The sequence below is a fragment of the Marmota flaviventris genome, chromosome 3 (assembly GCF_047511675.1).
Source record: "Marmota flaviventris isolate mMarFla1 chromosome 3, mMarFla1.hap1, whole genome shotgun sequence".
In the NCBI taxonomy this organism is placed as follows: Eukaryota; Metazoa; Chordata; class Mammalia; order Rodentia; family Sciuridae; genus Marmota; species Marmota flaviventris.
The window spans coordinates 116311917-116383398 of NC_092500.1; positions in this window are offsets into that span (position 1 = coordinate 116311917).

Here is a 71482-nt window from a genome sequence, read left to right on the forward strand (position 1 = left end):
AGCCCTATCCCTAACTCTAACCCTAACCCTAGCCCTAAGATTAAGTCTAACTCTCACCCTATCCCTAAACCTAGTTCTAACCCTATCCCTTACCAGAACCCTAATCCTTGCCCTAACCCTAGCCCTTTCCTTAGCCCTAGCCCTAACCCTAGATCTAACCCTAATTCTAAATCTAACCCTAAGCCTAAAACTAAACCTAACATCCTCACTAACCCTAGCCCTAATGCTAATCCTAAAATTAGCCCTAACTCTAGTCCTAGCCCTAATACAAAACCAAGCCATAGCCCTAACACTTACCCTGAACATAAGCCAAAACTTAACCTTACACCTAGCACGTAACACTAGCCCTAATTCGAGTTTTAAGCTGAATACTAAAAGTAACCCTTAACCTGGCTCTGACTCTAACACTAACCCTAGTTCTAAACATCGCTCTAACCCTAAACCTAAACCTAACACTAGACCTAGCTCTAACCCTAACCCTAAAACTAGCCCTAATTAAAACACTAGTACTTAAATTAGCCATAACCCTAACGCTGGCCCTAACTTAACCCAAAACTTAGCCCTAATACAAGCCCTAACCTAAGCTTTAACCCTATCCCTACACTAACCCTAACCCTAGCACTAATCGTAACCATAACCCTAGCCCTAAACCTAGCTCTAACCATATCCATTATCCTAACCATAACCCTAACCCTGATGCTAACCCTAGGCCTAAACCTAAACCTATCATTAATCCTAACCCTATCCATTACCCTAAACCTAACCAGCACCTAAGCCTAACCCTATCATTACCCTAACCCTAACTCTAATGCTAATTCAAGCCCTAACTTTAAACCTTAACCTATCCCAAACACTAATTGCGACCCTGACCCTAATAATACCCTTAGCTCTAAACCTGATCCTAACCCTAAACCCAACACTTACACTAGACGTAGCCATAAACCTAACCCTAAAACTATCTTTGACCGTAATGCTAGACATAAAATTGGCCCTAGCCCTAATCTTATCCCTAAATCTAGACTTAATCCTAAACCAAATCATAACCTGAGCCCTAAGCTTAATGCTAACACTCGCCCTAGCCCTAAAGCTACCTATAACCTCATCCCTTACCCTAAATCTAACCATAACCCTAAACCTAACCATAACCTTAAACCTAACCCTAACCCTAGCCCTAACTCTAGGCCAAACACTAACACTAAGCCTATCGCTAATCCTAGCCCTAATTTTGTCCTATCCTAACCCTAACTCTAGAAAAAACTAACTCTAACTCCTGCCCTAGCCCTAGACCTAGTTCTATTTTTAGCCCTAGCCTTTAGCCTAGATCTAAACTTAACTCTAAATCTAAACCTAACTCTAAATTTTACTGTAACCATAAGCCTAAACTAAACCCTAACACTAGCCCTAACCATAATGCTAATCTTAACACTTGCCCTACCCCTAGCCCTAGGCATAAAATAAAACTAAGCCATAGCCCTAACTCTAACCCTTACCCTAAATCAAACCCTAAACATACACCTAGCTCTAGGGGGTGATGCTCCTCCAACCAGGGAGTTGGGGGGAGCTCCCAAAACAACCCGGGTCTCCCCTCACAAGGGGCGAGACCCCTTCAACTGGGTTGTCAGGTCAAGCTTTCACCAACCTTGGATCAAAGGTACTCCCAGCACGAGGGGCAAGAACTCTGAAACCAAGGTGTTGTGGGGAGCTTCCACCGCACCCCTGGTTGAGGGAACTTGCAACCTGAAGGGCGAGAGCCCTCCAGCCAGGGTGTCGGGGAAAGCTCCAACTGCAACCCGGGTCTTAGGGGCTCCCCTCCCAAGGCACAAGATGCTTCCCACCAGGGTGTCGGGGGAGCTGCCAAAGCACCCCTGGTTGAGAGGACTCCCACCCGCGAGGGGATATACCCCTCCAACAGGGGTGTCTGGGGGAGCTCCCACTGCAACCAAGTTTGAGGGAACTCCCAAGGAGGGACGAGACTCCTCCAACCAGGGTATCGGTTGGAGCTCCAAGAGAACTCAGAGTTAGGAGACTCCCTTCAAGGGGTGAAGCCCTCCAACCGGGGTGTAGAGGGGAGCCCCCATGGCACCCCTGATCGAGGGGACTCCCCCCCCCAAGAGGGGCAAGAGCTCTTCAACCAGTTTGTCGGAGGGAGCCCAAAATGCATCCATCGTCAAGGAGAGCGAGACCCTCCAACTGGTTGTCGGGAGGAGCTCCCAACACACCCCAGGTGGAGAACACATCCAACTTGAGGGGAGAGACCCCTCCAACTGGAGTGTCGGGGGAGCTCCCAACGCACCGCCGGTCGAGGGGACTCCCCCCTCAAGGGGCAAGACCCCTCCAACCGTAGTGGGGGGAGCTTCCACAGTACCCCGGGTCAAGGGGACTCCCAGTATGAGTGGTGAGACCCCTCCACCCGGGGTGTCATCGGGAGCTTTCATTACAACCCGCATTGAGGGGACTCCACCCTTAAGGGGCGAGACCCTCCAAAAACAAGGTGTCGAGGGAAGCTCCCCTGGCACCCCCGGGTCATGAAGACTCCCCCCTCTACCAGGTACAACCCTCGAACCAGGGTGTATGGGGGAGCTTGTGCACCACCGCACCAGGTAGAGGGGACTCCCCTATCGAGGTGGGAGACTCCTGCAACTGGCGTGTTGAGGGGAGGTCCCACCGCATCCCAGATCAAGGGGACGTTCCCGTTGAGGAAAGAGATCCGTTCAACAGTGGTGTCGAGGAGAGCTCCCACTGCACTCGGGCTCAAGGAGATTACCCCCTTGAGGGGCAAGACCCCTCCAACTGAGGTGTTGGTGGGTGCTCCCAGTGCATACCAAGTAGAGGGAACTCCCCCCTCAAGGCACGAGACCCCTCCAGCTGGGGTTTTGGCGGGAGCTTCCCATGCAACCCAGAGCAAGAGCCCTCCAACTGGGGTGTCAGGGGGAGCTCCCAACACACCCAGGGTCGTGGGAACTCCCACCCGAGTGGGAGACCCCTTCAACTGGGGTGTCAGCGGGAGCACCCACCACACCCCAGGTCAAGGGAAATCCCCCACTATGGGGGAAAGCCTTCCCACTGGGGTGTCTGGATAAGCTCCCAATGCACCCCGGGTTGAGGGGTCTCTCCCCTGAGGGGCGAGACCACTCCAACCAGGGTGTCAAGCAAGGGTAGCTCCCAATGCACCCTGGGTCGAGGAAACTCCCCCCTCTAGGGTCAAGACCCCTTCAACCGGGTTGTCGGGTCAAGCTCCCACCAACCTTGGGTTGAAGGTACTTCCAGAACGAGGAGCAAGACTCCTCAAACTGGGGTGTCATGGGGAGCTTCAACCATACCCCTGGTTTAGGGGACTCACCCACCAAAGAGCGAGAGCCCTCCAACCGGGGTGTCGGGGAAAGCTCCCACCACAACCAGGGTCTAAGGGGCTCCCCTCTAAAGGCACAAGATCCCTCCCATGGGGATGTCAGGGGGTGCTAAAAATGCACCCCTGGTTGAGAGGACTCCCAGAGGGGTGAGACCAGAGGGGTGAGACCCCTCCAATGGGGGTATCTTGGGGAGCACCCACTACACCCCGAGTCTAGCTGACTCCCAGCCCAGGTGGCAAGACCCCTCCAAATGAGGTGTCTGAGGGAGCTTTCACCGTACCCCAGGTCGAGGGTACTCCCCACATGAGGGGAAGTCCCCTCCACACTGGGTGTCAGGGGAAGATCCCACTGCACCTCAGGTCATGGTGACTCCCCATTGAAGTGCGAGAGAGCGCTCCAACCAGGGTGTAGGGGGGTGCTCCATCTGCAACCCTGGTAGAGGGGACTCTCCCCCCACGAGGGGCGAGAGACCTCTAACTGATGTGTCCAGGGGAGCTTTCAACCCGGTCAAGGGGACTCCCCCTCTGAAGGGCGAGACACCTTAAACTCGGGTGTCAGGGGAAGCTCCCACAACACCCCAGTTCGAGGGGACTCCCACCGAGGTGTGAGACCCCTCCAACTGGGGTGTCGGTTGAAGCTCCCACAGCACTCCAAGTTGAGGGGACTGCCCTTTGACGGCTGAGAGCCCTCCAACCAGGGTGTTGGGGGGAGATCCCACAGCACCCCAGGTCAAGGGTACTCCCCCAAGAAGGGCAAGAAACCTTCAGCTGGTTTGTCGGAGGGAGCTCCCAATGCACTCATCGTCCAGGGTTCTCCTGCTTAGAGGGGCGAGACGCCTCCAAATGGAGTGTCAGAGGGGGCTCCCAATGCACCAGGATTGAGGGAACCCCCCCCAAAGGCGAGACCCCTTCAACCCGGATGTCGGGGGAGCACCCCCCACACCCTTGGTTGAGGGGACTCCTCCACCAAGGAGTGAGAGCCCTAAAACCAGGCTGTAGGGGGAGCTCCCACCACATCCCAAGTCGACGGGACTGCACCTATATTGGGAAGAACCCTCCAACCAGGGTGTCAAGGTGAGCTCCCAATGAAACCCAGGTAGAGGTGACTCCCCACTGAGGGGCAAGATCTCTCAAATCTGGGTGTTGGGGGGAACTGTCAATGCACCCCGGGTCGAGGGACCTCCCCCCTCGAGGGGCAAGACCCTTCCAACCAGGTTGTTGGGTCAAGCTCCTACCGACATTGGGTCGAGGATATTGCCAGCACGAGGGGCAAGACCCCTCAAACCAGGGTGATGTGGGGAGCATCCACCTCAGGCCTGGTAGAGAAGACTCCCCACACTGAAGGGCAACAGTCTTCCAACCGGGGTGTCAGTGGAAGGTCCCACCACAACCCGGGTCTAAGGTGCTCCCCTCCCAAGGCACAAACACCTTCCAACCAGGGTGTCGGGGGGAGTTGCCAACCTACCTCTGGTTGAGGGGACTCCGACCCCGAGGGGCAAGACCCCTGCATACAGGGAGTCGGGGGGAGCTTTCACTGTATCCCAGATCAATGGGACTCCCCCCAAGAGGGGCAAGTACCCTCCACCCTGGGTGTCAGGGGAAGCTCCCACTGCACCCCAGGTCAAGTGGACTCCCCTCTCCAAAGTGTGAGAGCCCTCTAGCCAGGATGTCAGGGGGTGCTCCCACTGAACCCCAGGTCAAGGGGACTCCCCCCAAAGGGGCAAGACACCCCCAAACAGGGTGTCAGGGGGAACTTCCACTGCAACCCGGTTGGAGGTGACTTCCACCGAGGGGTGAGACCCTTCCAACTGGGGTGTTGGTTTGAGCTCCCACAGCACCCCGAGTCAAGGGCCCCCTGTGGGGCAAGAGCTCTCCAACTGAGGTGTCGGAGGGAGGTCCCAATGCATCCATGGTCAAGGGTACCCCCCCCTCGAGGGTCAAGACCCCTACAACCGGTTGTCAGGAGGAGCTCCCAACACACCCTGGGTCAAGAAGACACCAAACTCGAGGGGTGAGACCCCTTCAACCGGAGTGTCAAGGGAGCTCCAACCGCACACCAGATGGAGGTGACTCCCAGGCTGAGTGGCCAAACCCCACCAAAGGGGGGTTTGGGAGGAGCTTTCACCATACACTGGGTTGAGGGGACTCCCCTCTCGAGGGGTGAGATCCCTCCAACAGGGCTGTTGGAAGAAGCTCCCAATGCATCCCGGGTTGAGAGGACTCCTTCTCTGAGGGATGAGACACCTCCAACTGGGGTGTTGGGGGGAGCACCTACCACACCCCTGGTCATGGGGATTCCTTCCCTGAGGGGCAATAGCCCTCCAACTGTGGTGTCAGGGTGAGTTCCCAAGGCATCATGCATCGAGGGGACTCCTGCCTGAGGGGGGAGAGCCCTCTAAACTGGGTGTCAGGGAGAGCTCCAAATGCACCCCAGGTCGAGGGGACTCACCCCCAAGGGGGGAGAGCACTCCAGCAGGGGTGTCAGGGGGAGCTGTGAACGCACCCAGGTCGAGGGACTCCTCCCTTGAGGGGCAAAATCCTCCAACCATGGTGTCGCAGTATAGGGGTTTTTAGCCCCCCTTCCCTCCTGACCTGCGGGAGAGATTGGGGAGAGCACGCCCAGACCAGGACGAGCCAAGAAAGTTATAGTTCGACTGACCACCAGCACACAGCCCTCCCTCCTGGAGGACAATCAGGCACATCAGGGAGACCAGTCAAAGCAGGATCTCAGTTTATTGAGAAAACACACACAGCTAATGTAATGTACAGGAGCCAATCAGGATAAAGATCAGCACGGTTTGGAGAGTTCACGTGTACACCCATCCTACAGGCCATAATGGGAGATACAAGCTGTCCAGGATACTGGAAGGGTTCTGAGCCTATCCTAGAGGTCGTCTGATTTTTCATCACTACCCATAGCACCACCTCCTGGCTGATTGCCAGGTGCCATCTAGCCATGTGCTCCCCCAGGCCATGGAACCTGGTAGCAAGTTAGGTTTCCTTCTTTCTGATGCAGCATGCCCCACATGTTACATCATGGCCTACATTGCAGGGAGCTCCCAACGCACCCCAGGTCGAGGGGCCTCCACTGTCGAGGGGCGAGAGCCCTCCAACTGGGGTGTTGTGGGGAGCTCCAAACACACCCTGTGTGGAGGGGACTCCCAACACAAAGGGCGAGACACCTCCAACCCAGATGTCGGGGGGAGCACCAACCACACCATGGGTTGAGGGGACTCCCCCAAGGAGGAGAGAGAGCTGGACCCCAGGGCTCCCACCGGACCTCAGGGTGAGGGGACTCTCCTCCCCAAGGGGCTAGACTCCTTCAACCAAAGGGTTGGGGGAGCTTCGACTGCACCCTGGGTCAAGGTGACTCCACCCTGAGGGGGCAGAACCCTCCAAATGGGATATCTGGGGGTCTCCCAACTCACCCGGATCCGAGGTAACTCCCACTTCAAGGGGCAATACACCTCCAACCAGGATATTGGGGGGAGCTCCCAACGCACCCTGAGTCGAGGGGACTCTGTCCTCTAGGGTGGAGAGCCCTCTAACCAGGTTTTCAGAAGGAGCTCCCACCACACCCTGGGTCCTGGGGACTCCCCTCTCGTGGGTGTAAGCCCTCAAACTGGGTATCAGGTGGAGGTCCCTCAACACCCCAGGTCAAGGTGACATCCCACAAGAGGGTAGAGAGACCTCCAACTGGGGTGTCGGGGGAGCTCCCATCACACCCCAGGTTGAGTAAACTCCCCCCTCAATGGTGGAGAGCATCTAACCAGGGTGTTGGGCGGAGCTCCCAATGCACTCCAGGTTGAGGGTACTCCCCACTCGAGGTGGGAGAGACCTCCAACCATTGTGCTGCGGGGAGTTCCCACCACACCCCGTGTCATAGGGACTCCTACCTCTAGGGGGCAGAGCCCTCCAACCTGGGTGTCATGCAGAGGTCCCACCACACCCAAAGTCACGGAGACTCCCCACTCGAGGAAGGAGAGTCCTGCATCTGGGATGTGGGGGGGAGCTTCCACCACACCCCTGGTCGTGGGGACTCCCCACTCCTGGAGGGGCGAGACCCCTCCAAACAGGGTGTTTGGGGGAGCTCCTATCGCACCCCGGGTCGTGGTGTCTCCAAGCCCAGGTGGCGAGACCCTTCCAAATGGGGTGTCATGGAGAGCTTTCACCGTACCCCGGGTAGAGAGGACTGCCCCATTATGGGCAAGTCCTCTCCAACCTGGGTGTCAGGGGGAGCTCCCACTGAACCCGAGGTGAAGGGGACTCACCTCCCGAGGTGTGAGAGCCCTCCAACCGGGTGTTGGGGGTGCTCCCAAAGCACACTGGGTTGAGGGGACTCCCACATACGAGGGGCAAGTGCCCTCCAACCACGAAGTTGTGGGGAGCTCCCAATGCACCCCAATCAAAGAGAGTACCCCCTTGAGGGGCAAGACCCTTCCAACTGGGCTGGTGAGAGGAGCTACCAATGCACCCCGGGACGAGGGGACTACCCAGCAGAGGGCTGAGAGCCTTCTAACCGGTGTTTCGCGGGGATCTCCCACTGCACCCCGGGTAGTTGGGACTCCCCCATGAGTGGCGAGTACCCTCCAACCTGGGAGTCAGTGGGAGCTCCCTCCATAACCCTGGATGAGGGGATTCCCCCACCAAGGGGGGTGAGCACTCCAATCGGGTGTTGGAGGGAGTTCCCAATGCACCCCTGGTTGATATGTCTCCCATGCTGAGGGAGGAGAGCTTTCCAACCGGGGTGTCCCGAGGAGCTCTGAACGTACCCCAAGTCGAGGGGAATCCCTCCTCCTGGGGTGAGACCCCTGCAAACTAAGTGTCGGGGCGGAGCTCCCAATGCAACTTAGGTCGAGGAGACTCCTGCTCGAGAGGCAAGACCACTCCAACTTGGTGTCGGGGAGATCTCCCACTGCACCCAGGGTCTAGGGGGCTCCCTCCCCAAGGGGCAAAAGCCCTCCAAACAGGGTATTGGGGCAGTACACACCGCACTCTGTGTCGAGGGTACTCCCCCCCTGAGGAGGTGAGTCCTCCAACCGGGGTGTCGGGGGAGCTCCCACCACACCCCGGGTTGAGGGGAATATCTTATTGAGGGGGGAGACCCTTCCAAACTGGGTGTCAGGTAGGAGGTCATATATATTTGAACCCTGCATTGAGGGGACTCCCCACTCGTGGGTGGAGAGCCCTCTAACTGGGGTGTTGGTGGAAGTTCCACCACACCCGACCCAGAGGATTCCCTTCTCGAGTGGTGAGACCCCTCCAACAGGGTTGTCGGGGGAAGATCCCACCACAACTTGGGTCGAGGGGACTCACAGCCTGAGGGGCGAGACCCCTCCAACCTGGGTGTTGTGAGGAGCTCCTATCGCATCCCTGGTCAAGGTAATTCTCCACTGAGTGGCGAGAGCCCTCCAACGGGGTGTCGTTGGAGGCTCCAACTGCACTCCGGGTTGAGTGGACTACCCCTCCAAGAGGGCAGAGCCCTCCAACTGGGGTGTCAGAGGGAGCTCCCAAGGCACCCTGGGTCTAGAGGCCTCCCCCCTCGAGAGGTGATACCCCTCCAGTGGTGTTTCGGGGAGAGCTCCCAATGCACCCTGGGTCGAGAAGACTCCCCCCTCGTGGGGCGAGACCCCTCCAACCGGGTGCTGGGAGGAGCTCCAAATTCAACCTGGGTAGAAGGCACACCCCACTCAAGGGGCAAGACCCCTTTAACTGGGGTGTCTTTGGAGCTCCCAACGCACCCAGGGTTGAGGGAACTCCCCCCACGAGGGAGGAGAGTCCTCCAACCGGGATGTCATGAGAGCACCCACTGCACCCCGAGTCATGGGGACTCCCCCCATGAGGGGCAAGACCACACCAACTGGGTTGTCATGGGGAGCTCCCAATGCACCTAATTTTGAGAGGACTGCCCCCCAAGGGGTGAGACCCCTCCAACCAAGGTGTCCTTGTGAGGAGCTCCCAACGCACCCTGGTAGAGGGGACTCCCTCCCAGAGGGGCAAAATACATCCAACGGTGGTGTTGTGGGGAGCTCCCACCGCACACCTGGTCAAGAAGACTCCACCCCTGCCAAGTTGCGAGACCCCTCCAATCGGGGTCTAGTGGGGAGATATCACTGCACCCCTGATCGTGTGGACTCTCCCCTCAAAGAGAGACAACCCCCAAACCGGGGTGTGGGGGGGAGATCCCACCACACCCCAGGTCAAGGGAAATCTCCCCTCGAGGAGGGAGACCCTTCAAACTGGGTGCCAGGGGGTAGGTCATACATCATTGAACCTTGGGTCGAGGGGATTTCCCCCTCTTGGTTGGAGAGCCCTCCAACCGGGGTGTTGGGGGGAGCTCCTACCGCATCTGGTCAAGAGGATTCCCTTCTCCTGGGGCAAGACCCCTCCTACCGGGGTGTTGGGGGGGAGCTCCCATCATACTTTGGGTCAAGGGGACTCACAGCCCGAGGGGCAAGACCCCTCCAACCAGGCTGTTGTGGTGTGCTCCTACCACACCCCAGGTTGAAGGGACTCCATCCCGAGAGGGGAGAGCCCTCCAACCATGGTGTCCAGGGGAGATCACTGCACCCCAGGTGTAAAGAACTCTCCCCTCAAGGGATGAGAGCCCTCCAACCACAGTGTCGGAGGGAGCACCCAATGCATCCCAGATCGAGGGTACTCCCACCCGAGAGAAGAGACCCCTCCAACCAAGGTATTGTGGGGAGATCCCACCGCACCCCTGATCGTGGGGACTCCCCCCCCCCGAGGGGCAAGAGCCCTCCAACCGTGGTGTCGAGTGGAGCTCACAACGCACCCAGGGTTGAGAAGATCCCCCTCTCGAGGGACGAGACCCCTCCAACTGGCTGTTGGACAGAGCTCCCAACACACCCAGGTTCGAGGGGACACCCAACTCCAGTGGCGACATCCTTCCAACCGTGGTGTTGAGGGAGCTCCAATGCATCCTAGGTCGAGGGGATTCCCCACACGAGGGGCAAGACTCCTACAGCCAGGGTGTAGGGTGAAGCTACCATTGCACCTCAGGTTGAGGGGACTCCCCCCGAGGCATGACACCCCTCTAACTGGGGTGTTGGGGAGAGCACCCTATGGACCCCAGGTCAAAGGGACTCCCCCTACAAGGGGTGCAAGCCCTCCAACCTGATGTCGGTGGGAGCTCCCACTGCACCCCAGGTTGAGGGTGCTCCCCTCCTGAGGGGCAAAATCCTTCCAACCGGGGTGTCATGTGGAGCTCCCACTGCAACCCGGGTGGAGGGGACTCCCCCCTCGAGGAACAAGACCCCTCCAACAGGGGTGTTGGTAGGAGCTCCCAACACACCATAGGTTGAGGGGACTCCCCCTTTGAATGGTGAGACCCCTCTAACTGGGGTGTCAAGGGGAGCTCCCAACGCACACCTGGTGGAGAAGTCTCACCCCTAGAGGTGCGAGAGCCCTCCTACTGAGTTGTCGGAGGGAGCTGCAAACTCACCCCTGGTCTAGGGATGCTGAGAGCCACAGCCTAGTCGGAATGGCCCCTGGCATTTTGCCAACAGTATTGGTTGACAGGCTAGGCATTACTATCTGCCTCTGCCGCTACTTTGGAGTTCTCCTGCTACTTTGGAGTTCTCACTACTTTGGAGTTCTCCTGGGGATTCCCGGGGATTCCCGGAGCGTCCCCATTGGTTGGGGAAGTGCAGGAGGAGGGATTTCCGGAGGATATTTCCGGCTGCTGTTTCCTGGAGCCCTGTGGCAGTTTTGGAGAAATTCCCGGGATGGTGTGTAGAGCGTGCTAGTGGAGTTCAGAAATAAAATTTGTTCCTGCTTCAGTGGCTCCTGATTTGTGCCCAGCCAGACTGCGGCACTAGGGGACTGCCCCCTCCAACGGTGAGACCCCTCCAACCAGGTGTCAGGGGAGCTCCCACCCGCACCCGGTCGAGAGAATCCTAGCCCGAGTGGCAAGACCCTCCAACAAGGGTGTCAGGAGTAGCTCCCATGGCACCCAGTTCGAGGGGACTCCCCCCTTGAGGGGCAGGACCCCTCCAACCGAGGTGTCGAGGAAGCTCCCACAGCATCCTGGGTCTAGGGGAATCCTAACCCAAGGCACGAGAGCCCTCCAACCAGGGTGTCAGGGGGAGTCCCAATGCACCCCATCGAGAGGATTCCCAGTTGTTGTTTTTTTTTGTTGTTGTTGTTGTTGTTTTTTGCTTCTTCTATCCACTCCATCCTGCAGAGAGGCTTAGGAGAGCAAGCCCCAACCCAGATGGATCAAGAAAGGTGAGGGTCAGCCAGCCGCCCACCCAGCCCTCCCCATCTGAGGATAATCAGATGCACTGGGGAGACCAGTCAAAGCAGGATCTCATTTACTGAGGAAGCACACACAACTTATATAAGGAATAAAAGCCAATCATTTTAAAACACGGAAAAGCGGGAACCAATCAAAATAAAGGTCAAATCAGCAGGAGGAATTCACATGTATACCCATACCATAGTTTCTAATGAAGAGCACGAGATGTGCATGAGCATGGAAGAGAAGTAATCTAATCAGGGAGGTTTCAAAACCACTTCAGTGTCCTCCTACTGGCATTTAGCCAGGTGCCATCTTAGTTTTCCACCCCACATTTTCCCCCTTCTTGTTTTATATGGACTCTCCCTTACTTGAGAGTGTGTCTGCCTTAGGTTGCTCTCTTATGGGAGTCTTACCCATCATTGACTACCACTATGGCTCTTCAGAGGGAAGTCCATATGAGGGAGGATCTTCCCTCACATACTACTTTCATCTTGGGGAATGGGCTCATAAGTAGAGCAGGCCAAGAGGACCTGGATAGTTCCCACGAAACTCTGTAGTAACCTCCAGATGGCAACCTCTTTCCTAACTCTCTCGACATATCCTAAAGCACAGCCAAATATTGAATAAGATACATTCCAATATCATTGCTCCTACTCCTGACCAGGCCTTAAAGAATTGGAAACCTTTTAACAACATATTGGTAAAACTTGACAATTGAATGGGATTAACCCGAGTTTCATTGACAGCCATAATTTGTTTGGCCAATTGGAGAGTACTTTTGGTCCCATACACCTCGAAGGTTTTGGTTGAGTTCCCGGATATGACTTGACCAATTAGACACTTTGGAAGGGGTTACACAAATATGTCCCAGGTTAGTTAGACAAGTGACCTGATGCATTTGGTATAGCATTTCCACCTCCTCCTGAATAAGAAACACTTGTTGATTGAGCATTAAAAGTTCAGTTCTTAAATGTTTATTAATTAAATTTTGAGTAGCAAGGGCTGAGGCCATTTGTCCAGACAGCTTGTTGATAATGATAGCTTAAGAGAAGTTATTGGCAAGGGCTATACCTGCAGCGGTGGCAGCAGTGGTGGCAGCAACAATAGCAGCAATGATTCCAGCGGTTATTCCAAAGTCTCAAGTTGATCTCACCAAGTATATTGGATAGGTTGCAGACACATTAACGGGCATGGGAATAATGCCAGGAACTCGGATACCAACAGGAATTAGTATAGGGGATTGTCTAACAAAGGCCCATCTAACTTCTGCATTACCATCCAAAGGGCAACACAAGAGGGTGAGCAAAAAGAATAACTTCATATTGATTAAATTATTATACACTATTAATTAGAAAAAGTATGGTTACTATGTATTAGGTCTATGCCTACAGTAATACAATATATAATAATAGAAAGCAGGGGAGTGATAATTCCAAGTCCCACAAAGATCAGGCAAATTTTCCACCAGTATTTTGGCATCTGAAATGAGAAGATAAGCAAGTCTCAGGGGTCGATCCTCCTGGACAAATATATTTTAAATTTCGAGCAGGCACCCAAATTGGAGCGGGCTCTCCAATAGGGAAGACACATCCAAATCCTCTCCCCACACTAATGAGCAGGTTGGGACCTCGCCACAATCCAGTAAGGGGGTCTTTCCATCAGACCTCTACCTTCAAATAAGATGTCTGATTAGACCAATGTCTCTGGAAGGCCGTTAGAGGTTGGTCCTTGGAAAACCTTAAAATATTTTTAAAAAGGCACACCATTTTAGGTATGGGGGACCAGGAAGCACAGTCTTGGCCAAGTTTTTCCAATCCTGGTTGGTACACTGTTAGTGGGCCAAACCTTGGAGGATGGTTTCGGCCCAGGGTGAATTAGGCCCATCCTCAGAGATAGCCTTTTTGAGCTCCTTTAGATCCTGGGCTTTCCAGGGGTACCAAAGGGCTGATCTATTTCTGCCTGGATTGGCATTCACTGGAAACACCTGACATTCACTGAACAGTGGCCAGGTATTTTTCCTGACTTACACCTAACAGGGAAGGATCTCCTCCAAAAGGATGGCAGTATGGTTGTCGAGGGGAGCACCTTGGGTGGAGGGGACTCACAGCCCGAGGGGTGAGAGCCCTCCAACCAGGGGTGTCGGGGGAAGCTCCCACTGCACCAGGGGACTAGGGGACTCCCTCCCCAAGGCACAAGAGCCCTCCGACAGGGTGTTGGGAGGAGCCCCCAACACCCCCCTGATCGAAGGGACTCCTCCCTTGAGGGTCGTGACCCCTCCAACTGTGGTGTCGTGGGGAGCTCCCAAGGCACCCAAGTTGAGTGGACTGCCTCCATGAGGGGCGAGACTCCTTCAAACAGGGTGTCCTGGGGAGCTCCCAATGCACGCCGAGTCGAAGGGCCTACCCTGTAGGGCGAGACCCTCCAACCAGAGTGTTGGGGGGGAGCTTCCACCTCACCCTGGGTTGAGGGAATTACCCCTCGAGGGGAGAGACCCCTCAAAAGTAGTTTTTAAGGGGAGCTCCCACCATACCCAATGTTGAGGGGACTGCCCCCTCGAGGGGAGACAACACTCCAACCAGGGTGTCGAGGGGAGCTCCCACCACACCCAGGTAGAGGACAATCACCTCTTGAGGGGGGAGACTCCTCCAATCTGGGTGTCAGGGGGGAGGTCGTATACCATTAAACCGCAGGTCGTGGAGACTCCCCCCTCGTGGTTGGAGAGCCCTCCAACTGGGTGTCAGGGGAAGCTCAGACTGCACTCCATTGGAGGCGATTCCCCCATTGAGGGGCAAGTCCCCTCCAACCGAGTTGTCAGGGGGAGCTCCCACCACAACTTGAGTCAAGGGGACTCACAGCCCGAGGGGCAAGACCCCTCCAAACAGGGTGTTGTGGGGAGCTCCTACGCACCCCTGGTTGAGGTGACTCCTCCCAGAGGGGCGAGCGCCCTCCAACCAATGTGTCAGGGGGGCATCTCCCAATGCACCCTGTGTAAAGAGGACTCCCACATCGAAGGGTGAGACCCCTCAAACCAGGGTGTCAGTGGGAGCCACTGACACCCTGGTTGAGGTGACTCCCACCTCCAGGGGTAAGATCCCTTCAACTGGGGTGTTGGGGGGAGCTCCCAACGTACCCTCGGTCAAGGGGACCCCCACCGAGAGGCGAGACTCCTCCAACCAGGGTGTTGGGGGGAGCACCCATCACACCCTGGGTGGAGGGGACTCCCCCATCGAGGATCGAGAGCCCTATAACCGAGATGTGTGTGGGGGGGAGCTCCCAACGTGCTCTGGGTCAAGGGGACTCCCGCCCATGGGGGACATCCCTCCAACTGGGGTGTCAGGGTGATCTCCCTATGCACCCCGGGTTGAAGACACTCCCCTAAGAAGTGAGACCCCTCCAACTGGGTGTTGGGGGAAGTTCTCAAAGCATTTCCAGATCAAGGGATCTCCCCCTTGGAAAGGCAGGACCCCTCCAACCGGGTTGTCGGGGGAAGCTTCCACTGACTTTGGGGCGATGTAATCCCTGCACAAGGAGCGAAACCCCTCAAACCAGGGTGTCCTGGGGTGCTTCCACCACAAAGCTGGTCAAGGGGACTCCCCCACAAAGTGTGAGAGCCCTGCACCTGGGGTGTTGGGGGAAGCTCCCACCACAACCTGGGTCTAAGTGGCTCTGCTACCAAGGCACAAGGGCCTCCAACTGGGGTGTCAACACACCTCTGGTTAGGGGGACTCCACCCCCGAGAGGCTAGACACCAACAACCGGGGTGTTGTGGGAGATCTCACTGCACTCCAGGTCGAGGGGACTCCCCCGGGAGGGGCAAGACACCTCCAACCGGGAGTGTCGGGGGGAACTCCCACCCCACCCTGGTTCAAGAAGACTCCTCCCCAGAGTGGCGAGACACCTTAAACTGGGGTGTCAGGGGGAGCTCCCACCTCACCCCGGATCAAGGAGACTCCTGAAGGGAGAGAGCCCTGCAAATAGGGTGTCGGAGGGAGCTCCCACTGCAGCCTGGATCAAGGGGACTCTCCCACTGAGGGGAGAGAGACATCCAACTGGGGTTTAGGGGGGAGCTCCCAAGGCACACTGAGTCTAGAGGACTACCCCATTGAGGGGAGATTCCCCTCCAAACGGGGTGTCAGGGGGAGCTCCCAACACACCAGAGGTCAAGGGGAATCCCCCTTTGAGGGGTGAGACACCTCCTACCAAAGTGTAGGGGGGAGCTCACAACACACCCCACCCTGGGTCAAGAAGACTCCCACATCAAAGGGGGTGACCCTACCAACTGAGATGTCACATGTCAAGGGGAGCTCCCACCACATTCCGGGTCCAGGGGACTTGCTCCTCAAGGGGAGAGGCCCCAACAACAGGGCTGTCAGGGAGAGTTCCCACTGCACACCAGGTGAGGGGACTTGCCCCCCGAGGGGGGAGGCCCCTCCAACCGGGGTGTCAGGGGGAGATCCCACCGCACCCCAGTTCAAGGGGACTTCTCCCCTGATAGGCAAGACACCTCCCACCAGGGTGTCGGGGGAAGCTCCGACTGCACCCTGGGTCGAGGGGACCCCTCCCCCCCGAGTGTGGAGAGTCCTTCATCTAGAATGTTGGGAGGATATCGCAATGCATCCCGGGTTGAGGGGACTCCCTTGTGTGGCGCAAGACCCCTCCAGCCAGGGTGTCGGGGGGAGCACCCACTACACTCCGGGTCGAGGGGACTTCCTCCCCTAGCGGCAAGACCCCTCCAACCTGGGTGTCAGGGGGAGCTCCTACTGCAACCCTGGTAAAGGTGACACCACCCCGTGGGGCAAGAGCCATTTAACCAGGGTGTCAGGGGGCACCCACCGCACTCCGGGTTGAGGGAACTCCCCCTTGAGGGGCAAGACACCTTTCACCAGGGTTTTGCGGGGAGCTCCCACTGCACCCCAGGTCGAGGGGACTAACTTCTGAAGGGCGAGAGCCCTCCAAAAGGAGTGCCGGAGGGCTCCCACAGCACCCCAGGGGAGGGGATCCCCTCTGATGGGCGAGAGCACTCTAACCGGGGTTTCGGGGGAGCATCCTCTGCACACTGAGTCAAGGGTACTTTCTGTCTGAGTGGGGAGAGTCATCCAAACATGGTGTTGGGGGAGCTCCCAACGCACTATCAGTTATGGGGACTCCTCTACTAGGGGGGAGAGCCCTCCAATAGGGGTGTCAGAGGGAGCTCCCACTGCACCATGGGTCAAAGGGACTCCCCCCAAGTGGGAAGAACCCTCCAACTGGGGTGTCGGGGGGAGCTCCCATTGCACTCTAGGTGGAGGGGACACCATCCTCCTGGACAAAACCTCTCCAACCAAGGTTTCAGGGGTAGCTCCCAACACACACCAGGTGTAGGGACTCCCCCCTCGAGGGGCGAGTGCTCTCCAACTGAAGTTTTGAGGGGAGCTCCCAATGCACCCCGGGTTGAGGGGATTCCCGCCTAGAGGGGTGAGACCCCTCCAACTGTGGTGTCAGAGACAGTTCCCACCACACCCTGGGTCAAGTAAACTCCCCCCCCCCAGGGGAAAAAGCCCTCCAACCAGGGTTTCAGGTGGAGCTCCCAACACATTCCAGATAGAGGGGACTCTCCCTGGAGGATCGAGATTCCTCTAACTGGGGTGTCAGGGGGAACTTTCATCAGAACACGAGATGAGGGGACTCCCACACCAAGGGTCAGAAGCCCTCTTACCAGGGTATCGGGGGAGCACCCACCGCACCCCGGGTGGAGGGGAATACCCACGTGTGGGGAGAGAACTCCAATCAGGTGTGGTGGGAGCTCCCAGTGCACCTTGGGTCGAGGGGATTCCCAGCAAAAGTGGTGACACCCCTCCCACCGCACAACGGATCGAGGGTACTCCCCCCCTCCAGGGGCAAGGCCGCTCCAAATATGTTGTTGGGGGAGCTCCCACGCACCCGAGGTAGAGAGGACACCACCACGATGGGCGAGAGCCCTCCATCCGGGGTGTCGGTGGGTGCTCCCACCACACCCCGGGTTGAAGGGAATCACCCCACAAGGGTAAGATCCCTCTAACCAGGGTTTTATGGGGAGAACCCACTGCACCTGGGATCGAGGGGACTCCATACCTGACTGGGGAGAGCTATCTAAACGGAATGTCAGGGGAGCTCCCAATGCACCCCGTGTCATGGGGACTCCCCCCGGGGGGAGAGCCCTCCAATTGGGGTATTGTGGGGAGTTCCCACCGCACCCCTGGTCGAGGGCACTCCCCCTGATTGTGGAGAGCCCTCCAAACAGGGTGATGGGAGGAGTTCCAAATGCACCCCAGGTCGAGAGGACTTCCCTGCCGAGAGGCTAGACACCTCCAACGGGGGTGTCGGAGGGAGCTCCCACCACACCCAGGTCAAAGGGGTTCCCCCCAAGGGGCGAGAGCCTTCCAATCGGGATGTTGGGGGGAGCTCCCACTGCACCTCGGGTCGAGGGGACTGTCTGCCTGAGTGGGAAGAGCTACCAAAATGCGGTGCCGGGGGATTTCCCATTGCACCCCTGGTCAAGGGGACTCCCCCCTTGATTGGGGACAGCTCTCCAACTGGGGTGATGGGCAAGCTCCCACCACACACCAGGTATAGGGGACACCCCCTCCAGGGGCAAGACCCCTAAAACCGGGGTGTCAAGGGGAGCTCCCAACACACCCCCAGTTGAGGGGACTCCCCCACAGAGAGGCAAGAACCCTCCAACCAAAGTATCGGAGGGAGCTCACAATGCACCTCTGGTCAAGGGGACTCACCTCTCGAGTGGCAAGACCCCTCCAACTGGGGTCTCAGGGGGAGCTCCCACCACACCTGAGGTCCAGAAGACCCCCCTGCAGGGGCGAGACCTCTCCAACCAGGGTGTCTGGGGAAGCTCCCAAAGCACCCCAGGTCAAAGGGAACTCCTCAACCAAGGGGCAAAACCCCTCCAACCGGGGTGTCCTGGGAAGTTCCCAATGCACCCTGGGTCGAGGCCGCCCCCCCGGACAAGACAACTCCACCCGAGGTGTCAGGGGGAGCTCCCACTGTACCCCGATAGAGGGCACACACCCATGAGAGGCGAGAGCCCTCCATCTTTGGTGTCACGGGAGCTCCCACCGCACTCTGGGTTGAGGGGACTCCCCCAAGATGTGAGACACCTCCAACTGGGGTGTCGGGGGGAGCTCCCACCACACACCTGGTCAAGGTCACTCCCCCCCAGGGGCTAAAGCCTTCTAACTGGGTTGTCTGTAGGAGCACCCACCGAACCTCGGGTCCAGGGGACTTTCCCTAGAGGGGTGAGATCCCTCCCACCGGGGTGTGGGGGGAACTCCCCACTCACACCGGTTCTAGGGGACTCCCATCTTGAGGGGCAAGTCCCCTCCAACTGGGGTGTTGGGGGCAGCTTCCAACTCACCCTTGGTCTAGGGGACTCCCCCCTCAAGGGGCGAGAAGCCTCCAACCGGGATGTCGTTGGGAGCTCCCACCGCACCCAGGGTGGACGGGACTCCACTTCTGAGGGAGGAAAGCCCTCCATCTGGGGTGTCGGAGGGAGCACCAATGCACCTCCTGAGGGGACTTCCTGTTCGAGTGAGGATACTCCTCCAAACAGGGTGTTGGGGGACCTCCACCACACATGGGGATGAGGGGAGACCCCATAGAGGGGAGAGAGCCCTCCAACCGGGATGTCCTGGGGAGCTCCCATCACATGCCGGGTGGAGGAGACTCCCCCCTTGAGGGGGAAGGAGCACCCAACGCACCCCTGGTTGAGGGGAATTCCCTCTCTAGGGGCAAGACCCCTCCAACCCGAGTGTCAGGGGGAGCTCCCAACACACCCAGGGTCGAGAAGACCCCCCCCCCCTCGAGGGTGAGACCCCTCCAAACGAGGTGTCAGGGCGAGCTCCCAATGCAACCAGGGTCGAGAATACTCCCCAATTGAGGGGCTAGACCCCTCCCACCGGGGTGTCGGGGTTAGCTTCCAATGCACCTCGGGTCAAAGAAACTCCCCACCCGAGGGGCGAGACCCATCCACCCGGGTGTTGTGAGGAGCTCCTAACGCATCCGCAGGTCTAGAGGACTCTCCCACAGAGGTGTGAGACTACTCCAACCGGGGTGTCAGGGGGAGCTCCATCCACACCCCAGGTAGAAGATTCACACCACCGAGGAGTGAGAGCCCTCCAACCAAGGTGTCAGGGAACTCCCACTGCACCCCGTTTCAATATGACTGCCCCCCAGAATGGCGAGACACCTCCCACAGTGGTGTCGGGAGAAGTTCCCACCACTCCCGGGACTTCCCCCTCAAAGAGCGAGAGCCCTTCAACCAGGGTGACTGGGGGAGTTCACACCACAATTAGGGTCAAGGGAACTCCCCCGACCAGGGGGATTGTTGAGGAGAGCACTCACTGCTCTCCTCCCCCCAAGAGGAGCGAGATCCTTCTGACAGGGGTTTTGGGGAAGTTCCCAAGGCACATGGATGGAGGGTACTCCCTTATCGAGGGGCAAGACCCCTCCAACCGGTGTGTTGGAAGGAATTCCTACCGCACCCCACGTCAAGGGGACTCCCCCCACCCAAGGAGGAGAGCCCTCTAACAAGGATGTTGCGGGGAGCTCCCAACGCACCCTGGGTGAGGAAACTCTGTGTTCAAAGGGGGAGACCCCTTCAACCCAGGTGTTGGGGGAAGCTCCCACCACACCCCGGGACGAGGGGACCCCCAAATCAAGGGCAGAGAGCCCTCCACCGGGGTGTTGGGGGAGCTCACACCACATCCCTCATCGAGGGGACTCCCTGCTCAATTGGGGAGAGCCTCCAACTGGGGTGTCAGAAGGAGCACCCAATGCACCCCAGGTCTAGGGGACTCCCCCCTCGAGGGGCGAGAATCCTCCAACTGGGGTGTTGGGAGGAGCTCTCAATGCACTCCGGGTTGAGGAGACTCACACCCTAGAAGGGAGAGCCCTCCAACAGGGGTGTTGTGGGAGCACCCACCACACCTGGTTCGTGGGGATTCCCCACCCAAGGGGCACAATACCTCCAACTTGGGTGTCGGGGAAAGCTCCCATCCCACTCTGAGTCGAGGGGACTCTCCCCCCAGGGGCAAGAGCCCTCCAACCGGGGTGTCAGGGGGAGCTCCCACCACACCTGGGTAGAGGGTACAGCCCCTCGAAGGGCAAGAGCCCTCCAACCGGAGTTTCAGGGGAAGCTCCCACTGCACTCTGGGTCGAGGGGACTAACCCTTGAGGGGCAAGACCCCCCATCTGGGTTGTGGGGGGAAGTCCCAATACACACCAGGTCTAGGGGTCTCCCCACTCGAGTGGATAGTCCCCTCCAACTGGGGTGTCGGTGGGAGCTCCCAATGCACCCGGGGTCGAGGGGACTCAACCCTCAAGGGGCAAGAAGCCTCCAACTGTGTTGTCGGGAGCAGCTCCCACATCAACCTGGGTTGAGAGGACTCCTCCCTTGTGAGGGGAGAGACCTCCAACCGGGGTGTCATTGGGAGATCTCTCCGCATGCTGGGTCGAGGGTACTCCACCCACAAGGGGCAAGACCCCTCCAACCAGGGTGTTGGGAGGAGCTCTCAATGCACCCCAAGTCGAGGGGACTCCCCCATCAAGGAGCGAGACCCTTCCAACGGTCTGTTGGGGAGAGTGCTCCCATGCACCCCAGGATGATGTGACTTCCCTCTGGAGGGGGGAGACCCCTCCAACCAAGGTGTCTGTCGGGAGGAGCTCCCATTGTATACCTCTCCTTTCAACCTCTCCCACTTGAGGGGAGAGGCCCCTGTCAACAGGAATGTCGGAGGGAGCTCCCACCAAACCCCAGGTGAGAGGACTTGCCCTTGGAGGGGGGAGACCCTTCCAACCGGGGTGTCGGCTGGAGCTCCCACCACAAACCAGGATGAGAGAACACCCCATTGAAGGGGCAGAGCCTTCCAACTGGGTAGTGGGGGGAGCTCCCACTGCAACCCGGGTCGAGGGGACTCCCCCTTCATGGGGGGAGAGTCCTCCAACTGGGGTGTCATGAGGAGCTCCTTCCACACGCTGGGTCAAGGGAAATCCCTCCTCGGAGGTTCGAGACCCCACCAAACGGGGTGTTGGGGAGAGCTCCCACAGCACACCGAGTCAAGGGGACTCCCCGCTTGAGAGGCGAGACCTCTCCAACCGGGGTGTCAGGAAAGCTGGCAATGCACAGAGGGTTGAGGGGACTCACCCTTCTAGGGGTGTTGGTGGGAGCTCACAATGCACCCCTGGTCTCACCCTCGAGGGGTTAGACCCCTACAATCGGGGTGTTGGTGGTAGCTCCCTATGCATTCAGGGTCGGGAAGACTCCCCCTCAAGGGGTGAGACCCCTTCAACAGGTGTGTTGGGAGGAGCTCTCAATGCATCCAGGTAGAGGATACTACACACCCAGGGGCGAGACCCCTCCAACTGGTGTGTCAGAAGGAGCTCTCAACGCATCCTTGGTCGAGGGTACTATACACCCGAGGGGCGAGACTCCTCCATCCGGGGTGTAAGAACAAGCTCCATTACACTCTGGGTTGAGGGGCACCCCCTCTGAGGGAGGAGAGTCTTCCAACCGGGGTGTCTGTGGAAGCTCTGTACGCACCCTGGGTAGAGGGGAATCCCTCCTTTAGTAGCAAGACCTCTCCAACCGGGGTGTGGGGGGGGGAGCTCCCAACACACCCCCTTCAAGGGGCGAGACTCCTTCAACTTGGGTGTTGGATGGAGCTGCAAACGCACCCTGGGTCGAGAGGACTCCCCCAACAAAGGGCAAGATCCCTCCAACCAAGGTGTATGGCACAACTCACAATGCACCCCAGGACGATGGGATACCCCTCTGAAGGGGTGAGACCTCTCCATCCGGGATGTCAGGGTAGCTCCCACTGCACCCTGGATGAGGGAACTACCCCCTATGGGGGGATAGCCATACAACCGGGGTGTCAGGGGGAACTTTCAACACACCCTGTGTCGAAGGGCTCGCCCCCTGAGTGGGGCGAGCCCTCCAACCTGGGTGTCGGGGAGAGTTCACAACGCACCTTGAATCAAGGGAACTCCCACCTCGAGGGACGAGAACGGTCCAACCGAGGTGTCTGAGGGAGCTCCCACCGAACCCCGGGTCTAGGGGACTCCCTCATTGAGGGGATAATCCCCTCCAACTGGTGTGTTGGGGAAGCTCCCAATGCACCCTGGGTCGAGGGGACTCACCCCTCGACGGGTGAGAAGCCTTCAACTGGGGTGTCGGTGGGAGCTCCCACCACACCCCGGTTAGAGGGGATTCCTCCCCCAAGGGAGGAAAGCCCTCCAACCGGGATGCTGGGAGGTGCTCCCAATGCACCCCGGGTAGAGGGGACTCCTCCCTCAAGGGGAGTGCACCTCCAACCGGGGTTTTGGGGGGAGCTCCCAACGCACCCTGGATCGAGGGGACTCCCAGCCTGAATGGTGAGACCTCTCCAACCTAGGTGTCGGGGGAGGCTCCCACTGCACCCTGAGTCAAGCAGACTTCCCCCTCCAGTGGGGAGAGCCCTCCAAACGCGTGTCCAGGGGAGATCCCACCACATTCTGGGTTTAGGCGTCTACCCCCTCGAGGGGCAAGACCCCTTGCACCCCGGTTCAAGGGGACTACCTCTTCAGGGGAGTGACCACTCAAAACTGGGGTTTTGGATTTAGCTCCCATCTCACTGTCAATGGGAATCCTCCATTGAGGGGCAAGACCTCTCCAACCGGGGTATGGGGGGATCTCCCAATGAACCCTGGGTCGAGGGTACTCCCCCCCAAGGGGTGAGACCACTCCAACCAGTGTGTCGGGGGCAGGTGCCAACGCACCCTTGGTCAAGGGACTCCCCAACCATGGGGCAATACCCCTCCAATCGGGATTCCAGGGGGAGCTCCCATCTCACCTCACGTCAAGGTGCATCCCAGCACGTGTGGCAAGACCTCTCCAACCAGGGTATATGGGGGAGCTCCCACTGCATGCTGGTCGAGGGGACTTTCCTCTCAAGGGGTGAGAGGCCTCACACTGGGGTGTCTGGAGGAGCTCTCACCACACTCTGGGGCGAGGGGACTACCCCCTCGAGGAGCAGGACCCCTCCGACCAGCGGGTCTGGGGGAGCTCCCACTGCAACTCTGGTGGAGGGGACTACCCCTGAGGGGAGAGACCACATAAACTGGGGTTTGGGGGGAGCTCCAACCTAACCTCAGGTGGAGGATACTGCCCCCTTGAGGGGATAGAACCCTCCAACCGGGGTGCGGGGGGGGGACTCCCACAGCACCCCAAGTCGAGGTGACTCCCCCCTCAAGGGAAGAGAACTCTCCAACCAGGGTGCCGGCGGGAGCTCCCACTGCACCCCGGGTCGAGGGGACTTCCCCCTAGAGGGGCCAGACCACTCCAACCAGGGTGTCAGGAGGAGCTTCCAATGCATCCCAGGTCGAGGAACTCCCCCCTGGAGGAGAGAAACCCCTCCAATTGGGGTGTTGGGGAGAGCTCCCAATGCTCCCTGGGTCCAAGGGTCTCCCCACTCGAGGGGTGAGACCCATCAAACCAGGGTGTCGGGGAAGCTCCCATTGCACCCCAGGTTGTGAGGACTCCCCTCCAACCAAGGAGTTGGGGGATGCTCCCAAGGAACCCCGGGTGGAAGGGACTCCCCCTTTGATTGGGGAGAGCCTTCCAAATGGAGTTTCAGGGGAGATCCCAACGCACCCCAGGTGGAGGGGACACCCCCCGGTGCAAGACCCCTCCAACCAGGGTGTAAGGGGGAGCACCCACTGCTCCGGGTCAAGGGAACTCCCCATCCGAGGGAGCAGAGTCCTCCAACCGGGGTGTCTGGGGAAGCTCTGTATTCACCCCATGTAGAGTGGAATCCACCCTTGAGGAGCAAGACCCCTCCAACCAGGATGACGGGGAGAGCTCCCAACACACCCCGGGTTGAGTGGACTCCCGCTTCCAAGTGCGAGACCCCTCCAAATGGGTTGTCAGTTGAAGCTGTAAATGCACCCAGGGTCGAGGGGACTCCCCCCTCAATGGGTGAGACCTCTCCAACCAAGGTGTAGGGCACAGCTCCAAACGCACCCCAGGTCGAGAGGATACCCCTCTTGAGGGGCAAGACCCCTCCAACCGGGGTGTCTGAGGGAGCTCCCACCGCACCCCAGGTCGAGGGGACTACCACCTAGAGAGGGGAGAGCCCTCCAACCAGGATGTTGGTGGTGTTCCCAACGCACTCTGGCTCAAAGGGACTCCCCTCATCGAGGGCGAGACCCCTCCTACTAGGGTGTTGCTGGGAGCTCCCAATGCCCCTGGGTCGAGGGCACTCCCAGCCCCAGTGGCGAGACCTCTCCAACTTGGGTATTGGGGGGTGCTCCCACCGCACCCTGGGTCAAGCGTACTTCCCCCTCAAGGGAAGTGAGCCCTCCAAAGGTTGTGGGGGGAGATCCCACCAGGTCGAGGTGTCTACCGCCTCAAGAGGCAAGAACCCTTTAACCGGGGTGGGGGGGGGGGGGGCTCCCACAGCATTCAGGTTCAAGGGGACTATCTCTTAGGGAAGAAACCACTCAAACCCGCCTTACTAGGGGAGCCCTCACTGCACCCTGGGTCGAGGGGACCTTCCCCTCCAGTGGTGAGGCCCCTCCAACTGGGGTGTCTGTTGGAGTTCCCCTCGCACCCCAGGTCAAGGGGAATTCTACCTGGAAGAATGAGACCCTCCAACCGGGATGTCGGGGGAGCTCCCAACACACCCTTATTTGAGGGGACCCCTGCTCAAGGGGCGAGACCTCTCCAACTGCAGTCTTGGAGACAGCTCCCATTGCACCCAGGTCAAGAAGACACACCCTCGAGGGGCGGGACCCTTCCAACTGGGGAGTCGGGGGAGCTCAAGTGCACCCCGGGTGGAGGGGCTCCTCCCTCGCAGGACGAGACTCTTCCAAACAGGGTATCGCGGGGGGGGGGGGGGGTCCCATCAAACCCTGGGTCGAGGGAACTTCCCCCTAGGGGTGTGAGACCCCTCCAACCGGGGTGTGGGAGGGAGCTCCCAATGCAACCTGAGACGAGAGAACTCGCACCTTGAGGGGCGAGACCCCTCCAACCGTGGTATTGGGGGAGTTGCCATCGTACCTGGAGTCGAGGATACACCCCCCTCTAGGGGCGAGACTCTTCCAATCACGGTGTTGAGAGGAGCTCGAATGCACCCCGGGTCAAGGGGACACCCCCCTTGAGGGGCTAGACCCCTCCAACAGGGGTGACGGGGGAGCTCCCAAGGCACCCCACATCGAGGGGACTCGTCCTCCGAGAGGGGAGAGCCCTGCAACCGTGGTGTCCGGGGGATCTCCAAAGGCACCCAGGGTGGAGAGGACTCCCCCCTCAAGGGCAAGACCCTCCAACCGGGGTGTCTGTGGGAGTTCCCACCACACCTCTAGTCGAAGACACTCCCATCCCGAGGGGGAGAGCCCTCCAACCACGGAGTCGGAGGAGCTCCCAACTCACCCTGTGTTGAGGGGACTCATCTTCCGAGGAGTGAGTCATCCAACCGTGGTGTCGGGAGGAGCTTTCACCACACCCCAGGTCGAGGGGCATCCCAGCACATGTGGGGAGACCTCTCCAATCAGGGTATCGGGGGAGCTCATACAGCATGCTGGATCGAGGGGTCTTCTCCCTTGAGGTGGGAGATCCCTCCAACCAGGGTGTCGGGGGGAGCTCCCACCGCACCCCAGGGCGAGGGGATTTCCCCCCTCGATGGGTGAGATTCCTCCTACGAGGGTGTCAGGGGGAGCTGCCAATGCACCCCAGTTCCAGGGGACTGCCCCCTCTATGGGGTAGACCCCTCCAACCAGGATGTCGGGGGGAGTTTGTATATCACTGCATCCCAGGTCGACGGGACTCCCTTCCTGAGTGGGGAGAATCCTCCAACCGGGGTGTCAGCAGGAGTTCCCATGGCAACCCGGGTAGAGGGGATCCTCCCTGGAGGGGCAAAACCCGTCCAATTAGGGTGTTGGCGGGAGCTCCCAATGCACCCCACGTCCAGGGAACTCTACACTCGTGGGGCGAGAACCCTCCAACCGGGGTGTCGAGGGAAGCTCCCAATGCACCCCGGTGGAGGGGAATAACCCCACGAGGGGCTAAACCACTCCAATTGGGGTATTGGGGGGAGCTCCCAATGCAACCCAGGTTGAGGGGACTCCCCATCCGAGGGGGTAAAGCCCTCGAAACGTGGTGTTGGTGGAGCTCCCAACACATCCCAGGTCGAGGGAACTCCCCCGCCCAGAGGGGGGAGAGCCCTCCTATTGGGGTATCAGGGGGAGTTCCCAACGCACCCTGGGTCAAGAAAGACTCCTCCCCTGAGGGAGGAGAGCCCTCCAACTGGGTATTCAGGGAAGCTCCAAATGCACCCCGGGTTGAGGGGACTCCTTCCTCCAGGGGCAATACCCCTCCACCTTAGTGTCCAGGGGAGCTTCCAATGCACCCCGGGTTGAGGGTACTACCCCCTCGAGGGGCGAGAGCCCTCCAACCTGGGTGTGGGTGGAGCATCCATAGCACCCCAGGTCGAGGGAACTCACACCTCTAGGGGTGAGAGCCCTCCAAACTTGTGTCGGGAGGAGCTACCACAGCACCACGGGTCTAGGGGTACCCCCAAGGGGCAGAGCCCTCCAAATGGGGTGTTGAGGGAGGCTCTCTCTGCACCCCAGGATGAGGGGTCTCACCTCAAGGGGGAGAGCCCTAAAACCAGGGTGTTGGGGGAAGCTGCCAACGCATCCTGGATCAAGGGGACTTCATCCCCGAGGTAGGAGCGCTCTCTAACCGTGGTGTCAGGGGGAGCTCAAAATGCACGCCTGGTTAAGGGGCTCCCCAATCAGGCGGCAACCCCTCCAACCTGGGTGTCCGGAGGAACTCCCAATTCATCCCAGGTAGAGGTGACTCCCCCCTCCAGGGGCAAGACCCCTCCAACAGGAGTGTCAGAGGGAGCTCCCAACGCACCCCCGGTCGAGGGGACTCCCCTCTTGATTGGCAGGGTGTCCAACCAGGTGTCGGGGGGAGCACCCGGTGCACACTGGGTTGAGGTGACTTGCTCCCCCAGGGGCGAGAGCCATCCAACCAGTGTGTCAGGGGCAGCACACACAGCACCCTGGGTCGAGGGGACCCCCCCAAGGGGGGAGAGCCCTCCAACTGGGGTGTGGAGGGGGAGCTCCCATCATATCCCTGGTTGAGGGGACTCCCCCATCTACTGGGTAGAACCCTCGAACCAGGTGTCAAGGGGGCACGTAAAGCACCGCTCCCTCGATAGAGGGGACGCCCCCTCGAGGTGGGAGACCCTTTCACCTGGCATGTCGTGAGGAGGTCCCACCGCACCACAGGTTGAAAAGACTCCCCCTTCGATGAGTGATACCCCTCAAACCGTGGTGTCAGGGGGTGCTCCCATGGCACCCCAGGTTGAGGGGACTCCCACTTCGAGGGGCAACACCACTACTAACAGGATTTTGTGGGGAGCACCCACTGCATCCCGGTTCGAGGTGACAAGACACCCAAGGGGCGAGACCCCTCCATCTGGGGTGTTTGAGGGAGCTCCCACTGCACCCTGGGTCAAGGGGCATCCCAGCACATGTGACAAGACCTCTCCAACCAGGATATATAGGGGAGCTCCCACCACAAGCTGGTCGAGAGGACTTTCCCCACGAATGGGAGAGCCCTCCAACAGGGGTGTTTGGGGGAGCTCCCACCGCACTCTGGGTAAAGGGGACTACCCCCTTGAGGTGCAGGGCCTCTCCAACTGGGTGTGGGGGAGGAGCTCCCACCGTACCCTGGGTCGAGGGGACTCCCCCGTCTATAGTGTAGACCCCTCCACCCGGGGTGTCGGGGAAGCTTGTATACTGCTGCACCCCAGGTTGATGAGACCCCCCCCCCAGGGGGGAGAGCCCTCGAACCGAGGTGTTGGCGGGAGCTTCCATTGCACCCTGGGTCAAGGGGACTCCTCTCTTGAGGGGCTAGACCCCTCCACAGGGGTTTTAGGGGGAACTTCCAATGCACCCCAGGTCGAGGGGACACCCCTCGAGGAGAGAGAACCCCTCGAATCATGGTGTTGGGGGGAGCAGCCAATACACCCCGGGTTGAGGGTACATCCCCCTCCAGGGGCGAGACCCCTTCAACCAGGTTGTCGGGGGGAGCTCCCTATGCACCCCGGGTCCAATTTACTCCACACTGGTAGGGCGAGACCCCTCCAACTGGGGTGTCGAGGAAAGCTCCCTTAGCACCCTGGGTCATGGGGACAACCCCTCGTGGGTGAGAACCCTCCAACCAGTGTGTCAGGGGGAGCGCCCAATGAACCCCGGGTCAAAGGGACTCCCCCCTCAAAGGGCAAGACTTATCCAACTGGGGTGTGGGGGGAGCTCCCATGGCACCCTCAGGTCGAGGGGACTTCCCCCTCTACCGGGTAGACCCCTCCAACCAGGGTGTTGGGGATAGCTCGTACACCACGGCACTCCGGGTAGAGGGGACTCTCCCCTTGAGGTGGGAGACACCTGCAACCATCATGTCAGGGGGAGGTCCCAATGCACCTCGGGTCTAGTGGACTCCCCCCTCGAGGGGAGAGACCTCTCCAACCGGGGTGTGGGGGGAGATTCCAATGCACCCTGGGTCGAGTGGACTCCCCCCGAGGGGAGAGACTCCTCCAACCGGGGTGTTGGGAGAAGCTCCCTCTGAACCCCAGTCACGAGGGGCGAGACACCTCCAACGGGTGTGTCGTCGGGAGCTCGCAATGCACCCCGGGTCGAGGGGACTTCCCCCTCAAGGGGCGAGACCCCTCCAATGGGGGTGTCGGGGAGCTCAAACTGCACCACATGTCGAGGGTCTCCCCCTCCGAGGAAGGAGAGCCCTCCAACCGGTGTGTCAGGGGGAGCTCCAAACGCACCCCGGATAGAGGGGCACTCCACTCAAGGGGTGAGACCCCCCAACCTGGGTGTCAGAAGTAGCTCCCAATGCAGGTCGACGGGACTTCCACCTCAAGGGGCGAGACCCCTCAAACCGGTGTGTTGGAGGAGCAACCACCGCACCCCAGGTCAAGGGGACTCCTCCCTGATGGGGATAGCCCTCCAGCCAGGGTGCCTGGGGGAACTCCCACCACACCACGGATCAAGGGGTCTCCTCATCTAGAGGGGAGAGCCCTCCAACTATGGTGTGGGAGAGATATCCAAACACACCCCTGCTCTAGTGGATTCGGCCCCCCGTTGGGGGAGAGCCCTGGAACAGTGAAGCTGGGGCCCTCCCAATGCACTCCTGGTCGAGGGGACTACCCTCTAGACGGGTGAGACCCCTCCAACTGGGGTGTCAGGGGGAGCTCCATACACACACCCCCGTCAAGTGGACTCTGAGCCGGACTGTGAAAACCCTCCAACCGAGGTGTTGGGGGAAGCTCCCACCACACCCCAAGTCAAGGGGACACCCCCTCGAGGGGCGATACCCCTGATTCAGGGTGTCTGGGGTAGCTCTCACCCCACCCTGGGTTGAGTGGCACCCCCCTAGAGGGACAAATCCCACCAACCAGGGTATCAATGGGAGCTCTCACTGCACCCCGGGTTGAGGGAAATTCCCCCTCGAGGGGTGAGACCCCCTCCAACTGGGATGTAGGGGGAAGCTGCCAACACACCCCTGCTTGAGGGGACTCTCCCTCTGAGGTGCAAGACCCCTCCCATTGGGGTGTTGTGGGGAGCTCCAACCACACCCTGGGTCGAAGGGACTCCCAGCCTGAGTGGAATGATCCCTCCAACCAGGGTGTCGGGGGAAGCTCCTACCGACCACGCATTGAGGGGACTCCAGCTCACGGGGCAAGACCCCTCCAACCTTGTTATGGGGGGAGCTCCCACCACACCCCGGTTGGGAGGACTGCCCTCCCAAAGGGCCAGAGCCCTGCAACAGGGGTGTCAGAGGGAGCACCCAACGCACCCAGGGTCGAGAAGACTCCCCCCACGAAGAGCAAGACTGCTCCACCAGGGTGTCGGGAGGAGCCTCCAATGCACCCCAGATCGAGGGGACTCCCCACTCTGACGGTGAGACCCCCAGACCCTGGGTGTTAGGGGAAGCTGGTCGAGGGTACTCCCCCCTCAATGGGCGAGACCCCTCCAACCAGAGTGTAGGGAGAAGCTCCCACCGCACCCTGGGTCTAGGAGAATCCTCCCTCTATGGGGTAGACCCCTCCAATTGGGGTGTTGGGAGGAGCTTGTACAACACCGCTTCCTGGGTAGTGGGGACTCTCCACTCGAAGTGGAACACTTGAAACTCGAGTGTCGGGGGGAGGTCCCACTGCACCCCGGGTGGAGGGGACTCCTCCTTCGATGATATAGAGACCTCCAAACAGTGTATTGGGGGGGTATCCCATCGCACCTTGGGTTGAGGGGACTCCCCACTCAATAATGGAGACCCCTGCAACCGAGGTTTTGGAGGGAGCTCCCACAGCACCAGGGGTCCAGTGGACTCCCCACTTCAGGGGGGAGACCCCTCCAACCAGGGTGTCGGGGGAGCTCCTAAACCATTGCATCTCGGGTCGAGGGGACTGCCCCCTCGAGGGTAGAGAGATTTCCAACTGGGAGAGATCCAGGATAGATCTCATGGAGGTGTTGGGTGGAGCTCCCACCACATCCGGAGTCAAGGGAACACCCCCTTGAGGCGTGAGTCACCTGCAATCCAGGTACGGGGGGAGCTTTCAATGCACCCCAGGTCGAGGGGACTTTACCCTGGAGGGGCGAGTCCCCTCCAACCGTGGTGTTGGGGGAAGCTCCCACCACACTCTGGGTCGAAAGGACTCCCTCCTCATGGGGCGACTCCCTTCCATCTGGGGTGTCTGGGGGAATTCCCACAGTATCCCCGGGTCGACGGGAATCCCCCCTCGAGGGGTGACACCCTTCCACCCAGGGTTTCGGGTGGAGCTCCCAATGCACCCCAGGTGGAGGGGACATCCTCCTCAAGAGGCAAGACCCCTCCAACTGGGGTGTCAGGAGGAACTCCCGACGCATCCCAGGTCCAGGGGACACCCCTCAAAGGGCGAGACCCTTCCAACTGGGGTGTCAAGGGGAGCTTCCATTGCACCCTGGGTCAAGGAGACTCCCAGCTCGAGGGGTAAGACCCCTCCAAACAGGGTGTCAGGGGGAGCACCCACCGCATCCTGGGTCGAGGGGATTCCCCTCTCGAGGGGTGAGACCTCTCCGGCTGGGGTGTTGGAGGGAGCTCCCACTGCAACCCTGGTCTAGGTAGTTCCCACCCCAAGGCATGAGAGCCCTCCAACTGGGGTATGGGGGGAGCTCACACTGGACCCCAGGTCAAGGGGACTCCCCATCTGAGGGGAGAGAGCCCTTCAAACAGGGTGTCAGGGGGACCTCCCAACACACCCCGTGTCGAGGGACTCCCGCTCTGAAGGGGGAGAGCCCTCCAACCCGGGTGTGCGGGGGAGCTCTCAATGCAATCAGGGTCGAGGGGACTCTTCCCTCAAGGGGCAAGACCCCTTTAACCAGGGTGTCCGTGGAGCTCCCAACACACTCCGGGTCAAGGGACTCCCCCATCAAGGGGCGAGACCCCTACAGACAGGGTGTCACTCAGAGCTCCCAATACACCCCTGGTCGAGGGGACTCCCCACTGAGGGGCAACACCCCTCCCACCAGGGTGTTGGGGGAGCTCCCACGGCACGAGGGGACATCCATCTCGAGGGCCAAACCCATCCAACTGGGTGTTGATGGGAGCTCCCACTGCACCCTAGGTATAGAGCACTCCCCCGTCTAGGGGTGAGACCCCCCAAACCGGGGTGTCCTGGGAAGCTCCCACCGTACCTCGGGTCAAGAGGACTCTTCACTTGAGGGGCAAGACCCCTCAAACCAAAGTGGGGGGGGCTCCCACTGCACCCAGGGTCGAGGGTACTCCCCCCTTGATGGGCAAGAACCCTTAATCGGAGAGTCGAGGGAGCTCCCAACACACTCCAGGTCGAGGGACTCCCCCCTCAAGGTGAGAGAACCCTCCACCCAGGGTGTTGGGCGGAGCTCCCAATGCACCCCTGGTCGAGGGGACTCCCCCCTCGAGGGGTGAGACCCCTCCAAATGGGGTCTCAAGGGGAGCTCACAATGCACCCCAGGTCGAGGGGACTCTCACCTCGAGGGGCAAGATCCCTCTAACCGGGGTGTCTGGGGAAGCTGCCAGCCCACCCCTGCTCAAGGGGACTCTCCTACTGAAGGGCGAGACCACTCCAACCTGAGGGTCTCAACCGTACCCCGGATCGATGGGAATCCGAGCACAAGTGGAGTGACCCCTCCAACTGTGGTGTTGGGGACAGCTCCCACTGCACCCTGAGTAGAGGGGACTTCTACACCAAGGAGTGAGACCCCTCCAACCTTGGTGTTAGGTGGAGCTCCCACTGCACTTCCGGTGAAGGGAAACACCCCAAGGATGAGAGCCCTCCAACCAGGTTACAGGGGGAGCTCCCAATGCACCCGGGTCGACGGGACTCCCCACACAAGGGGACAGATCCCTCCAACAGTGATGTCAGGGGAGCTTCCACCACACCCTGGGTCAAGTATCACCCCTCTAGAGGGGCAAGTCCCCTTCAACAGGGGTGTTGGTGGGTGTTCCCACCACACCCAGGGTCGAGGTTAGTCACCTCTTGAGAAACGAGACCCCTCCACCTAAAGTGTTGGGTGGAGTTCCCACTGCACCTCAGATGGTGGGGACTCCCACTCGAGGGCCGAGACCCCTCAAACCAGGGTGTCAGGGGGAGCTCATACACCACCGCACCCCAGGTAGAAGGGACTACCCCCTTGAGGAAAGAGACCCCTCCAACAGTGGTGTCAGGTGGAGCTCCCACCACACCCCATGTCGACGAGACTCCCCCCACAAAGGGCGAGACTCCTTCAACCTAGGTGTTGGGGTGAGCTCTCACCACACCATGGGTCAAGGGGACACCCCCATTGAGGAGTGAGACCCTTCAATGGGGTGTCGTGGGGAGCTCCCACAGCACCCCGGGTCCAGGGGACTCCCCCTCTGAGGAGTGAGACCCCTCCAACCAGGGTGTTGTGGAGAGCTCTCACCACACCGTGCATCTAAGGGACTCCCCCTCTTGAGGGGGGAGAGCCCACTATCAAGATATCAGAAGGAGCTACCCACACACCTCAGAATAAGAGAACTCCCCCACTAGGGGGGAGAGCCCCCCAACCAGGGTGTCGGAAGGAGCTCCCAACACACCCCTAGTGGAGGAAACTCCCCCCTCAAGGCATGAGATCCCTCCAACCAGGGTCGGGGGTACCTCACACCTCATCCTAGGTAGAAGTACTCCCGCCTCGAGAGGCATTCCGCCAAAAGGGATGTTGGTGGGACCTCCAACCACACCCTGTGTCAAGTGGACTCCCCACTAGAGGGGCAAGACCCCTCCAACCGGGGTGTCAAGGGGAGTTCCCCCCGCACCCAGGGTCAAGATACACCCCATCGAAGGGTGATACCCCTCCAACCAGCGTGTCAGAGGAGCTCCCACTGTACCTGGGTTGAGGGTACTCCATTCTCTACTGGTTAGACCCCTCCAATTGGGGTGTCGGGGGAGCTCCCAATGCACCCGGGTCAAGGGGACTCCCCACTCAAGGGATGAGACCTCTCCAACCAGGGTATCAGGGGGAGCTCCCAACACACCCCTGGCCCAGGGTACTCCCCTCTTGAGGGGCGAGGCTCTCCAAATGGGGTGTGGTGGGGGAGCTCCCACCGCACTCCAGGACTAGGTGCATCCCCCACGAGGTGCAAGACCCCTCCTATGGGGGTGTCTGGGGTGGTCCCACCGCACCCGGGTGGAGGGGACTCCCAAACCAAGGGGTGAAATCCCTCCAATAGGGGTGTCGGTGGAAGCTCACAATGCACCCAGGGATAAGGGAACTCCCCCACGCAAGGGGAGAGCCCTCCAACTGGTGTGTCTGGGGAAGCTCCCACCCAATCCCTGGTTGAGGGGAATCCTCCTAGAGGAAGAACCCCCTTTAACCAGGGTGTCGGGGGAGATCCCAATGCTCCATGGGTCAAGGGGATTCCCCGTTGAAAAGGGAGACCCCTCCAACCAGGGTGTCAGGGTGAGTTCCCACCACACACCAGGTCAGGTGATTCCATTCTCTAGTGGGGAGAACCCTCCAGCTGGCGTGTTGAGATGAGCTCATATCGCACACCGGGTCAAGGGGACTCCCCACTGGAGGTGGGAAACCACACCAACTAGAGTGTTAGGGGGATATTTTACTGCACTCCGTGTCAAGGTCACCCCATTCAAGGGGTTTCTTCCCTGGAGGGGGGCATCCCCTCGACCCAAGCTGTGGTGGGAGCTCACCTCGACACCCCGGTTGGAGGGCTCTCGCACCTCCGTGGGGAGTCTTCTTGACCAGGGGTGCGGGGGAAGCTTCCAACAACATCCTGGGTGAAGGGGTCTCACCCCTCAGGGGGGGAGTCCCCTATACCCGGGTGCCATGGGAGCTCCCCCTGAAACCCCAGTTGGAGGGCTCTCTTCCCTTGGGTGGGGAGTCCACTCTAACCGGGGTGTGGTGGGAGCTCCTACAGACACCCTGGTTGGAGGGCTCTCACCCCTCGCAGGGGGAGTCCCCTCGTCCCTGGGTTCTTTGGGAGCTCTCCCCGACAACCCATTTGGAGGGCTCTCCACCCTCGAGGGATGAGTCCCCTCGATCCTGGTTGCGGTGGAGCTCCCCAAGACACCCCGGTTGAAGGGATCTCCCCCCTCGGGCTGTGGTGGGAACTCCGCCCAAAACCCCAATTGGAAGGCTCTGGCCCCTCAGTGGGGGAGCCCCTCGACCCAGGGTGCCATGGGAGCTTTCCCAGACACCCCGTTTGGAGGGCTCTCGCCCCTTGTGTGGGTGTTACCGACATCCGGGGTTCGGTGAGAGTTCCTCCATACACCTGAGTTAGAGGGCTGTATCCCCTTGGGAGGGGAGTCCCCTTGACTTTGGGTGTAGTGGGAGCTCCCCCCTAAACCCGATTGAAGAGGTCTTGCCACTCTGGGAATAGCTTCTACCCATGTTGCCTTGGGATGTAGGGCATGATGTAACTTGTGGGGCATGTTGCATCAGAAAAGTGGAAAACTAGCTTGCTGGCTGCTACCGGCTTCCCAGCCCTGGGGCCACATGTGGCTAAGATAGCACCTGGCAATTAGCCAGAAGGCATTGCCATGGGTTGTGATGAAGAATCGGACCACCTCTAGGATAGGCTCAGAACCCTTCTGCCCTCACAGACAGCTCTTTGTCTCCCATTATTCCCTGTAGGATGGGTGTAGATGTGAATTTTCCCCACCTTGCTGACCTTTATCCTGATTGGCTCCTGTACATTATATTATGTTGAGGGCCACAGCTGAGTCGGGATGCATTTTTGCCAGAATGGAGTGGTTGAGAGGTGACCCCAGCAAGCCATTGAGATGATGATGGCTATGTTAAGCTGTGTATATTAGACCCCTGCTGTCCGCCTGGGCCTGCTACTGTGGAGTTCTAGCGGGATTCCCGGAGAATTTCCATTGGTTGGGGAAGTGCCAGAGGAGGGATTTCCAGTTGGTGGTTCCTGGAGGAGCCTCCTGGGTGGCATTCGGGAGAGTTCCTGGGGAGCGTGTGTGGAGTGTGTGTGGAGTGTGTGTGGAGTGTGCTGGTAGAGTTCAGAAATAAAGTTTGTTCCTGCTTCAGTGGCTCGTGATTTGTGCCCAGCCAGACTGTGGCAATATTATCTGAGTGTGTTTTCTCAATAAACGAGCTCCTGCTTTGACTGGTCTCCCTGACACGTCTGATTGTTCTCCGGTGGGGTGGTCAGTCAGACTTTCCTTTCTTGGTTTGTCCTTGTCTGTGCGTGCTTTCCCAATCTCTCCCGCAGGTCAGGAGGCAACAGGGACTAAAAACCCCAACATTGGGAGCTCCCCACATCACCCCCTTGGAGATGTCTCATCCCTGGTGGGGAGTCACCTCAACCAGGGGTATATTGACAGGTTTGCCGACACCCCAGTTAGAGGAGTCTCGCCCCTCGTGGGGAAGTCCCCTCAAACCTGGGTGCGTCATTGGGAGCTCCCCAAGACACCTGGTTAGATGGGTCTCACCCCTTTATGGGGGAGTCCCCTCAACTCAGGGTGTGTTGGATGCTCCCCCCGAAACCCTAGATGGAAGGGTCTCACCCCATGAGGGGGGATACTCCTCAAACTGGAGTGCATTGGAAGCTCCCTCCGACACCCTGTTTGGAGGGGTCTCGCCCCTGGGGGAGGGAGTCCCCTCAACCAGGGGTGCATTGGCAGCTCCTCATGATATCCCGATTGGAGGGTCTCACCCCTCAGGGGGGAGTCCCCTTGACTTGGGGTGCATTTGAAGCTCCCCTGGCACCCCAGTTGGAGGGTCTCTCTGCTCGAGGGGGGAGTCACCTTGACCCAGGTGGGAGTTTTCCCAGGCACCCAGGTTGGAGGGTTCTCTCTCCTCAAGGGAGGAGTCCCCTTGACCAGGAGTGCAGTGGGAGCTCCCCCTCAAACCCCAGTTTGACTGGTTTCTCCACTCGAGAGGTAGTCCCCTCGACCCCGGGGTGATGTGGGAACCCCCTGACACCCTGGTTGGAGGGGTCTTGCCCCTCGAGGTGAGTAGTCCCCCAGATCCAGAGTGTGGCGGGATTGCCCCCGACACCCCGGTTGGAGGGCTCTCCCTCTTTGAGAAGGAAGTCCCCTTGACCAAGGGTGAGGTGGGAGCTACCTCCAATATCCTGGTTGAAGAATTCTCGCCAATTGGGCTGGGATTCCCCTCTACTCGAAGTGCAGTGGGAGCTCCACCCACATCATGGTTGAAGGGGTGTCGCCCCTGGGGGGGGGGGAGTGCCCTCACCCAGAGGTGCGTTTGGAGCTCCCCCTGACACCCCAGTTAGAGGGATCTCGCCCCTCGTGGGAGGAGTCCCCTCTACCCAGGATGCAGTGGTATACGAGCTCCTCCCGACATCCCGGTTGGAGGGTCTATCCAGTAGAGTGGGGAGTCCCCTCTTCCCAGGCTGCAGTAGGAGCTCCCCCCAACACCCTGGTTGTAGGATTGCCCCCCTGGAGGAAGGCGTCCCCTCGACCCAGGGTGTGCGTGGGAGCTCCCCCAAAAAAACCTTTTGGAGGACTCTCACCCTCGGGGGGGAGTTACCTCAACGCTGGGTGAGATGGGAACTCCCCCGGACACCCAGGTTGGAAGGGTCTCACTCCTTGGTTGGGGAATCCCCTTGACCTGGAGTGTGGTGGGAGCTCCCCCCAAAACTCCAGTTGGAGGGGTCTTGCCCCTGGGGGGTAGTCCCCTCAACCTGGGGTGCGATATGCACTCCCCCTAACACCCTGGTTAGAGGGGTCTCACCTTTCAGGTTGGGAATCCCCTATACCCAGGTGTGGTGAAATCTCCCCCTGACACCCTGGTTGGTGTGGTCACCTGCCTCCAGAGGGGAGTACCCTCGACTAGGGATGTGGTGGGAGCTTCCCCTGACACCCCAGTTAGAGTGGTCTCGCCCCTCCCTCTAGGGGAGAGTCTTCTTGACTGGAGGTGCTTTGGGAGCTCTCCCTGACACCACAGTTGGAGGGGTCTCGCCCCTCAAAGGGGAAGTTCTCTTGACCCGAGGTGTGCTTGGAGCTCCTCTTGACACCCCGGTGGGATCTCCCCCTGACACCCTGTTGGAGGTCTCTCCACAATCTAGAGGGATTCCCCTTGACCCGCGGTGCAATGGCATATGAGGTCCCTCAGACACTCATGTTGGAGAAGTCTCCCCCCTCAAGGGCGAAGTACACTGGACCCCTTGTTCCATGAGATCTCCCACCAAAACCTTGGTTCCAGGGGTCTCCTTTCTCGAATGGGGAGTCCCCTGGACATTAGGTGCAGTGGGAGCTCCCTGCAACACACTGTTTGGAGGTCTCTCCATCCTTGAGGGAGGAGTCTCCTTGACCTGGGGTGTGGTGGGACCTTCCCCCAACATGCTGGTTGCAGGGGTCTCCCACCTTGATGGGGGAGTCCCCTCTACCCAGGGTGCAGTGGTGTACAAGCTCCCCCAACACCCCAATTTGAGGGGTCTACCAGGTAGAGGGGGGCGTCCCCTCTACCTGAGGTTATAGTGGGAGCTCTACCCGACACCCCGGGTGGAGGTGACATGCCCATTGAGGGGAAAGTGCCCTATTCCCGTGGTGCAGTGGGAGCTCCCCCCGACACCCCAGTTGGAAGTGGCTCACCCTTAGATGGGGGAGTGCCCTTCACCTTGGGTGCAGTAGGAGCTCCCTTCAACACCCCTGTTGAAGGGGACTCGCCCTTCAAGGGGGGTGTCCCCTCGACCCGGGATACAGTGGGAGCTCCCCCCCAACACAACGGTTGAAGGGGTATTGCCCCTGGAGGGGGTTCCCCTCCACCTGGGGTACGGTGGGAGCTTCCCTTGATATCACAGCTTGAGGGGACTCTCCACTCGAGGGGGGAGTCCCCTCGACTGGGGGTGTGGTGGGAGCTCCCATCAACACCTCAAATGGAGAGGTCTCTCCACTCGAAGGGCAGTCCTCTCAACCCTGAGTGCAGTGGGACATTCCCCCTGACATGCCAGTTGCAGGGTTCTCCCACCTTGAGGGGGGAGTCCCCTCTACCCTTGGTGCAGTGGTGTAGGAGCTCCCCACTACACCCAATTGGAGGGGTTTACCTGGTAGAGGGGGAATTTCCCTCCACCGAGGGTGAGGTGGGAGCTCCCTCCAACTCCCTGGTTGGAGGGGTCTCGCTCCCCGAAGGGGGATTCCCCTTGACCCTGGATGCATGGGGAGCTCCTCCAGATACTCCATTTGGAGGTGTATTGTTCCATGAGGGGGACATCTCCTTGACCTGGGATGCGTTGGGAGCTTCCACCGACACACCAGTTGGAGGGGTCTTGCCCCTGAAGGGGGAAGTCCCCTCTACCCAGTGCATTGGTAGCTCCCCCTGACACCCCTGTCGGAGGCGTCTCACCAGTCAAGAAAGGAGTCGGCTCGACCTTGAAGTGCATTGGGAACTCCCCCGACATCCCGGTAAGAGAGGTCTCGCCTCTCGTAGGGGGAGTCCCCTCGACCCGGGGTGCATTGGGAGCTCCTCCCAACACCGGGTTGGAAGGGTCTCACCCCTCAAGGGTTGAATTCCCTCCACCAGGGATTCCGTTGGGAGCTCACCCTGACACCCCAGTTGGAAGGGTCTCACATCTCCACGGGAAAGTGTCCTCGATCTGGTGTTCATTTGGAGCTCCCCCAAAACAGCAGTTGAGGGGTCTCACACCTCGAGGGGTAGTACCCTTCACCTGGTGTGCGATGGGGTCTCCCCCCGACACCCCGGTGGGATCTCCCTTGGACACCCCAGTCCCGGGTCTCTCCAACCTCGAGGGAGGAGTCCCCTTGACCAGAAGTGCCATGGTATAAGATCTGCCCCCCGACACCCCGGTTGAAGGGGTCTCCACCATCGAGGGGGGAGTCCACAGTTCCCCTGGTGTCGCGGGAGCTCCCCCTGAAACCTCAGTTGCAGGGATCTCCTTTTTCAAGTGGGGAGTCCCCTTGACCCAAGGTGCTGTGGGAGTTCCCCTGGACACACTGTTTGGAGGTCTCTCCATCCTTAAGGGAGGAGTCCCCTCTACCCGGGGTGTGGTTGGACCTCTCCCCAACACGCAGGTTGTAGGGGTTTCTCACCTCAAGGGGGAATTCCCCTCTACCCAGAGTGCAGTGGTGTACAAGCTCCCCCCGGCACCCCAATTGGAGGAGTCTACTCTCTACCTGGGTTGCAGTGGGAGCTCCACCCTATGCCCCAGTTGGGGGATCTCATTCCTCGATTGGGGAGACCCCTCAACCCGGGGTGCGATGGGAGCTCCACCCAACACCCAGGGAGGAAGGGTCTTGTTCCTAGAGGGGGGAGTCCCCTCTACCTGAAGTTACAGTGGGAGCTTCCCCAGAAACCCCAGGTGGAGGGGTCTCTCCACATGAGGGGGGATCCCCTCAATCAGGGATGCAGTGGGACCAACCCCAACACCAGGGTTGGAGGTGTCTCACCACTCGAGGGGGGAGTCCCCTCTATCTGGGGTGTGCTGGGTGCTCCCGCCGACTCCCTGATTGGAAGGGTCTAGCCCTTCCAGGGAGGAGTCCCCTCTACCCGGGGTACAGTGGAACCTCCCCGACACCCCGGTTGGAGGTGTCTTGCCACTGGAGGGTGAGTCCCCTCTACCTGGGGTGCAGTGGGTGCTCTTTCTGACTCCCATGTTAAAGGGGTCTAGCCCCTTGAAGGGGGGTCCCTTGATCCAGGGTTCAGTGAGAGCTTCCCCCAACACCCCACTTGGAAGTGTCTCACCCCTTTATGGGGAGTCCCCTCATCCAGGTTGTGGAGGAGCTCCCTCCCACATCCTGTTTGAAGGGGTCTCCCCCCCTCGAGGGGCAAGTCACCTCGACCCAGGGTGCATTGGGAGCTCCCCCAAACACCACTGTTGGAGGGGTCTCACCCTGCTAAGGGGGATCTTCTTGAACCGGGTTGCCATGGGAGGTCCCCTGATACCTCAGTTAGAGGGGTCTTGTCCCTCGAGGGGTGAGTCCCCTCGATCCGGGGTGCTTTGTTAGCTCCCCCTGACACCCTTGTTGCAGGAGTCTTGCCCGTTGAGGGGGGTCCTCTCATCCTCAGGGTACATTGGGAGCTCCCCCCAAAACCCAGGATGAAGGGATCTCACCCTGGAGGGGTGATTCCCCTCAACCCAGGGTGAATTGGGAGCTCCCCCTGACATCCCGGTTGGAGGGGTCTTGCCCCTCTAGGGGAAAGTCCCCTCGCCTCGGGGTGAATTTGGAGCACCCCTTGACACACTGGTTGGAGGGGTCTTGCGCCTTGAGGGATGAGTTCCCTCTACCAGGGGTGCAATGGGAGCTCCCCCCAACACCATGGTGGCATCTCCCCCTGACACCCAGGTTGGGAGTCTCTCCACCCTCGAGGGGGGAGTCCATTCAACCAGAAGTGCAATGGTATACTACAACTCCCCGACACCCCAGTTGGAGGGGTCTGCCCCCCTTAAGCGGGGAATCCACTGGACCCCTGGTGCCATGGAAGCTCCTCCAAAACCTCAGTTGCAGGGGTCTCCTTTCCCGAATGGAAAGTCCCCTCAACCCAAGGTGCAGTGGGAGCTCCCCTACACACAGTGTTTGGAGGTCTCTCCATCCTCAAAGGAGGAGTCCCCTCGACCCGGGTGCAGTGGGACACTCCCCCAACACGCTGGTTGCAAGAGTCTCCCACTGCGAGGGGGGAGTCCCCTCTATATGGGGTGTGGTGGTGTAAAAGCTCCCCTTGACACCCCATTTACAGGGGTCTAGATAGATGGGGGAGTCCCCTCAACCCAGGGTCTGGTTACAGCTCCACCCAACACCCTAATTGGAGGGGTCTATTCAGTAGAGAAAGGAGTACCCTCGACCTGGGGTGCGGTGGGAGCTCCCAACGACATGCAGTTAGGGGGGTATCACCTTTTGATGGGGGTGTCCCTTGACCTGGGGTACTGTGTAAGCTCCCCTTGACACCCCTGTTGGAGGGGTCTCACCTGTAGAGTGGGGAGTCCTCTCGACACGAGGTGCAGTTGAAGGTCCCACCAACACCCCATTTGGAGGAATCTCGCCCCTCAAGGGGGGAGTCCTTCAACCTGGGGTGAGGTGCGAGGTCCCAGTGACGCCATGGTTGGAGGTGTTTTGCCCCTTGAGGGTGGAGTCTCCTTGACCCAGGGTATGGTTGAAACTCTCCCGACACCCCAGTTGGAAGATCCTCACCCCCTCGAGGGGGAAGTCCCCTCAACCTGGTGTGCAGAGGGAGCTCCACCTGACACCATGGTTGAAGGGATCTCACCCCTCCAGTAAGGAGTTCCCTCTACCCATGGTGCAGTAGAAGCTCCCATCAACACTTCTGTTGGAGGGGTGTCTCCCCTCAAGGGGAGTCCCCTCGACATGGGGTGTGCTGTGAGCTCCCCCCGACACTCCATTTGGAGGGGTCCTGCACTTTTAGGGGGGAGTCCCCTGGATGTGGGGTCTGGTGAGAGCTCACCCTGACACCTCAGTTCTAGGGGTACTGCCCCTCGATGTGGGAGTCCCCTCGACCTTGGGTGTGGAGGGAGCTCCCCCTTAGACCCTTGTTGGAGGACTCCCACCTAGTGGGGGATTCCCCTTGAACAGGGTGCAGTCGGAGCTCCCCCTGACACTCCAGTTGGAAGGGTCTCGCCCCTAGAGGAGGAGTGCCCTTGACCCAGGGTGCAGGGGGAGCTCCCTCCAACACCCCAGTTGGAGGGGTGTTGCCCCTCAAGTGGGTGTCCCCTTGACCCGGGATGCAGTGGGAGCTCCCCCTACACCCCTGTTGGAGGTGTATCACCTCTCGAGGGGGTAGTCCCTTCGACCCAGGGTATAGTGGGAGCTCCCCCTGAGGGGGGAGTCCCCTCAAACCAGGGAGTCCAGGGGAGTTCCAATCTGAACCTGGGTCGAGGGCACTCCCAACTCAAGGGTGAAACCCCTTCAACCTGGGTATGGGGGGAGCTCCCACTACACCTCGGGTCAAGGGGCCTTCCCCCTTGAGGGGTGAAACCCTTCCAACCGGGAGCTGGGGGAAGATCCCACTGCACCCGGGTAGATAGGACTCCCCCTCATGAGGTGAGACCCCTACACCCATGGTGTCTGGGGTATTCCCATCGTAACTTCAGGTCGAGTGGATTCCCCCCTCTACTAGGTAGACCCCTCCAACAAACCAGGGTGGGAGACACCTGACCAGCGTGTCATGGGAAAGTCCCACAGTACCCTGGTTTGAGGGGAATCCCCCCTTGAGGGGAAAGACCCCTCCAACCGGGGTGTTGGAGGGAGCTCCCTCTGCACCCTGGGTAGAAGGGACTAACCCCTCGAGTGGCGAGACACCACCAACTGGGGTGGAGGGGGGAGCTCCCATGACACCCCATGTCAAGAGGACAACCTTTTGAGGGGCAATACCCCTCCAACAGGGGTGTCGGAGGAAGTACCACCACACTCTAGGTCGAGGGGTAACCCCCTCAAGGGGCAATACCCCTCCAACCGGGGTTCATGGAGAGCTCCCACTGCACCCCGGGTCGAAGGGACACCCCCCTCGAGGAGTGAGACCCCTCCAACCAGTATGTCAATGGGAGCTCCTACTGCACCCCGGGTGAAGGGCACTCCCCATCTAGGGGAGAGTCCCCTCCAAACAGGGTGTTGGTGGGAGTTCCCACCACACTCTGGGTCTAAGAGGGTCCCCTCCTAAGGCAAAAGAGCTCCAACCGGGATGTTTGTGGGAGCTCCAACTGCACACCGGGTCAAGGGACTCCCCCCAAGAAGGGAGAGCCCTCCCACTGGGGTGTCGAGGCGAGCTCCCAACACACCCTGTGTCGAGGGCACTCCCCCCAGATGGAGAAAAGCCCTCCAACTGGGGATTGTGGGGAGCTCTCAATGCAACCCAGATTGAGAGGACTCCCTCCACGAGAGGCAAGACCCTTCCAACCGGGGTGTCAGGGGGAGCTCCCAATGCACCAGGGTTGAGAAGACTCCCCCCTCATGGGGCAAGACCCCTCCAACCGGGGTGTCTGGAGGAGCTCCCAACACACCCCAGGTCAAGGGAAACCCCCTTCAAAGGGCGAGACCCCTCCAATGGGGTGTCAGGGGGAGCTCCCATTGCACCCAGTTTCGAGGGGAGAACCCCCTTGAGTGGAGAGGTCCCTCCAACAAGGGTGTCAGGGGAGGTCCCTACACACCCTGGTTCAAGGCGACCTCCCACCCACAGGGCGAGACCACTCCAACCAGGAAGTTGGGGGGAAATCCCAACTCACCCTGGGTTGAGGAGACTCACCCCATGGGGGGCAAGACCCCTCCAAAAGGGGTGTGGGGGGGAGCAACCACCACTCCCAGAGTCAAAGGGATTCCCCCTTGAGGGGTGAGAGCCCTCCAACCTGGTGTCGGTGGGAACTCCCATCGCACACCGGGTGGAAGGGACTCCACTCCCAAGTGGTGAGAGCCTTCTAACTGGGGTGTCATGGGGAGCTCCCACCACACCCCAGGATGAGGGGACTCCCCCCTGAAGGGGTGAGACCCCTCCAACTGGGGTGTCAGTGGAGCCCCCAATGCACCACAGGTCGAGGGAACTCCCCCTTCGAGGGGCACGACCCCTCCAACTGGCGTGTCTGGGGGAACTCCCAACGCACTCAGGGTGGAGGGGACTACCCCCTCGAGGTACAAGTCCCCTCCAACCTGGTTGTTGGTGGAGATGCAAATGCACCCCAGGACGAAGGACACCCCATAGAGGGGGGAGAGCCCTCCAACTGGGGTATGGGGGGAGCCCCCACCACATCCCAGGTTGAGAGGACTCCTCCCTCAAGGTGGGAAAGCCATCCAGTCAGAATTTCGGGGGGGAGCTCCCACCACACCCTGGTTGAGGGGCCCCTGCCTCGAGGGGTGAGACCCCTCCATCCGGGGTATTGGGGGAGCTCCAACTGCACCCCAGGTCGAAGTGACTCCCTCCCCATGGATTGAGACCCCTCCAACAGGGTTGTCATGGAAAGCTCCCAACACACCTCTACTCAAGAAGACTCTCCCATGGAGGGGTGAAAGCACTCCAACTGGGGTGTATGGAGGAGCTCTCACCACACCCCGGGTGTCGGGAACACCCACACAAGGTGTGAGAGCCCTCCAAAAGGGGTGTCAGGGGGAGCTCCAACCACACCCTGGGTCAAGGTGACTCCCCCCCAGGGGGGAGAGCCCTCCAACCAGCGTGTTGAGGGGATCTTCCAATGCACACCATGTCAAGGGGACTCGCCCCCTAGGGGGGAGAGCCCTCCAACTGGGGTGTCAGAAGAAGCACCCAACGTGCCCTGGGTCAGGGGTCTCCCAGTGCGAGGGGCAAGACCGCTCCTCCCAAGTTGTCAGGGTAGCTCCCAATGCACCCCGGGTTGAGGGGATTTCCCAGAAGAAGGACCTTCCACCTAAGATGTCAGGGGGAGCTCCCAATGCACCCCAGGTTAAGGAAACTCCCTCCTCAAGGTGGGAGAGCCCTCCAACAGGGGTGTTGGGGGGAGCTCCCAACACACCCCGGGGAGGAGACTCCATCCTCAAGGGGCGAGACCCCTCCAACCGTGGTGTCCTAAGAGTTCCCACTGAACACCAGGTTTGGGGGGCTCCCCCAACCAAGGCATGAGCTTTCCAACTTGGGTGTCATGGGGAGCTCCAACCACACCTCAGTATGTGGGGACTTCTCCCCCAATGGGGGAGAGACCTCCAACCGTGGTATCAGAGTGAGCTCACAACACACCCCAGGTTGAGGGGACTCCCTCCCCCCCAGGGAGGAGAGATCTCCAACCTGGGTGTCAGTGGGAGCTCCCAACACATCCACCAGGGGGAGTGGACTCACCCCTTGAGTGGGGAGAATCCTCCAACAGGGGTTTCAAAAGGAGCACCCAATGCACCCAGGTTGAGAGGACTCCACCTTCGAGGTGTGAGACCCCTCCGACCGGGGTGTTGGGAAGAGCTGCCATCCTATTAGTGGTCGAGGGGACTCCCCCCCAAGGGGCAAGACTCCTCCAGTCAGGGTGCTGGGGGGAGCTTCCACTGCACTCTGGGTCGAGGGGACTCCCAGGCTGAGGGGCGAGACCACTCTAACTGGGGTATTGAGGGTGCTACCACAGAACCCTGGTTCAAGGGGACTCCCGTCCCCAGGGGCGAGACCTCTCCAACTGGAGTGTTGGTGGGAGCTACCACTGCACCCTGGGTAGAGGGAACACCCCCCGTGGGGCAAAATATCTCCAACTGGGGTGTTTGGGGTAGCTCCCACCGCACCTGGGTCAAGGGGACTCCACCCTGTGGGTCCGAGCCCTCCAACTGGGCTGTCGCGTGGAGCTCCACCACAACCAGGGTTGAGGGGACTCCTCCCTCGAGGGTGGAGATCCCTCCAAACAGGGTGTTTGGGGGAGCTCCCACCGCACTGTGGGAAGGGGGGACTTCCTCCTCGAGGGTGCAGAACCCTCCAAATGGGTTGTCTGGGAGAATTCCCAAAGAACCCAGAGACGAGGGGACTCCCCCCCACCGCGAGAGGTGAGAGCCCTCCAACCAGGGTGTCCATAGGAGCTCCCACCACACCCCAGTTAGAATGAACTCCCCACCCTAGGGAAGAGAGTCCTCCAACTGTGGTGTCGGGGGGAGGTCCCACCATACCCTGGTAGAGTGGACACCCCCAGAGGGGTGAGACCACTCCACCCAGGGTGTTGTGGGAAGCTTCCTCTGTACCACTGGTCAAGAATACTCCCCCCCGCCCCCCTCGAGGGAAGAGACCCAGCACCCGGAGTGTCGGCAGAAACTCCCACCGCAACCCGAGTCGAGGAGACTCGCCCCTCCAGCGGGGAGACCCCTGTACCAGGGTGTCAGGGGAGATCCCACCACATCCCTAGTGTAGGGGACTTGACCCAGGAGGAGGTAGACCCCTGAAACAGGGGTGTCAGGGAGATCTCACTGCACACCGGGGTGAGGGGACTCGCCCCTCTAGGGGGGAGATCACTGCAACCGGGGTGTCGGCGGTGTTCCCATCACATCCTGCTTGGAGAGGAATCACCCCTCAAATGAGGAGACCTCTTCAACCAGGGTTTGAGGGGAGCTCCCACCGCATCCTGGGTCGAAGGGACCCACACCTCGAGGGAGGAGACCCCTCCATCAGGGTGTCGGGAGGAGCTCCCACCACACTCCAGGTCAAAGGGACCCGCCCAGCGAGGGGGAGACCCCTGCAACCAGGGTCTCGGGTGGAGCTCTCATCGCATCCCAGATCTAGGGGACTCGCTCTGTGAGGGGAGGGAGACAACTGCAACCGGATTGTCAGGGGAAATTCCTACGGCAATGCAGGTCGAGGGGATTCCTTCCTCCAGAGAAGAGACCATTTGAACTGGGGTGTCGGGGGAGCTCCCACCGCACCCCTTGTTGAAGGGACCCCCCCCTCGAAGGGGGAGACCCCTCCAAATGTGTTTTGGGGGAACTCGTACTGCAACCCGAGTGGAGACGACTTCCACTTCGAAGGGGGAGACCCTTCCATCAGACCCGTCGGGGCAAGCTCGCTCTGCATCCCAGGTCAAGGGGACTCGCCCCTCGAGGATGAGGACCCCACTAATAGGGGTGTCAGGGAGAGCTCCTACCACACCCCTGGTCGAGGGAATTGCCCCCTTGAGGGGGAAAACACTTCCAAATGGGGTGTCGGGCAAGCTCCCACCACAACCTGGAATGAGGGAACTCGCCCTTGAGGGGAGAGACCTTGGTGGGTGCTCCCGCCAAACCTCGGGGAGAGGGGACTCGCACCTCGAGGGGAGAGTCCCCTCCACTCTGGTTTTTGGGGGGAGCTCCCACAACATCCGAGTCGAGGGGACTCGCTCCTCAAAGGGGGAGACTTCTCCATCTGGGATGTTGGAGGGAGCTCCCACTGCAACCAGGGTGGAGGGGACATGCTCCATGAGGGTGGAGACCCCTGCAACTGAGGTGTCAGGGGGAACTCACACTGCACACCAGATCAAGAGGACTCACACTGAGAGGGGAGAGAAAACTGCAACTGGGGTGTCAGGGAGACCTCCCACGGCACCCTGGGTAAGGGGACATCCTCCTCAAGGGGCGAGACCCCTTCAATGGATGGGGAGCTTCCACCGAAACCTGGATGGAGGGGACTCATCCCTCGAGGGAAAAGACCCCTCTACCTGGATGTCGGGGGAGATTCCACTGCACCCCTAGTCGAGGGGATATTTCCCACAGGGGGGAGACAATTCCACCCTGGGTGTCGGGGCAAGCTCGCCCTGCATCCTAGGTCGAGTAGACTCGCCCACTGAGGAAGGAGACTGCTCTAAAAGGGGTGTTGGTGAGAGCTCCCACCAAACTCTGGGTCAAGGAAACTCCCCTTTCGAGGGCAGAGACCCCTCTGACCAGGATGTTGGGGAGAGCTCCCACTGCACCCCTGGTCGAGGGGATTTTTCCCAAAAGGGGGGAGACCCTTCCACCCAGGTGTCAGGGCAAGCTCGCACTGCACTCCGGGTCCAGTGGACTCGCTCCTCGATAAAGAAGACCCCTCAAATCAGGGTGTCGGGGGAGCTCCCCCCATACCTGGGTCAAGGGGACTCGCCCCTCTATGGTAGAGACCCCTCCAACCGAGGTGTTTGGGGGGAGCTCCCACCACACCACGGGTCAAGGGGACTCCCCGCTTGAGGGGGGAGACATCTCCAACCGGGTTGTGGGGAGGAGCCCCAACTCACCCCCGGTGGAGATTATTCCCACCTCGAGGGGGGAGACCTCTCCAACAGGGGTGTCGGGGGAGCTCCCACAGCACCCTAGGTCAAGGGGACTTGCCCCACAAGAGTGGAGACCCCTACAACTGGGATGTTGAGGGGAGCTCCCAACGCACACCAGTTCGAGAGGACTCACCCCTCTTTGGGGGAGACGCCTACATCCGGGGTGTCAGGGAGAGCTCCCACCTCACCCCTGGTCTAGGAGACTTGCCCCTTGAAGGGGGAGGCCCCTGCAATATGGGTGTCTTCGGGAGGTTGCACAGCAATCTGGGTTGAGGGGATTCGCCTCTAGAGGGAGGAGACCCGCCCACACCAGGTGTCAGAGGAAGCTCCCATTGCACCCCTGGTCAAGGGAACTCCCCCCTCGAGGGGGGAAACCCTTCCAACCTGGGTGTCTAAGGGAGCTCCAACCGCACCCTGGGTCTAGAGGACTCACTCCTCTATGGGGGAGACCACTGCAACCGTGGTGTTATGGGGAGCTCCCATCACACTATGGATGGATGGGACTCCACCCTCAAGGGGGGAAGACCCCTCCAACCGGGATGTCAGGTGGAGCATCCACTGCACCCCTGGTCGATGGAACTCCCCACTCAAGAGGGGAGACCCCTCAAACTGGGGTGTCGAGGGAGTGCCCATCGCATCCTTGGTCAAGGAGACTCCCACCTCGAGGAGGAAACCACTTCAAACGGGGTGTCAGGGGAAGCTCCCACCACACCCTGGGGGGAAGGGACTTCCGCCTCGAAGGGGAAGACCTTCCATCCGACGTGTTTGGGAGAGCTCCCACCGCACCCCGAGTGGATGGGAGTCGACCCTAGAAGGGGGTGTAAACTAAAACCTGGGTGTTGAGGAGAGCATCATGGCACCACAGGTCATGGGGACTTGCCCTTCGGGGGGGGAGAACCCTGCAACCAGGGTATCGGGAGGAGTTTAGACCACACCCCAGGTTGAGGGGATTCGCCTCTCGAAGGGGAAACCCCTGCAACTGGAGTGTCGGGGGTGCCACCACTGCACTCCGGGTCAAGGGAAATGCCCCACAAGGGGGGTAACCTCTCTAACCAGGGTGTGGGGGGGGGAGTTCCCATGGCACCCTGGGTCAAGCGGACTCCCCCATCGAGGGCGGGGACCTCTCCAACAGGGGTGTCATTGGGAGATCCCACCTAACCCCGAGTCTAGGGGACTCACCCCTTGTGTGGGGAGATCCATACAACCGGGTTGTTGGGGGGACATTCCAGCGCACCACAGTTCGAGGGGACTCGCACTTTGAGTTGAAAGACTCCCCCAACCAGGGTGTCAGAAGGAGCTCCCCATGCACCCCGTGTTGAGGGGATTCACCCCTCAACGGGGGAGATACCTACATCTGGGGTGTCGAGGGGATTTCCAACCGCACCATGGATAGAGGGCACTAGTTTCTTGAGGAGGGAGAACCCTGCAACCAGGGTGTGGGGGGGAGCTTCAACCACATCCAGGGTCAAGGGGACTCCCTCCTCAAGGGGGAAACATCTTCAACCTGGGTGTCGGAGGAGGTCCCACCACTCACCAGGTGGAGGGAACTCCCACCTTGAGTGGGGAGACAACTAGAACTGGGGTGTCGGGGAGAACTCCCACCGCACCCCTGGTCGAGAGAACTTTTCCCTGGAGTGGGTAGACACCTGAAACTGAGATATCAGTGGGGGCTCCCAACGCACCCATGGTGGAGTGGACTCGACTTGGAGAGGGGATCCCCTGAAACCTTGGTGTCAGCGCAAGCTCCAACCGCACCCCGGGTCAAGGGAACTTACCCCTGTAGGGGGGAGACCACTGCAATTGAGGTGATGGGGGGAGCTTCCAACGCACCATGGCTGGAGGGGACTTGCCCTTTGAGGGGGGAGACCCCTACAACCAGGGTGTCGGGAGGAGCTCCCACTGCACCCTGAGTCGAGGGGACTCCCTCCTCGAGGTGGGAGAGCCCTCCCACGGGGGTGTTCGGGAGAGCTCCCACTGCACTCCAAATCTAGGGGACTCCACCCTTGAGGGGGCAGACCCCTCCAACCTGCGAGTCGGGGGGAGCTGCCACTGCATCCCGGGTCAAGGGGAATCCCCCCTTGAGGGGGGAGACCCCTGCAACCAGGGTGTCATGGGGAGCTCCCACTGCATCCCAGGTTGTGGGGACTTGCCACTCCAGTGGGGGAGACCCCTCCATCTCTAGTGTCGAGGGGAGCTCCCACGGCACACCGGGTCGAGAGGACCCGACCAATGAGGGAGGAGATCCCTGCAACTGGGGTGTCAGGGGGAGCTCCCTCCACACCCCTGGTTGAGGGGACTCTCCCCGTGAGGGAGGAGACAACTTCACCCGGGGTGTTGGGGAGAGCTGCCACCACACTCAATCGAGAGGACTCCCCACTTGAGAGGGGAGACCCCTAGAACTGGGGTGTCATGGGAGCTCCCACCACACACCTGGTCATGGACACTCCCATCTCAAGGTAAGAGACCCTCCAAACAGGATGTCCGGGGGGGAACTCCCACCATACCCGGGGTCAAGGGGACTTCCCCTTGAAGGGGGAGACCCTTCCAATCAGACGTGTTGGGGCGAGCTCCCTGGTTGAGGGGACTCGCCCCTTGAGGAATAGGACGCCTCCAATAGTGGTGTCGGGGGAGCTCCCACTGCTCGGGAGAGAACTTCCCTCTTGAGGAGGGAGACCGTTCCAACTGGGGTGTGGGGACAGGTCCCACAGCACCCCAGCTCGAGGGGACTTACCCCTCTAGGGGGAACACCCCTCAACCCTGGGTTTCAGGGGAAGCTCCCACCACACCCCGGGTCAAGGGGACTTGCCCCTCAGGGAGTGAGATCTCTGCAACTGGAGTGTTGGAGGGAGCTCCTATTTCATCCCTGTCTAGGGGAATCGCCCTGCGAGGGGGTAAAGCCCCAATACCGGGGTGTCGGGGGGAGCTCCCACCACACCCCAGGTTGAGGTGACTCGCCCCTCTAAGGGGGAGAAAACTGCAACCGGGGTGTTGAGGGCAGCTTCCACCGCACCCTGGGTTAAGGAGACTCCCCCCTCAAGGGGGGAGACACCTCCAACCGAGGTGTTGGGGGAGTTCCACCACACCCTGGGTCAAAGGGACCCCCCTTGAGGAGGGAGACCACTAGAACTGGGGTGTTGGGGAAAGCTCCCACCTCACCCGGGTGGAGGGTACTTCTCCTTCCATGGGGGCTACCTCTCAAACTGGGGTGTCGGAGAAAGCTCCCATTGCACCCCGGGTCGATGTAACTTGCCTCTCAATTAGGGAGACCCCTGCATCTGGGGTGTCACGGGGAGCTCACAATGCTCCACTGGTGGAGGGGACTTGCCCAGTGAGGGGGGAGACCCCTCTAATTGGGGTCTCCATGGGAGCTCCCACCACACTCCGGATTGAGGGGACTCCACCCTCAAGTGGGGAGACCCCTCCTACCGGTGTGTCAGAAGGAGTTTTCCCCGCATCCCGGGTCGAGGGGACTCCCTCCTCGAGGTGGGAGAACTCTCCAACCAGGGTGTCCAGGGGAGCTCTCACCATACTTCGGATGGAGGGGACTCCACCCTCGAGGGGGAAGGCCCATCCAACCAGGGTGTCCAGTGGAGATCCCACTACACTCCAGGTGGTGTCAAGTGGAGCTCCAACCGCACACCGGGGTGTCAGGGGGAAGCTCCAAGGTCATCCCAGGTCGAGGGGACTCGCCCCTCGAGGGGAGAGACTCCTCCATCCAGGGTGTCTGGGGGAGCTCCCACGGCACACGGGGTTGAGGGGACCAGCACCACGAGGGGAAAGACCCCTGCAACCAGGATGGAGGGGAGCACCCACTGCACCCCTGATTAAAGGGAGTCTCTCCATGAGAGGGGAGAAAACTGCAACTGGGGTGTCGGGGAGATCTCCCACCACACCCTTGGTCGAGGGGACTCCCCACTTTAGAGGAAAGGCCCCTTGAACCGGGGTATGGGGGAAGCTCCCTCTGCAACCGGGGTATGGAGGAGACTCCCACTTCAAGGAAGGAGACCACTCCAAATGGGGTGTCTGGGGGAGCTCCCACCACACCCCATATCGAGGGTACTTCCCTCTTGAAAGGGGAGATCTTCCATCCAACGTGTTGGGGCAAGCTCCCACCTCATCCCAGGTTGATGGGACTCGCCCCTCGAGGGGGGTGAAAACTAAAACTGGGGGGTCAGGGAGAACACTCACCATACCACGGGTTATGGGGACTCACCCCTTGAGGGGGAAGACCCCTGCAAACAGGGTATTGGGAGGAATTTAGATCACACCCCGGTCGAGGGGACTCACCCCTTGAGGGGGAAGATCATTGCAACCTAGGTGTCAGAGGGAGTTCCCACTGCACCCCGGATTGAGGGGACTCGCCCCTCAAGTGGGTGACCCCTCCAATGGGGGTCAGGGGTAGTTCCCACGGCACCCCAGGTCGAGGGGACTCCCCCCTGGAGGGCCGAGTCCTCTCCAACAGGGATGTCCTTGGGAGCTTCCACCACACTTCGGGTCTAAGGTACTCCCCCCTCCTGGGGGGAGACCCCTACAACCGGGTTGTCAGGAGGAGATCCCAATGCACAGTGGGTCGAGGGGACTCACACCTGGAAGGGAAGGACCCCTCCAACCAGAGTGTTGGAAGGAGCTCCCTCTACACCCCAGTAGAGGGGACTTGCCCCTCGAGGGGGGAGACACCTACATCTGGGTTGTCTGGGGAGCTCCCACTGCACTCCGCACCCGAGGTCGAGGGGACTCTCTCCTCGAGGGGTGAGGCCCCTGCAATAGGGATGATTGGGGGAGTGCCCACCACACCTTGAGTCAGGGCGACTCGCCCTCAATGGGGTAGACCCTGCACCCTGGGTGTAGTGGGGAGCTCCCACCGCACCCTGAGTCAAGGAAACTCACCCCTAGAGGTGGGTGACTCCTTAAACTGGGGTGTTGGGGGAAGCTCTCACCACAACTTGAGTCATGAGGACTCGCCTCTTAAGGGGGGAGACCCCGGAAACCAGGGTGTCGGGAGGAGTTCTGACCGCACCTCAGGTTGAGTCGACTGGCCCCTAGTGGGGGAGACTCCTGCAACTGGGGTGTCAGAGGGAACTCCCACCACAACCTGGGTCGAGGGGACTTGCCCCTCGAGGGGGTTGACCCCTCCAACTGGGGTCTCCATGGGAGTTACCATGGCACCACAGGTCGAGGGACTCCCTCCTCGAGGGCGGAGACATCTCCAACAAGGGTGTCGCTGGGAAATCCCAGGGCATCCCGGGTCGAGGGGTTTCACTCCTCATGGGGGGAGACCTCTACAACCGGATTGTTGGTGGGAGCTCCCAATGTACCATGGTTCAAGGGGACTCGCACCTCAAGGGGAAAGACTCTTCCAACCAGGTTGTCGGCAGGAGCTCCCCCTGCACCCCAGGTTGAGGGGACTTGCCCCTCGAGAAGGGAAACTCCTACATCTGCTGTGTAGTGAGGATCTCCCACCACACCCCGGGGTCGAGAGGACTCTCCCCGAGGGGAGGAGGCCCCCGCAACTGGAGTGTTGGGGGAGCTCCCAACGCATTCTGATCGAGGGGATTTGCTTCTTGAAGGGGGAGAACCCTGCAACCGGGGTGTTGGTGGGAGCTTCCACTGCACCCTGGATTGAGGGAACTGCCCCCTCAAGGGGGACACACCTCCAATAGGGGTGTCAGGGGGAGTTCCCACAGCAAACCAGGTCGAGAGGATTCCCCCCTCGAGGGGGGAGACCACTAGAACCACAGTGTCGGGGAAAGCTCCCACCTCGCCCCGGGTTGAGGAAACTTGCCCCTGGAGTGGGGAGACCCCTGCAACCGGGATGTTGTGGGGAACTCCCAACGTACCCCTGGTGGATGGGACTCGCCCTTCAAGGAGCGTAACCCTGCAACTGGGGTTTCAGGGGGATCTCCTACCGCATCCCGGGTCTAGGGGACTCACCTCTCAAAGAGGAGACCCCTCCACCCCGGGTGTCAGGGGGAGCTTAATCTGCACCCCATGTCGAGGACACTCACACCTCGATGGGGGAGACCCCTGAAACCAAGGTTTCAGAGGTAGCTCCCAATGCACCACTGGTGGAGAGGACTTGCCCTTTGAGGGAGGAGACCCCTCCAACCGGAGTGGCAGGGGAGCTCCCACTGCACTCTGGATTGAGTGAAACCCACCCTTGAGGGGGGAGGTTCCTGCATCCGGGGTGTCTGGGGGAGCTCTCATCGCATCCCAAGTAGAGGGCACTCATCCCTCGAGAGGGGAGACCCCTCCATCCAGGGTGTCGGTGCAAGCTGCCACAGCACAACAGGTCGAGGGGCCCCACCCTGCAGAGGGGAGACAACTGCAACCAGTGTGTCAGGGGAGTTCCCACTGCAACCCTGCTTGAGGGAACTCTCCCATTGAGGGAAGAGAAAACATCAACCAGGGTGTGGGGGAGAACTCCCACCACACCCCTGGTTAAGAGGACACCCCACTCAAGAGGTGAGACTCCTTGAACTGGGGTGTTGGGGGAGCTCCCACAGCACACCTGGTCGAGGAGACTCCCATCTCGAGAGGGGAGACCACTCCAAATGTGGTGTCTGGAGGAGCTCCCACCACACCCCAGGTCAAGGGGAATTCCCCCTCAATGGGGAAGACCCTTCCATCCTAATGTTGTGGGGCCAGCTCCCACTGCACCCCAGTTTGAAGTGACTCGCCCATTGAGGAAGAGTACCCAATGAATAGGGGTGTCGGGGGAGGCTCCCACTGCACCCTGGGTAGAGGGGACTCCCACTGTGAGGGGAAAAACAAGTGAAACTGGGGTGTCGGTGAGAGCACCACCGCACCCTGGGTCAAGGGTATTCCCCCTCAATGGTCGAGCCCTCTCCTAAATTTGAGTGGTGGGGAGCTCTCAATGCACCCCAGATTGAAGGGACTCTTGTCTTGAGGGTGGAGACCCCTCCAACTGGGGTCTTGAGGGTAGCTCCCACTGCACCCGGGGGTCGAGGGGACTTCCCCCCACTGCACCCCGGGTTGAGTGGTTTTGCTCCTTGAGGAAGGAGACCCCTCCAATAGGGGTGTCAGGGGAAGCTCCCACCACACCCGGGTCAAGGGAACTCCCTTCTTGATGGGGGAGAACTATTCACTTTGGGTGTCGGGGTGAGCTCCCACCTCATCCTGGGTCCAGGGGACTCCCCCATCGAGGGGGCAGACCCTTCCAATTGGTGTGTCAGGGGGAGCTCCCACAGCACCCTGGTTTGAGGGGACTCGCATTTCTATGGGGAGAACCCTTCAACCATGGTGTCCTGGTGAGCTCCCACCACACCCCGGGGCAAGGGGACTTGCCCCACGAGGGGGGAGACCCCTGCAACTGGTGTGTCACAGGGAGCTCCCACCACACACAGTTTGAGCAGACTCGCCCCTCGAGGAAGGAGACCCCTCCAATAGGGGTGTCGGTGGGAGCTTTCACCGCACCCTGGGTTGAGGTTACTAGCCCCTCGAGGGTGGAGACCCCTCCTACTGGGGTGTCGGCGGGAGCTCCTACAGCATCCGAGGTCGAGGGTACTCGCCAGTCGAGTTGGAGACTCCTCCATCCCGGGTGTCGTGGGGAGCTCCCAACACACCCTGTTTCAAGGGGACTCCCACCTCAAGGGGGGAGACTCCTCCAACCAGGGTGTCAGAGGGAGCTCCCACGGCACCATGGTTCGAGGGGATTCACCATCTACAGGGGAGAACCCTCCAACCTGGGTATTGTGGGGAGCTCCCACCGAATTCCAGTTGAGGGGACTCGCCTTTCGAGGGGGGAGACCCCTGAAACCGAGGAGTAGGGGAGGGCTCCCTCCACACCCCAAATTGAGGGGACTTGCTCCTTGAGGGGGGCAAGCCCTAAAACTGTGGTGTCAGGGGGAGCACTCACTGCACCCCAGGTCGTGGGAACTCGCCACTCAAGGGGGAGAACACTCCAACCAGTGTGTCACGGGAAGCTCCCTGTATACCCTGGGTTGCAGGGGACTCGCACCTCAAGTGGGGAGACCCCTGCAACCAGGGTGTCAGGGGAGCTCCCACTGCACCCTGGTTCAAAGGGACTTCCCCCTAGAGGGGGAAGACCCATCCAACTGGGGTGTCTAAGGAAGCTCCCACCACACCAGGATTGAGGGGACTCCCCCATCGAAGGGGGAGACTTATCCAACCGGGGAGTCGGGGGGAGTTCCAAATGCTCCCTGGGAAGAGGGGACTCCCCACTTGATGGTGGAGTCCCCTCCACCCTGGGTTTTGGTGGGAGCTCACACTGCACCTGGGTCAATGGGGTTTGCCCCTTGAGGGGTGACACCCCTGCAACCAGGTATCACTGGAGCTCCCACCAAATCCCAGGTCGAGGGGACTCACCCATCGAGTAGGGAGACCCCTCCATCTGGGGAATCGGGGGAGCTCCCACCACACCCTGGGTCGAGGGTACTCCCCCACCAAGGGATGAGACCCTTCCAACATGAGTATCGGGGGAGCTCCCAATGCACCTAGGGTCAAGGGAAGTTCCACTCAAGAGAGGAGAGCCCCCCAACCAGGGCGTCAAGGGGAGCTCCCATCACACCCAGGGTCAAAGGTCTCCCCCTAGAGGGGTGAGAGTCCTCCAAAAGGATTTCAGGGGGAGCTCCCATAGAAACCCAGGTCGAGGGGACTCCTTCCTTCATGGGAGCGATCCCTACAACTGTGGTGTACGGGGAGCTCCCATCACACCCCGGGTTGAGGGGACTCACCCCCTGAGGTGGGAGATGCCTTGAACAGTGGTGTAAGGTGGAACTCACACTGAACCCCTGGTCGAGGGGACTTGCCCCTCTAGGCGGGAGACCACTCCAACCAGGTTGTTGGGTGAAGCTCCTCTGCACACCGGGTCTAGGAGACTTCCTCCTTGAGGGGCAAGACCTCTCCAAACGGGATGTAGGCATAATCTCCCAGTGCACCCCGGGTCAAGGGTACTCCCTCCTCCAGGGGCAAGACACTTTCAACTGAGTTGTCAGGGGAGCTACCACTTCACGTGGGTGGGACTCCCCTTTGAGGGACGAGACCCCTCTAACCCATGTGTTGGTGTGAGCTCCCATGACACCCTGGGTTTGGAGGACTTCCCCCTCTATGGGGGTTACACCTCCAAAGGAAGTTTTGGTGGGACCTCACACCACATCCCGGGTCGAGGGTACTCCCCCATGGAGGTGGGGGACTGCATCAACCAGTGTGTCAGGGAATAATTCACTGCATCCTGGTTAGATGGGATACCCCACTCAAGGGGAGAGACCCCTTCAACCAGGGAGTTGGGGGGAGCTCCCACCACACCCTGGGTGGAGGGGACTCCCCCACCAAAGGGCAAGAGCCCTAGAACCGGGGTGTCGGGGGGAGCTCCCACCACACATCTGGTTGAGGGAACCCCCCAATGGGGTAGAGCCCTCCAACTGGGGTGTAGTGGGGAGCTCCCAATGCACCTCAGGTTGAGGGGACTCACTCCTTGAGAGGTGAAAGCCCTCCAACTATGGCATAGGGGGAACTCCCACAGCAACTCTGGTCAAAGGGACTCCCACCCCAGGGGGGAAGAGACCTCCAACCGGGGTATCAGGGAGAGCTCCCATTGCAACCCGGGTGGAGGGGACTCTGTGCCCGAGAGGTGAGAGCCCTCCAACAGGGGTATCAGGGTGAGAACCCAATGTACCCCAGATAGAGGGGACTTCCCCCTGTTGGGTCAGACCCCTTTTAAAGAGGGGTCAAGGGGACTTCCCCACTCAAGGGGAGAGACCACTCCACTGGGGTGCTGGGGGGAGCTCCCACCACACCCTGGGTTGAGGGGACTACCCCCTCTACAGGGTAGACCCTGCCACCTGGGGTGTTGGGAGGAGCTCATATACCACCACACACCTGGGTAGAGGGTACTCACCACACTAAGGGATTCGACCCCACCAACCTGGGTTTCCGGGGGATCTCCCATGCACCCTGGGTCAAGGGGACACCTCCCTCAAAGTGTGAGACCCCTTTAACTTGGCTGTTATGGGAGATCTGGAAGCACCATGGGTCGAAAGGACTACCCCCCATGGGGAAAGACCCCCTGCAACGAGGGTGTCAGGGTTAGTATCCATGCACCACAGGTGGAGGGGACTCCCCCCACAAAGGGTGAGAGCCCTCCAACCGGGTTTCGAGTGGAGCTCCCACAACAGCCTGGATGGAGGGGACTCCCCCCACAAGGGGATAGAACCCTCCAACCGGGGTGTAGGGGTCAGCTCCCAACGCAACCTGGGTCAAAGGGACTCGACCCCAAGGGGGGAGAGACCTCCAACCGGGGTGTAAAGAGGAGCTCCCACTGCACCCCTGGTCGAGGGAACTCCCTCCACCATGGGAGTTGGTGGGAGCACCCACCACACTGTGGGTTGAGGGGACTCGACCCTCGAGGGAAAAGACCTTCCAACCAAAGTGTCCTAGGGAGCTCCCACCTCAACCCGGTGCTAGGGGACTCTCCCCTTAAGAAGGAGACCTCTCCAACCAGGGTGTCGTGGGGACCTCCCACTGCACCCCAGGTCAAGGGGACTCTCCTTTCGAGGGGGGAGGCCCCTGCAATAGGGATGTTGGGGGGAGGTCCCATCGCAATCTTGGCAGAGGGGATTTGCCCCTAGGGACACTTCCACACACCTGGTGTCGGGGGAAGATCCCATTGCACCCCAGTTCGAGGGGACTTCCCCCTCGAGGGGGGAGACGGCTCCAACCAGAATGTCTGGGGAAGCTCCCACCACACCCTGGGTAGAGGGGACTCACTCCTCTATGGGGGAGACCACTGCAACTGTGGTGTCGGGGGGAGCTCCCATGACACCCTGACTTTAGGGGACTCGCCGCTTGAGGGAGGAGACCCCTGCAACCGGGGTGTCAGGGGGATCTCCCACTGCACCCCAAATTGAGAGGACTTGCCCCTCAAGGGGGGTGACCCCTGAAACTGGGGTGTTGGATGGAGCTCACACGGCACCCTGGGTCATGGTAACTTGCCCTTCGATGGGGGAGACAACTGCAACCAGGGTGTCTGACGGATTTCTCACGGCATCCTGGGTTGAAGGGACTCTCCCTTGAGGGAGGAGAACCCTGCAACCGTGGTGTCCGGGGAAGCTCCCAGCACACCCCGGGTCGAAAGGACTCATCCCTTGAGGGGGGTGACCCCTCCAACCGGGTTGTCTGGGGGAGTTACCACGGCACCCAGGGTGGAGTGGACTCATCCCTCAAGGGCAAATACCTCTCTAACAGGAGTGTTGCTGAGAGCTCCCACCGCACCTGGGTCGAGGGGACCCGCCCCTCCTGGGGGGAGACTCCTACAACTAGGTTGTCAGAGGGAGCTCCCTACACACCGTGGATCAAGGGGACTCACACCTCGAGGGAAGAGACCCCTCCAAACAGGGTGTCGGAGGAAGCACCCCCTGCACCCCAGATCGAGGGGACTCACCCTGCAAGGGAGGAGCCACCTACATCTGGGGATCAGGGATCTACCACCGCACCCCAGGTAGAGGGGACTCGCCCATGGAGGGGGGAGGCCCCTGCAACCGGGGTGTCAGGGGTGCTCCTACTGCACCCCAGATCCAGGGGACTCGCTGGGAGCTCAAACCTCAATCTGGGTCGAGGGGGAGCTCATATAACAAGGCAATCCTTGTTGGCATTCTCTCCTCAAGGGTGGAGAGCCATTTAACTGGGGTGTCAGGAAGAGCTCTCACTGCACCCGGGATCAAAGGTACTCCCCTCTCAAGGGGAAAGCTCCCACCTCACCTCAGGCCGAGGTGTCTCCCCTCTTGAGGGAGGATTCCCCTCTACCCAGGTTGTGGTGGGAGCTCACCACTTTCTGGGTGTCAGGGGGAGCTCCCTCTGCAATATGGGGTGAGCAAACACCCCCTATGAGGGAGACCCCTCCAACCAGAGCATCAGGGGGAGCTCCCACCGCACCCCGGTTTAATGTGACTTGCCCCTTGAGGGGGGAGAACCCTCCAACCAACGTGTCAGAGGGGCTCCCACCACAATCCGGTATGAGGAGCCTCGCCCCTCGAGCAGGGAGACCCCTCTGACCGGGGTGATGGGAGGAGGTCCCACCGCACCCGGGGTGAGGCGATTCCACCCTCGAGAGGGGAGAACCTTCCAACCAGGATTTCAAGGGGACCTCCAACAGCACCCCGGGTCCAGGAGTCTCCCCACTGGAAGGGTAAACACTTCCAACCTGTGTGTAGGGGGAAACTCCCTCCGAATCTCGGGTCGAGGGGACTCACGCATCTACTGGGGAGACCCTTCCAAATTAGTTGTCGGGTGGAGCTCCCTCCGCATCTGGGTCAAATGACTCCTCTTTCTACGTGGGAGAACCCCCAACCAGGGTCTCGAGGGGAGCTCCTCCGGTTGAGGGGATGCCTCCCTCAAAGGGGGAGAACCCTCAAAACGGTGTGTCTGGAAAAGCTCCCACCAAACCCTGGGTCATGGGGATTTCCCCCTCTATTGGGGAGACCCCTGCAACTGGGGTGTTTGAAGGAGTTCCAGCTGCACCCCTGGTTGTGGGACGTTCCCCTCGAGATGAGAGACCACTGAAACTGGGTTTCAGGGGAGCTCCAACCACACCCCAGATCGAAGGGACTCGCTTCTCAAGGGGAGAGAAACCCTCAACCGGGGTGTTGGGGGAGCTTCAACCGCATCCTGGGTCAAGGAGACTCCACCTTCAAGGGGGGAGACACATTCCAACCAGCGTGTCAGAGGGAGTTCCCCTGAGTTGAGGGGACTCACCCCTCAAAGGGAGAGACACCTACATCAGGGGTGTCGGGGGGGATCTCTCACTGCACCACTTGTCGAGGATATTTCCTCCTCCAGGGGGTAGACCTCTCTAACCGAGGTGTCAGGGAAAGCTCCCACCACATCCGAGGTCGAGGGAACTCGCACCTTGAGTGGGGAGACCCCTGCAACCTGCGTGTCGGGAGGAGTTTCAACCACACCCTGAGTCGAGGGGACTCGCCCCCTCGAGGGGGGAGACCACTGAAACCGGGGTGTCGGGGGGAGCTCCCACCACACCCCGGTTTGAGGGGACTTGCGCCTGGGGGGTGACCTCTCCAACCAGGAGGTTGGGGTGAGTTCCTACAGCACACCAGGTCGAGGGGACTCCCCCCTTGAGGGCTAAGACCTCTCCAACAGGGGTGTCACTTGGAGCTCCCACCACAATCTGGGTGGAGGGGAACGCCCCTCATGGGTGGAGACCCCTAAAACTGGGCTGTCGGCTGGAGCTCCCAATGCACCGGGGTCGAGTGGACTCGCACTTCAAGGGGAAATAGGCCTCCAACCAGGGTGTTGGAAGGAGCTTCCCCTGCACCCTGGGTCGAGGGGACTCGCCCCTCAAGGGGGAAGACACCTACATCCGGGGTGCCAGGGGGATCTTCCATTGCACCCCGGGTAGAGGAGACTAGCCCCTTGAGGGGGGAGGCCAATGCTACCGAGGTGTCGGGGGAAGCTCCCACCACACCCTAGATTGAGGAAATTCGCTTCTAGAGGGGGGAGAACCCCGCAACCGGGGTGTCGGGAGGAGCTCCAACCACATTGTGTGTCAAGGGGACTCCCTCATCAAGGGGTGAGACACCTCCAACCAGGGTGTCAGGGAGAGTTCCCACTATACCCCGGGTCAAGGGGACTCGCACCTTGAGGGGGGAGACACCCACATAAGGGGTGTCGGGGGGATCTCCCACCACACCCCAGATCAAGGGTGCTTCCCTCTCCAGGAAGGTGACCTCTCCAACCAAGTTGTCGGGGAAAGCTCCCACCGCACTCCAGGTCCAGGGACCTCACCCCTAGAGCGGGAAGACCCCTACAAATGGGGTGTCAGGCGGAGTGCCCAATGCACCATTGGTGGAAAGCACTTGACCTTCGAGGGGGGAGACCCTTCCAATGAGGGTGTTGAGGAGAGTTCCCACTGCACCCCAGGTTGAGGGGACTCCCTCTTCTACGGGTAGACCCCTCGGTAAGAGGGGACTTTCCCCTCAAGGTGGGAGATCCCTGCAACTGGCATGTCGGGGTGTAGGTGCAACCGCACCCCTGATCGAGGGGACTTTTTCCTCGAGGAAGAGACCCCTCCAACACAGGTGTCAGGAAGAGCTCCCACCGTACCCCTCCTCAAGGAGACTCCCCCCTCGAAGGGCAAGACTACTGCAGTCTGGCTGGGCACAAATCACGAGCCACTGAAGCAGGAACAAACTTTATTTCTGAACTCCACCAGCACACTCCACATATGCTCCCCGGGAACTCTCCGGACTCCACGGGCTCCTCCAGGAACCAACAACTGGAAATCCCCCTTCAGGAAAACCCTCCTCCTCACTTCCTCAACCAATGGGAACTCTCCGGGAATCCCTACGAGAACTCCAAAGTATCTGGAGAACTCCAAATTAGCAGGCCGAGTTGGACAGTAAAGGTCTAATATACAACCAAATCAATCCAGCATCATCTTAATGGCTTGCCTCTCAACCAATACTATTGGCAAAATGCCAGGGGCCATTCTGACTCTTCTGTGGCTCTCAGAATCTCCCCCTTTCTGTTTAATTAAACAACAAGCAATGTGGCTTAGGGACAATGCCTGTTAGGTTGTCCAATACACATATGGTCCTTACCCGTCATCGGATGAGCTGACCTCAAGATGTCAGCCTCCTATCTTAGGTTGGTACCACTGCAATGGGATCTTACCCGTCACTGACTACCAGTCCAGCATACAGTCATACTTGTGGATAGGCCTATGCACCAGTGGGGGGGTGAGGTTCTTTGCCTCACCTCTGTTGGCCCCCAAATTTGGCCTTTGCACAAGTGGGGGGGTGAGGTTCTTTGCCTCACCTCTTTTGGCCCCCAAATTTGGCCTTGGTGCCAGTGGGGGGTGAGGTTCTTTGCCTCACCTCTGTTGGCCCCCAAATTTTAGACCATCACTAGCAGAAGGGAGGAGGATACAGAAATGCCATGACACCAAGCCAATTGACGGCTCCTATGGAAAAATTATACCACCGGTGACACCATCAGCAAAGATACGCCAGCACTACCAATTCGCTGCACCAACAGATAGTTCACAATGCATACAAGTGACACATAGCCCAGGCAAGTTCTGCAAGCAGTTCAAAGCAGAGGAATCTATCAATATGCCCATTTCCTCCCAAAGTAAATCAACTCCTTGATTGAGCATTACTTCTTGAGTTATTATTCATTCATGCATCAGTTTATACAGTTTACTGTGATAGCTATCGAAGAAGCTATAGTTTGATTTTATCTTTGTCTTCACCGGCACTGGAATAAAGATAGGAATTCTGTCAATGATGGCTAAAAAGAAATTATGTAACATTCCAGCATGCACTAAGAAAACAATTTTCTGAACAATTTACATTATCCTGAACAGAATTATTAAATATAATGAAAAGGAAAGGTGAAAGTAAACAAACAGATCTGTTAACCTCCTTATTGGTGCACATATTAAAACAATCCTCAACAGCTGTTTACCCAATTTAAATTAAACCATTTAAATCACGTGAATAAAAAAAAATTTGGATCCATTTTTTCATGAGCGCTCCTCATATATGATATATGGACATACACACATACAGACATACAACACAAAACACAAGTGTGCACACATAACATACAACACATAAGACAATAGTAAAGGCCTTGTAGCTTTACACAGGTGAAATCTCCATTGCAATGTTTAAAAACTCCACAGTCAAAAAATAAAACTGATCAGATAAACATTAACCTAGGTCTGTATGAGCTCAAAAAATAAAATAGAACTTTATGATGTGGGAAAGGGCAATAATAAAATAGATATTGAAAAAAGACATCTTGGTTACCACCTGGGTTTGACTCTTTTTTGGATATTTTTGTAACTGGCATATGGGTCTGAAGGTATTCCCACAAGCAAGCCTCAAGGTTTTTTACATTTGAAATAGGCCTTAATGCTGTTCATTATTCATTAGCCTCCAGGTTTGGGAGAATCACTGTTGCAGATGTAAGAATAGCCCAGTTGGAGCTCAGGATATCATCTGTTATGGATTTGAATCAAATCATCTTCTTTTTGGTCTGTAGAAATCACTTTGGTTAATCTCTCTGGAATCCAAATCAGCTGCTGTTCTCCCTGTGGAAACACACAAACAGAACCCCGACTCCAGACAATCACTGGGTCAGGAACTTAGTTAATCTCTCTGGAATCCAAATCGGCTGCTGTTCTCCCTGTGGAAACACACAAACAGACCCCTGACTCCAGACAATCACTGGGTCAAGACCTTTCAATTGTTTTGTTAGAATATCCTTCCAAAGTACCTTGGGCTTATGTACATTTTTTGGACACATATACCTTTCTGCAGCTCTAAGCCCTGATGAATCCAAATTTAAAAACTTTAGAGTAAAAAGCGTTCTTTTAAGTTTATCTTTGGGGGATATATACCCCTTTACAATTCCCTCTTCTTTCTTTAATAAGTACATTTTAATAGTTTGATGAGCTCCTTCAACTATGCCTTGTCCCTGTGGATTGTATGGGATCCCTGTTATATGAGTAATGCCAAATGATGAGCAAAATTGTTTAAAAGAGGTAGAAGTACAACCAGGACCATTATCTGTTTTTAATTGTTTTAGAACGCCCACAGTGGCAAAATTTTGTAAGCAATGAACTATAATATCTTTAGTTTTTTTCTCCGTGGTATGAAGGGAGCCCATCAAAAATCCAGAAGAAGTATCAACTGTAACATGCAAATATTTTAATTTTCTAAATTCTGGCAAATGTGTGACATCCATCTGCCAAATATGGTTAGGTATCAGTCCTCTAGGATTGACTCCAAGATTAACTTGTGGTAAAAAGGTCACACAATTTTGAAATTGTTTCATTATTTGTCTAGCTTGTTCCTTAGTTATTGTAAAATGCTTTTGTAAAGAATTAGCATTGACATGGAACCTTTTATGAAAATCTGTAGCTTCTTCTCGTGTAGAGAAAATATGTATGTCATGTGTAGTTTTATCTGCTAAAGCATTGCCCAAACTAAGGGCTCCAGGCAATCCTGTGTGTGCTCTGATATGTCCTATAAAGAATGGATCTTTTCTGTCCCAGATTAGACTTTGTATAGTGGAAGACAAAGAGAAAAGAGTAGAGGAAAGAGAAATCCTACCAGCATCTTCAAGGGATACTATAGCATTAACTATATACTGACTATCAGAAAATAAATTAAATACAGAATCTATAAACATCACAAAAGCTTGTAATACTGCATTAAGCTCCACCTTTTGAGCTGATTGTTTGGGTACTAAAAATGTAAAAGTTTGATCAGGGGTAACTACTGCTGCTGTACCATTGTTTGACCCATCAGTGAATATATTTGGAGCATTCATGATAGGTGTTTTTCTTGTCATTTTTGGAAAAACTATAGGATGCGAAGACCAAAAAGACAATAAAGGATTAGATGGTAAGTGATTATCAAATGAAACATTAGATTTACACATGATTATTGCCCAAGTATTTAAATCATTAGCTAACTCGTCAAGTTGATCCATAGTATATGGAGTAATGATTTTATTGGGAGAAATTCCAAACACTACCTTTGCTGCTTTTATTCCTTTGAGTATTAATTGTCCTACAGCCTCAGGATACCTAGTAAGAATAGTGTTAGGAGAAGAAGATAAATGTATCCACCATATTGGAACTTCTTGCCAAAATACTCCTATAGGAATATTTTCTGTTGGTATTACAATAAATAATAAAGGCAAATTAAATCAATTATATCCAAATGCATATTTTTCATATAGTTTTCAATAATTTTTAATGCCTTTCTTGCTTCAGGTGTCAACATGTGGGGTGAATTTGGATCTGACGGACCGTTTAGGATATCAAATACAGGTCCCAACTCTCCTGTTGGTATGCCAAGATAAGGCCTTATCCAATTTAGGTCTCCTAATAACTTTTGAAAGTCGTTAAGTGAATTGAGTTGATCTACTTGTATTTGAATTTTTGGTCGATGGACCATGGTGGAGGACAATAGAAGTCCTAAATAATTAATTGCAAAAATTTAATTGTACTTTATCTATTGCTATCTCTAGATTATATTTTTTAATAAGTTTGTAAGTGTGGCATAACATTCTAGCAATGTGTTTTTATCTTTGTGTGCTAATAGTACATCATCTATATAATGAAATATTTGTAGTTCAGGATTTTGATTTGTAAGTGGCTGGATTGTTTTGTTAACATAAATCTGACACATAGTTCGGCAGTTAGCCATCCCTTGAGGGAGTACTTTCCATTCATATCTCTGATCAGGACTTTCATGATTCAGTGCAGGGAGAGTAAATGCAAAACCTGGACTATCCTCAGGATGAATTGGAATTGAAAAAAAAAACAATCTTTATTATCTATAGCTAAAGCATACCAGGTTTTGGCAAAGCAGACAATTGAGGAATCCCTGATTGAGCAGGTCCCATAATAACCATCTCATTATTAATGGCTCTTAAATCTTGCAATAATCTCCATTTACCAGATTTTTTTTAATGACAAAAATGGGAGTATAATAGGGAAATTCGGAAGGTTGAATATGCCCCTCCGCTAATTGTTGTTTGACCAGGTCATGGGCTGCTTGTATCTTGTCTTTAGTCAGGGGCCACTGAGGAACCCATACTGGTCTTTCTGATTTCCAAGTAATTTTTATTGTCTCAGTGACCCCTTCTGAAAACCCAATCCATGTCTATCTATTTCTTGATCTATTTGTATTGGTGCTGCTATACCTTGTTCTTGTTCTCCTAATCTTTTTTCTTTCCTAAATCCTTTTCTAGCCCTAATAGTGGGCGCATTTGGATTGATGTTATTTGTTAATGTCAAACCTAATTGATCTAGCACATCTCGTCCCTATAAATTTATAAGAAGATGATCCAATACATATGGCTGTATAGTTCCTTCACATCCTTCAAGATCCTTCAAATCTAATACCACTGCACTTCTATGGGGATTAGTTGCCACTCCTAAGCCTTGAAGCGTTTGAGTGGCCTGTTGTAATGGCCAATGTTTTGGCCATTCTTGACGAGATATGATGCTAAGGTCTGCACCTGTATCAAGTAGCCCATTAAATTCATATCCTTGAATATTTAGTTTTAGCATTGGGCGAGAATCTAAATTTAAAGACAGCATAGCTCAATCTACACCTGTGGAGCCTAATCCCCTGGAACCTCTTTCTATAGTACTACTGGAAAATTTATCATGTAGGCTGGGTATTATTAATAACTGTGCTATTCTATCTCCTGGTGAAATTACTGATGTACCCTTTGGAGAACTAGCTATAATTTTTATTTCATCTTCATAATCGGGATCAATTACCCCAGGACTTATCATAAGTCCTTTTAGAGTAGAAGAACTGTGTCCTAACAATAAGCTTACTGTTCCTTGGGGAAGAGGTCCTTTTACTCCTGTGGGAATGATTTGAACTCCCATCTCTGGAGTTAGTACTGCTCTGGCGGAGGTGCAGATGTCCAACCCTGCACTCCCTCTGGTTCGTCTGATGAGAGATCTGATAGATAATGTGTCCTGGGCACTACCCTGATGGTGTTGCTGGGTTCCTCCATGGTGTTTCTAAGATCCTCTAGTGCCCCATATATTTGTGGTCTTGGGCCTCAGAGCATTGGGCCCCCCTGTTCGTTTTTTGGCAATGGAGCCCGATGCCTTTCTCCATGATATCGTGGGTAAACATCTGATCCTTGTCTGTTTTTTGATAATGGAATACCCTCTATGGTAGTTTGAGAATGGCTTTCATTAGCCCAATGTCTCCCTCTATGGCATCGTGGGCAAATACCCGGTATTCTTCTCCTTTGATACCTAGCTTTGTTTAACCCTCTTCCTATGAGGCAATTCCTTTTAAAATATCCTGTTTGTTCACAATTGTAGCATGTTTTCTGCCTGGCATCTAAAGCCTGTTGTACTACAGCTGCCACGACTTGCCCTTGTTCATGAATGTCTCTACATAATTTAATATATGTGTTTAATTCCATAGTCTAATGACCTCTTTGTACTAATGATTTGCTTGCTCATAAGCCAGTTGTTTTATTAATGCCATTGCTTGTTCTGTATCCCCAAAACCTCTGGTAGCTGTTTGAATAAGCCTATCTACAAATTCAGTGTAAGGTTCATTAGCTCCTTGTATTATCTTAGATAATTGACCTTGTAAATCTCCAAGTCCTTGTAATGTCTTCCATGCCCTAACTGTATCTGCAGCAATTTGTGAATATATAGCAGGATCATATTCAATTTGTTGCCATTGACCCTCATAAGGTCCTTTTCCTAACAACATATCTAGATTTCTTTGAGGGTAACCAGCTGCTGTATTTTGCCTATCTGTCTCCGTGCAAAATTCCTCATTGGCAACCTTCCATAACAAATATTGCCCTCCATTTAGCACAGCTTTACACATGCTAGCCCAGTCTGCTGGCATCATGTCCAAGTTGGTAATGGATTCAACCATGCTTACAGTGAAGGGTGCTTGAGGACCATAGGTTGTTATAGCCTCCTTTAACTGCTTCGCTGTTTTGAAATCTAAAGCATGGTGAATTCGCTGCCCTCCTGCCTGCTCAAGTACAGGGCATGCTAATATTTGAGGTCCTGTCTCAGGATCCCATCTATCAACTACGGGGTTTGAGGGCCACTCAGCTGTCTCCATAGGTGGAGCTGTTGGTTGAATTACACCCTCTGGTGATAGAACAGAGTTAGTAGCAGCCTCCTGTTGTAGCTTCCCCCCTGATAGCTGTTTCTCCTCTAAGCTTTCTTCCTTTAAATTTTCTTCCTCTGTCTGACTAGCTTGAGAGACCTTCTCTTTTGCTTGATCTAACATGTTTTCTACCATAGTCTGGATCTCTAGCAATTTACTTAACACTCTTTCAGTTTGTTTTTTACTAATTTCTAATCTACTATAAAGATAATGCAATCCAACAAAATAACACAAAACACAACCAAAACAGAATGAAACAAAAACGGAACAAAAAATCATTGTATCAATTTTCCTATTTTATTGACATGTGCATTTGTGGTCTATTTCTATCTCTTCCTCAGTGGTGAACAACTTCAAATCTTGAGCCAACCATTTTTCCCAGTGTGCCTGAGAAAGTTCTAGGGATAGGCAGCTTGAAACAAAAACAAAACAAATCAAAACAAGAACACATTCTTTTTTGAAATGGTCACCCATTCTCTCGCCTTCCCTCAGGGGCGAGCAATTTCACTTACCTCTGAGCTTCAGGCTTTCCCCACACGGGACACCAAATGCCGCAGTCTGGCTGGGCACAAATCACGAGCCACTGAAGTAGGAACAAACTTTATTTCTGAACTCCACCAGCACACTCCATACACGCTCTCCAGGAACTCTCCTGAATGCCACATGGCTCCTCCAGGAACCAACAACCAGAAATCCCCCTTCTGGAAATCCCTCCTCCCGCACTTCCCCTACCAATAGGAACTCTCCTGAAATCCCCACAAGAACTCCAAAGTTGCAGGCCGGGGCGGACAGTAAAGGTCTAATATACAACTGAATCAATCCAGCATCATCTTAATGGCTTGCCTCTCAACCAATACTATTGGCAAAATGCCAGGAGCCATTCTGACGTGGCTGTGGCTCTCAGCACAAGACTTCTCCAATGGAGGTGTCGGGGGCAGCTCCCAGTGCACCACAGGTATAGGGGACTCCCCCCTTGAAGGGCAAGACCCCTCCAACTGGGGTTTCAGGGGAAGCTCCCCATGCACCCTATGGCGAGGTGACTCCCCATTCTAGGGGCAAGATCCCTCCAACCTGGGTATAGGGGGAACTCTCAACACATGTCGGGTGGACGGGAATACCCAACCAGGTGCAAGAGCCCTAAAATTGGGGTGTTGAGGTGAACTCTGACCACACCCGGGTCAAGGGGACTCCCCCTCTATGTGGGAGAGCCCTCCTACCGGGATGTCGGCATAAACTCCCAATGCACCATGGGTTGAGGGGACTCCCCCCTGAGGGGTGAGACCCCTCCAACCAGGGTGTTGGGGGGAGCTCCCAACTCACCCGGGTTGAGGAAAGTCCCCCCTCATGGGGCAAGACCCCTTTAACTGGGTTGTCGGCTCAAGGTCCCACTGACCTTGAGTCGAATGTACTATCAGCACGAGGGGCAAGACCCCTCAAAACGGGGTGTCATGGCACACTTCCACTGCACCCTAGGTTGAGGGTCTCTCCCCCACAAGAGTGAGTGCCCTCCAACCGGGGTGTTGGGGGAAGCTCCCATCACAACTTGGGTCTAAGCGGCTCCCCTCCCAAGGCACAAGATCCTTCCCACTTGGGTGTTGGGGAAAGCCGCCAATACACCCCTGGTTGAGAGAACTCCCTACCCAGGGGCAAGACCCCTCCAACAGGGGTGTTTCGGGGAGCTCCCATTGCACCCTGGGTCGAGGTGACTCCCAGCTCAAGTGGCGAGACACCTGCAAACGGGGTGTCTGCGGGAGCTTTGACCATACCCCTGGTCAAGGGTACTCCCTCCACGAGGGATGAGTCCCCTCCACTCTGGGTGTTGGGGGGAGATCCCACCACACCCCAGTTCATGGGAACCCCCTACTGAGGTGCAAGAGCCCTCCAACAGGGGTGTAGAGGGGTGCTTCCACCACTGGACACTCTCTGCACCCCAATTCGAGGAGACTCCCACCTACGGGTGAGACCCC